The sequence below is a fragment of the Leptodactylus fuscus genome, chromosome 6 (assembly GCF_031893055.1).
Source record: "Leptodactylus fuscus isolate aLepFus1 chromosome 6, aLepFus1.hap2, whole genome shotgun sequence".
In the NCBI taxonomy this organism is placed as follows: Eukaryota; Metazoa; Chordata; class Amphibia; order Anura; family Leptodactylidae; genus Leptodactylus; species Leptodactylus fuscus.
The window spans coordinates 120,738,060-120,810,148 of NC_134270.1; the positions used below are offsets into that span (position 1 = coordinate 120,738,060).

A 72,089-nucleotide genomic window follows, 5' to 3' on the forward strand; every position below is an offset into this window, starting at 1 on the left:
AGATCTTCTATTTACTGACATATGTGGTTCAACATGTAAAGGTGCCTTACATACAGTACATTAGAGTAATATGAAACCTATATAAAGTTTATGAGGGTGTGACAACTTTCCCCAATATCAGATGTTGTGGGAAACAAGAAGATTAGCAGCTACTAGAGGTGCCTGATAGCTGGTTATTCCTCTCTCTCCCTCCATTAAAAATGAGAAGTCGGGAGGGATTGCTGTCAACCCAACGGTTACTGAAGATGTATGGGCACTTTTAGACATCAAAAGACAAAGCCACACAAAGGTCAAACTACCTATCCCTCTCTTTTCAGCTAGGTCACTAAGAGACCACCATTGAGGGAGATGGGATGTCAGGACCCTAGCTTATGTGCCCCATGTGTCCTCCTAAGGGTGCATTCACATGGAGTAAAGTGACGCTGATTCTACCACAATAATTCGTGGCAGAATCAGCGCTGATAAAAAGACTCCCATGAGTTCGGTCTTCCATACGGAACCCATTGACCTCAATGGGAGTCTTTTTTATCAGCACTGATTCTGCCACGAATTATTGTGGCAGAATCAGCGCCACTTTACTCCATGTGAATGCCCCCTTATAGTCTAGTCCCTAGAAATGAGGGATTGTGCTATGAATTGAACTGACAATAATGTCTTTGTTATATCTCCTGTAGCCTGCGATAAGAATGATCTTATACTCCATCGCCAATCTCTACTGTGCAGGAAATGATTTTGTCTTATTGCAATGTTCCCGCTGCTTCTTTAACTCTATTACAATATGGGTCCTGCTAGCGGTTTCACCTCTCGGCCTGCCACAGGTTGATGGGATAATTATATAAGTGAAGCTAAATAATAACCTTATGTTACCTAGCTCACCAGATGCGCTCTTCAGAGGGGGTGTAATTGAATAACTGGCTTAATCACTTTCGGGTGAATTGCTTATGTACACAGTGTAATGCTGTTAATGTGCTCCTCTCCTTACAAAATAGCATTTTCTCATTGAGCACTAAATCACAAACCTGGTCTAATACTTTACTCACCATTTACGCACCAGCCTGCTTTGAAGATTTTTGTCTCTCCAAGGAGATGGCAGGTGGAGGTGTGTAAGAAACCTGTCCCTTTAAAACTGCCTTCTGGTTTGCCTTAAGTAGCTGACCTAGATGTACCTCACTGCTCACAATGGCGATCTTTATTGTTGCGCACCTTGTGTCTATTTCTGTGAAGCTGAATGTATGCTTTTTGGCCACATGTAGATATGTGCTTATTACATTATTCCCATAGTTATGCATACTAGGAAACAGAACCTCTATGTGGCCAAGGACTGGTTCCAGGGTGAACATATAAGGTCTATACAGGAGTGCTCACCCTTATAGAATTTGTTTACTCTGGTCTGTGTTCCGCTTCAAAAGTGCAACCATTTCATCATCTTGCATCTATCTTAGTACTGTCTTCCCAATGCTGTTTAACCACAACATCAGTCCTGAATAGAGATGGGCAAATCCCTTAGGGCACACCACACCTTAAGTTGGCATAAAATATAATGTAGAACACTCTTAGGGCTCCTATCTATCCAATTTAAGGCAAATACAGCCAAAGATATGTCAAAGTACAAGTGACATTATTATACTCTGGGGTCTCTTCAACCCCAGAGTATAATAGGTTGGAGGCCCAGGAGAGATGAAAAAATGAAAAAAAAAATTCATACTTCCCATCCCTCTTTTAGGCCTCCTCGTGGCATCCAGCGCTCTCCTGGTGACATCCGGCGCTTTCCTGGTGACGTCCGGCGCTCTTCTATTACATCAACCTCTCAGGTGGACAGGAAAGATATGGTATTGTAACAGAATAAAAATTGGTCTACTTGGCTGAGAACACAGCTCTGCTACCTCCATTATTTCCCCATAGATCCACAACCCTGCTAGTTTCATGTTTTCTCCTTACATACAACATGCTACCTCCATATTCCCTCCACACACTCAGTTCTGCTGGCATTATGTCCCTAGCACCGCTCCTCCACCTTCACCTTCTCTCACACACTCAGCACTGTCACCTCTACCTTTCTTCCAACATACAGCTCTGTTTCATTCACTATTCCAAACCTTCTCATTCCAACACTGCAGTGTGGAGAAGAAAGTTCTGAACTTAACTTGTGACCCCCCTTCCCCTCTATCTTCAGTGCCACAGGGTGTTAGAGTTTGGGAGACAGTGCCTTAGATCAGTTCCATAGCACATTGTTATTTATTTATTTCCTCTGAAGAAAATAGACCTGCAGAGGTCCTCACCACTTGGGCCCATGGCCCATACAGTTAAAGACCAGGGGTCCATGTGAATCTTCTATGGTGCATTTTCTTTGTTGACAGTTCCCCCTACTTTTGCCCAAGACCCACACTCATCTTCATATTCCCCTTTCAGACTGCACCTTTGACACAGCTTTGCTTTACATACATCTAGTTACACACAACCTACAAACACGTATTTCACAATTTTGAAAGGTGTGTTTCCCTGGTTAACCCACTACTCAGTTCCTATAGCAATAACAAGGCCTTCTATAATCCAGAAAAGAGAACCTGCAAGAAATGTCTGCCAAGTTATACTATATTTAATATAGATTTCTCCTGCAGTGGTCATTTTAGTTGTCACCAAGAATTTCCACAAATGTTGAAATGTTTCACATGGAATAAATACCATTAAGCGACTTTCTTTTTTCACATTTTTGGAGTACTGTCTTTTTGTTGTAATAGAGTATATACATTTTGAGAAGGTGAAAGTAAAAGTTTTGGAACCTCGGTATATCAGCTCCAGCTTTCTGACCTATGTGTGGTTCAGGGCAGTTCTTGAATAGGCCTAACCCCTAGGTGTGAGTTCTGGGCCCGTTACCGGGCCATAAAAGGTTGCAGAGCCTGCACTATAGGGCAGATCCTGGGAGTGAGAGGAGGCATCTGGGTTTGTCCTGGAACATTGAGAGTCTGGTGAGACTGTACTGTGCTACCTGGTTTTATTTGTGTGGTTGGTAGTGATCTACACATATAGTTATTTTTTTTACTGTTTAGTTAGAGCTTGGACGAGCAGGGTTTTCTTTGCCGATTTGATTGAAGTTATGCCTGTATTTTATTTTTGATTATTCTGTGCCTGATGTGAAGGTTTATTTATTTTTTTGCTTTTTTTCAAAAGAAACCTGTTAGCACCACACATCACATCCTTGTCTCTGGTTGGGTCCGCACCATTGCTGCTACCCAGCTACCTTCCCCACAAAATATATAGTTTTAATTACTATGGACAGTGCATAACTGTAGATTGGATTATTGTGGTGGTTACAGTAGTGGCTGCCAAATTGTATTGTTTGCTGAATCCATGGGAATGAAAGTGCTCTGAGTAATTACAATATGGTGAGATTATCCTCTGCTGCAGACATAGTACTTACATATGCCCTAAAGCCATTCCAGAATTATCACATGGAGTCTCCTGTTGTATGTAGCTATACCCCTTGAAACCGCCCCTTGCATTGACTTGCACTGTTCCTGGCGTTACCCTTTTAAGAACCAGCAGATTCTGAGCTGAGCTACATCTGGGTGATAAGAGATATACCAAAGATAGATCACAACATAGAGACCACCAAGCCTCCATATTGTGACTTCTATATCAAGGGGAGGTGGGTAGAGTACGCGGAACCCATGTGAATGACATATAGATATTCATGGGATGTGTGTATTTGTATATGTCAGCCTATGGTTTTGTTTACATTTTATGTATCTATGTGCATAGGTGTATATATATGTACATTGTGTATATTTCCTTATATGTGTGTCTTTGTTATGTGGGAGTCTGATTTTTTATATATGTGCACTTATGTACATATTATTTGTGTGTGTGTTTATTTCAATGTATTACAATGTTTATGTGTTGGCACATGTCTTTGTGTGTGTGTATGTGTGTTTCTGTTTGTATGTGTCTGTGTGTTTGTTATTGAGCATTTATTATGAGTGTGTTAGTTTATGCATTGATGCACGTGTGTGTTTATGTATGTGTGTATATGTGTGTTTATGTGTATGTTTATATAAGGAGTATATATATGTTTGTATTTGTGTGTATATATTAATTCATGTATGTGTTTATGTCTGTACAATATGTGTGTTTAAGGCTGAATCCATGTACTTTGATGTCAAACCTGCAGCTAATTTTACATGTTGTATGAAGATTTTGCCCTGGATCGTGCTGCAGATTCACTGTGGATTTCATCCTATACATTCAGTGAATCTGAAGTGAAGTCTACAATATGCCCATTTTATTTCTTTATGGGTTTTTCTACTTCAAAACCCTATTTGTATGTGTATTTGTATGTCTTATAGCTGTGCAGAATCCTCAGGCAGTGGCGGACTGTCCCACCAGAGTACTAGAGGGCCCAGGGTCTAACACATTAAAACCCAAATTTTAAGGGTCCTATGATCTGTTTTATAGGGGTTGTTTTGAATGGACCCCCAGAATAATTTTATCCGGGGCCAAAGGAACCTCAGTCTGATGCAGTCCACAGGGTCTTAATTCATGCAATGTCTATAAGTTTCGAGTGTATGTATGTATGTATGTATGTATGTGTGTGTGTGTGTGTACTATACAGTATAATTGTATGCATCTGATGTGTATTACAATTCCATTTCTAATGGTCCTAAATATATATAGACCCTCATCCAGTGCTCTAGTTGATGTCTAAAGATATAATGTCCTCTTAGCCATCGTCACCTCGGTATCATTACAATGTGATATCAGTGGGTAGTAAGTGATGCCCTATACAGAAGGTAATCCCCAGGGTTAGGAGATGATCATGGTCACTATATATTAATCTTCCGATTATCACTGCATTACTGCATCCGGTTATTATGCATTATATGAGAGGTAAAAAGGGATGCTAAACCTACAATCTATATCATCCACATTTACTGAGCAGCCTAAACTGATCTGTTATTTCCTGATACCAGTCATTTCATTTCCAGATAGAAGCTGACTGTAATGTTCTACAGATGGGGACTGACAAGAAGTCAAGGAAATATGTATTTTATAAATCCTTCTATTATCTATGAAATGACACTTTTGTCGCATCTGCTCTTGTAGCTCTGCCTTGTGCCTTCCCTCTGTTATTCCTCCTGGTGTGTTTTATCATGCAAATGGTGCCTGAACTAGTTTGTGCTTGAAGCTGTAGAAATTGGGAGTTAATCTGATTTTCCGAGGTACAGTATTCCAGAGAAGTGGTGCAACTCGGGAGAAGAGTTGGATACGGGAGTGGGAGGTTCTGATAATAGAGGTGCTGATAATAGAGGATGTTAGTCTTAATGCTTATTGCTGATGGTAGTGGGGTAAAATAGGATAGAATAGCTGTTGGCCAAACAAGCAATTCCACAGTTCCCATTGAAATGTATGAGCTTTTTGTGTAATGTAAAGAAGTTTAGTCCTCCAGACTTGTGGTGTGCATCAGCTCAATGTATTACTTTAATTATTAGTTACATAACATAACATAGGTCCAATTGGAAGGACATTGCTTTCCAATACATATTAATACATTTTCCAAATCTGTCAATAATTCTCTTTACTCCCAGGAGCCTCCAGTTGTTCTTCAGTTTACTTCTCTGATACCCTCTCAAGATACAGTCTGGCCTGTCTCTTCAACAGCTTTTGGGTTCTCAATGCCTGTCGCTGTTCCATCCATTAACTCTGACTCTGGTAAGTTACTGACACATACAGTGATTCCATATACAGTATATGATACAGAAATGGCATAACTAACCAATATATTGATCTGCACTACTAATAATCAAGATTTACAGCAGGGGTACTCAACTATGTCTTATAGAGGTCCATTTAGTTCAGTCTGCCTTCAGATGAAGATCTGAGCTGAGCAACTATGAGGCATACTTGGGTGTACTTACTATTCTCATCTCCCATCTTCAGGTGACACTTTCTATGCCCGGAATGGCAATTTTACAAAGATCACTTCTGGTATAACTGCCTACATCCAAAAGAAGTGTGGTCTTGTCCATAGTGGACGCATCGCATTGTTCGTATAAACGCTCTCAAGTCGATGGCATTGTATAGTGCCCTTCTTGTATTGGTGTATAAATCAATAGAACTGTATAGTCCACAGAGGATCAAATTGGCAGTAGGAGACACAGGGACAGTCCAACATGTTTACCCCATGAAGGGCACTTAAAGAGTTAATGTCTTTTTTAATGTGGGTGATCCTCCACCACTTTACAGATAATGTACTTGAACAGGGTTGTATTTATAGCCCATGCTACCTTAGGCAATGAGACAGAATTTACCCCCTCTAAAGTATTGTATACCTCTAAGCATAACAGGTTCGGCAATGGACCTACTGTGCAGTTAAAGAGCACCTGTCAGCTGGTTTGGGACCACTAAACTGTGATCAGGCCGGGAAGTGTTCCCAAGGTAGCTAACAGGTTATTGAATCTAACAGAGTCCCTTTAACTCAATGGACCACCTAATTTTTTCATCAGATCTTTTTTATTTGGGAATACCAGCAACCATTTTCCAATTTTCAATGGTACAAAAAGGACCTAAACTAAGTCCAAGAAACATGAAAGAAGTACAAGAAAAAGAAACAAAACAGGGGAAACAGATACAACTATTCCCCAATAGAAACCCTCCCAACACCACCTCCTCTATGGAATTAGTCCCTCTGGGAATTACAAATCAATCCTGGGATTAATTTCCCAAGCTACCAGAATAAGATGTCAGAAGGGTGGTGGTCCCCGAGATCAGGGGTACAGATGTCTGTGATCTACAAACTGATTAGCTGTCATAGACACAATGGTAAAGGAAATACGCCATCCAGTAGCCCTAAATCTGAAATTTGTGCATTGCCTTCTTTGCTTGTACACTCCCTTCTCCAGCCGTATAACCATGTTGAGACATAAGCAGAGTTTTTTCAACAGAATTTTAGAAATGTCTGCAAATTCATTAAAAGAAGAACTAAAAGTTTGCATGGACATAAGTATTCAGACCCTTTGATGCTTGAAATTTATCTTTGGGGCTTTCCATTTCTAGCTTATCTTTGAGATCTTTGTGCACCATGATTGGAATCCACTTGTAGTATATTTAGATGATTGGACATGATTTGGAAAGAGACAGCCCTGTCTATGTATGTTCTCACAGCTGACAATGCATATCAGAGCCAACACAAGCCATCAGGAGGAAGGTACTGCCTGTAGAGCTCAGAGACAGAGATGTGTGGAGGTACGAATATGGAGAAAAGTTTAAAAAAAATTTCTGCTGCGCTGAAAATTCCCAAGAACACAGTGGCCTACATAATTCTTATATGGAAGAAGATTGGAAAAACAGGACTGGACGCCCTACCAAGCTAAGTAATTGGGGTTGAAGGGCATTGGTAAGAGTGATGACCAGTTATCCAATAGTCACTGTGGCTGAGTTCCAAAGAATCTATGTGCAGAAAAAAAGAAAAAAAAAGAAAAACAACAAATGAAGACTTGTCTGGAAGTTTGCAAAAAAGGACCTAAAGGACTCTCAGAATCACAATTCTCTGAACATTTTGGCCTTTTGTCCTTTTAGCAATTCTAAGTCCTTGTTCCCATCTGCGTTTGGATTCCATCCGAAAAAGTCCGCATGGGGACCCCCCCGCACAGAATACCAATCGCAAGTCAAAAGTGCTGTACTGTAAAAGCACACAGACCCCATAGACCAGGGGTCCTCAAACTTTTTAAACAGTGGGCCAGAGGCAGAGCAGGTCGCGCAGACATCAGGAGCGGTGCCCTCCAATAGGTGAAGTGAAGTGCGCTCCATGGCCTGGCCCGAGCTCCCCAGGAGCTTCATTATAAATGCACGCCTGCCGGCGTTGTCGGCGGGGCCAGACAGAAGTGCTTGGCGGGCCGCATGTGGCCCTCAGGCCGCAGTTTGAGGACCCCTGCCATAGACTATAATGAGGTCCGTGTGCTTACTGACAGATCTCTGCAGGGATCATGCGGACAGGAAAGTACTTCCCAATCTACTTTCCTGTCCACATGATTTGTGCAAGCAGCTCGTGGCAAACACACGGACCCCATTATAGTGTATGGGGTCCGTGTGCCTTTACAGCACAGCACTTGCAATTGCGTTTGTATTCCATTCCGGAGGTCCCCATGTGGACTGTCCCCAGACGGAATACAAAAACAGATGTGAACCAACCCTAAGTGTCATGTCTGGGGGGGGTTCAGTGGCTGGGACAGAGAGATTGGTCAGAATTGAGGGTAAGTTGAAAGGAGCAAAGTACAGAGATATTCTCAATGAAAACCTGATTCAGAGTTCTCTGGACCTCAGACTGGGACACAAGGTTAATCTTCCAACAGGACAGTAACCCTAAGTACACAGCCAAGACAAAACAGGAGTGGCATAGACACTGCCAACAAATGTGACAAGTGTTACAGCTGGACCTGCAAATTCTGCACACTTGTAGGCAGTGGCGGATCCAGGGTTTGCGGGGCCCTGGGCAATTGACTTTGGCGGGGCCCTACTTACTGGGGGGTCTTGCACTTCTAACCTGTACTTCCCAACTGTTGAAGACTAGAAAGAGGGAATAAAACGTGTGGCGCGCTGTGCGCGCCGCAGCAAATTGGGCCCCGCCCACTTTTATGTTGATTCCGCCCATTCTCATTCAATTTTCATGTGATTCCACACAGTATAATCCTCCTACAGTCACCCGTAAATTATATGTCCCCCCTCCATCTCTCCCCCATTTTCATATATACCCTTCATCTACCCCTAGTTTCATGTCCCCCCCTTTATCTCTGTCCCCAGTTTCATGCCATTCTCCCCCTTTATCTGCCCACAGTTTCATGTCCCCCCGTCTCTGCCCGTGTCATGCCGTTCTCCCCCCTTCATCTGCCCCAGTGTCATGCCGTTCTCCCCCCCTTCATCTGCCCCAATGTCATGCCATTCTCCCCCCCTTCATCTGCCCCAGTGTCATGCCATCCCCCCTTCATCTTCTCCAATGTCAGGCCATTCTCCCCCCTTCATCTGCCCCAGTGTCATGCCATCCCCCCCTTCATCTGCCCCAGTATCATGCCATTCTCCCCCCTTCATCTGCTTCAGTGTCATGCCGTTCTCCCCCCCTTCATTTGCCCCAGTGTCATGCCATTCTCTCCCCCTTCATCTGCCACAGTGTCATGCTGTTCTCCCCCCTCCATCTGCCCCAGTGTCATGCTGTTCTCCCCCCTCCATCTGCCTCAGTGTCATGCCATCCCCCCCTTCATCTGCCCCAGTGTCATGCCGTTCTCCCCCCCTTCATCTGCCCCAGTGTCATGCTGTTCTCCCCCTCCATCTGCCCCAGTGTCATGCTGTTCTCTCCCCCTTCATTTGCCCCAGTGTCATGCCGTTCTCCCCCCTTTCATTTGCCCCAGTGTCATGCTGTTCTCCCCCCTCCATCTGCCCCAGTGTCATGCCGTTCCCCCCCTTCATCTGCCCCAGTGTCATGACGTTCTCCCCCCCTTCATCTGCCCCAGTGTCATGCTGTTCTCTCCCCCATTTGCCCCAGTGTCATGCTGTTCTCCCCCCTCCATCTGCCCCAGTGTCATGCCGTCCCCCCCTTCATCTGCCCCAGTGTCATGCCGTTCTCCCCCCTTCATCTGCCCCAGTGTCATGCCGTTCTCCCCCCCTTCATCTGCCCCAATGTCATGCCGTTCTCCCCCCCTTCATCTGCCCCAGTGTCATGCCATCCCCCCTTCATCTTCCCCAATGTCAGGCCATTCTCCCCCCTTCATCTGCCCCAGTATCATGCCATTCTCCCCCCTTCATCTGCTTCAGTGTCATGCCGTTCTCCCCCCCTTCATTTGCCCCAGTGTCATGCTGTTCTCTCCCCCTTCATTTGCCCCAGTGTCATGCCATTCTCACCCCCTTCATTTGCCCCAGTGTCATGCCGTTCTTCCCCCCTTCATCTGCCCCAATGTAATGCTGTCCTCCCCCCTCCATCTGTCCCAGTGTCAAGCCGTTCTCCCCCCTCCATCTGCCCCAGTGTCATGCTGTTCTCCCCCCCTCCATCTGCCCCAGTGTCATGCCGTTCTCCCTCCTCCATCTGTCCCAGTGTGATGCTGTTCTCTCCCCCTCTATCTGCCCCAGTGTCATGCCGTTCTCCCCCCTCCATGTGCCCCAGTGTCATGCTGTTCTCACACACACACACACACACACACACACACACACACACACACACTCACCTTCCCTCGCAGCTCTCTCCCTCATACACATATTGTAGCCGTGATGTGACGTCATCACATCACGGCTACAAATGCCGGAGCTCAGCATTCAAGCAGGAGCTGACAGCTCCTGCTTTAAACGCCTATGTATTCAGCTCATCGGCGTCCGTAGGAACAAGTATTATCCTGCTGAAAAATGCCAGTTTCAAGCCCTGGCATGAGAGGAGACACATGTGGCCACAGGATGTCTTAACCATAATGCTCAGCTGTTAGTCTGTTGTATCCCTGCCAGTTTTTACCGACTGTCATATATGATGTTCTATAGATCTTCACACCAGCGGTTGGGAGAGTGTGTCGCTTGAAATGTTAACTACAAGGCATCCATACTCAAACCCAATCATCATCGGATCCCAAAAAGAACCTGGATGTGTTGCTAAATATTATATGGTTCCAGTCAGTATCAGTCCAGGTTTCTCATTCATGAAGGCAATAGTGGCTGACTGTTCATGGTGGGATACATAATGGGGTTGTAACACCAAATTTCATTTTGCTATGTGCCTAGAAATGGTCCAGGCAGACAGGAGTGTGCAATGAAGATGCCACCTATGTCTGCATGGTGGGCAAGGAAACTGTAGGTTCTGCTCATGCTTGTCAGCGAAACACCCATCCTCTCTACTGGTGTTTTGTCTGGACCATGCAGAGCCTATTCACCATCCACTGCTCCCAATGCCTCCTTACAGATAAGTCAGAACAGCCTAGATGGTTAGCAGTAGAGATGAGCGAACAGTGAAATATTCGAGATTCGATAGTCGTTTCGAGTAGAGCCTCAATATTCGACTACTCGATCGAATATTGAATCCCATTATAGTCTGTGGGAAAAAATGCTCGTTTCAGGGGAGACCACTGTTCAATTAAGTAGAGTCACCAAGTCCACGAACAGCGTTGATTTGCCGCAGGCTCATCCTTGCTAGTCGGGAGAGCTGGCAGCTTGCTGTTACAAGGGAGCTTAGTTTTTCTCATAGGAATGAATTGACCAGCGTTGATTGGCCAGTGTACAGCATTCGGCCAATCAACGTTGATTCTGCCGGAGGCTAATCTGTGAGGAAGCGGAGTCTAAAATCGGACCACAATGGAGACTGCAGTGGTCCAATCTTAGACTCCACCTCCTCACAGACGAGCCTCCGGCAGAACCAGCGTTGATTGGCCGAATGCTGTACACTGGCCAATCAACGCTGGTCAATTCATTCCTATGAGAAAAAGTAAGCTCCCTCGTATAGCACTCAGCCAATCAACGCTGGCTCTGAATCGAATATTTACTGTGAATAGCTAGTAGTATTTGATCGAGTACGAATATTTCGAATACCGTAGTATTCGATCAAATATCTACTCGATCGAATACTACTCACTCATCTCTAGTTAGCAGTATATTGAAACAGCCACCCTGCTTCTCTCAGTCCAATGAGGCATCCCCTCAGTCTGTCAACTGGACTAAACGTCTTTGCCATGTGTCACAGAGGCATGTCTAGCGGTTAGTGATTTCTCAGATACACTTCCCAAAAGTAGTCTCTGAGAGCCTTTTTATAGGGCACTTGTCTGCCCTCTTGTCCTGTAATCATTTACATATCTGCCTAAGGCCTGCTTCACATCTGCGTTCGGTATTCCATTCGGGGAGTATGCTTGGAGACCCCCGGAACAGAATACCGAACGCATGGACAAGCGGTCAGCTTATGAAAGCACATGGACCCCATATGTGAAGCCGCTCCACTGATTCATTCAATAAGCTAATCAGGCACTGTACTGTCAGGTGGGCGGTACCTAGAATGACCCTAATTAGCATATCAGGCACTAAAACTAACAGAATCAATTTCATGAATTGTGAGAAAGGCTAGAGGAAAAAAATCCCATCTGTATCAGAATCCATGTAGGGACACCTATTGTAGGATAAAAAGAGTTGGTGGACCTTTTTACTAAAGGTCCTCTTTAAGTGTACCTGGTAAATTGTCTTGCGCATGCTCCTGTGTTTTGATATTGCTGTGACTAATGTGCGACGGTGTCCCCTGGTATTCTTTTGTTCTTAGAATATCTAGCTAATCAGTTTAGTGTTGGTGTAAGGTAGCTGCGTCTACTGTGATGATTCTTATTGACTATCCTGTTAAGAGGTTGCCACCAAGGGCACCATAGTGAGTATATAATGCAATATCTAGACTTACACGCATTTGTTTTAAAATAATTCCAACTGAAAAAAATGGTTATATTTATGTAATCTAACATAGAAAAGTAATATTTTGTTTGTGGTAATATTTGAGACATTTACAATATAGCCACAGAATAGGCCACAAATATCTGACAGATTTGGGTTCAGCCTCTCAGGAAAATGGCTAGTAACTAACAAACTGAAGAGGTAGATGACCATGGAAGCACACGGTGATATGGAGTACAGATCTCTTCAACGTTGGACTAAACATCACCTGACCCAGGCCAGCGTCACAAAGCATAATGACACAGGCCTGGACTACGTGACGTCTGTGACGTCACCAAACAGGCCCAAAGCCTGCCCGAGCGCAGGAGAGGTAAGTAACAGTGTTTTTGAGGTTTCCTCACCTCCACTGGCCCTCTGATCACTATACTACGGGGTCTGAAAAGACCCCAGAGTATAATGATAGCAGTGTTTGATAGGGTTTGCGGGCCCACGGCCTTACTTACCGATTCCCACTATTGATCACAGCTGCCTCCGCAGAAGGGGATCAGTAAGTAAATAAAAAACATCAAAAAATAAAAAACACATGAAAATCATCAGGAGCCCGTCGGGCCCCCTAATGTCCCGAGCCCTGTGGCAGCCGCTACCGCTGCTATCCCAGTAGTTACACGGCTGCCCATCTATCAGACATCGATGATGTGTCCTGTGAATACTAGGAAAAACTTTAAGTTAACTCTTCTTAATAACTGAAATATTGTAGAATGGCATGTGATTACAGGATAAGACAGGAGATGAATACAAAATGCCACCTCAGTCACCATTGTTAGAGATCCCCTGCAAGGTGTAGCCCAGCCACACTCAATTGTGGCAATTTGCAAGGGTGCACCTATATTTTCCATTGCTTCAAGTACACAGTTCAGATGTATCCCGGCAAATTAATGTAATCTCATATGGCTGAGCTAAACCATGTATAGGCACCTTTACAAATCTACTGTATCTGCAGATAAAAGGGAGAATTTAAAAACCCTGCCACTCAAAAAAATGTGGCATAGTAGGGAAGCTATGTGGGCCTGACTGGGAGGTCTCAGCCCCTCAGATTTACTATACTAGAAATTAATGTTGATCCAGACTGGTGTATATTTCTTTTCAGTAGTTTTTATTGCAGTTTTATCAACTTAGAAAGAAGAGGAACAAACAATACAGACAAATAGTAATATGAAGTGTCACATAAATTGAATAGAACTTGCCAATTTTGACTTACACTATTACAAATAATACAAGTAAGATAAGTATTCCAGTGCACAAAGAGCTCTGCAGCATTGGACCATCCGAGGTGGCCCAACATTATTAAAAGGCTGTAGAGGATCAAATGGAATGGACAAAACACCAGTCTTATTAAATTCCCCCAAATGACTTTCTGTAACTTGTGCTCTTACTCCATATAATCTATCCTGGTATCTCCTACTATTACTCCATATAACCCTTCTATATATTTTCCTATTACTCCATATAACTACTCGCTTTATCTCCTCCTATTACTCCATATAACCTCTTCCTATATCTCCTCCTATTACTCCATATAACCTCTCCCTATATCTCCTCCTATTACTCCATATAACCTCTCCTTATATCTCCTCTTATTAATCCATATAACCTCTCCCTATATCTCCTCCTATTACTCCATATAACCTCTCCCTATATCTCCTCTTATTACTCCATATAACCTCTCCCTATATCTCCTCCTATTACTCCATATAACCTCTCCCTATATCTCCCCCTATTACACCATATAACCTCTCCCTATATCTCCTCCTATTGCTCCATATAACCCTTCTATATATTTTCCTATTACTCCATATAACTACTCGCTTTATCTCCTCCTATTACTCCATATAACCTCTTCCTATATCTCCTCCTATTACTCCATATAACCTCTCCCTATATCTCCTCCTATTACTCCATATAACCTCTCCTTATATCTCCTCTTATTAATCCATATAACCTCTCCCTATATCTCCTCCTATTACTCCATATAACCTCTCCCTATATCTCCTCTTATTACTCCATATAACCTCTCCCTATATCTCCTCCTATTACTCCATATAACCGCTCCCTATATCTCCCCCTATTACACCATATAACCTCTCCCTATATCTCCTCCTATTGCTCCATATAACCTCTCTCTATATCTCCTCCTATTACTCCATATAACCTCTCCCTATATCTCCTCCTATTACTCCATATATCCTCTTCCTATATCTCCTCCTATTACTCCATATAACCTCTCCCTATATCTCCCCCTATTACTCCATATAACCTCTCCCTATATCTCCCCCTATTACTCCATATAACCTCTCCCTATATCTCCTCCTATTACTCCATATAACCTCTCCCTATATCTCCTCCTATTACTCCATATAACCTCTCCCTATATCTCCCCCTATTACTCCATATAACATCTCCCTATATCTCCTCCTATTACTCCATATAACCTCTCCCTATATCTCCCCCTATTACTCCATATAACCTCTCCCTATATCTCCCCCTATTACTCCATATAACATCTACCTATATCCCCTCCTATTACTCCATATACCCTCTCCCTGTATCTCCTCCTATTACTCCATATAACCTCTCCCTATATCTCCCCCTATTACTCCATATAACCTCTCCCTATATCTCCCCCCATTACTCCATATAACCTCTCCCTATATCTCCTACTATTACTCCATATAACCTCTTCCTATATCTCCTCCTATTACTCCATATAACCTCTTCCTATATCTCCTCCTATTACTCTATATAACCTCTCCCTATATCTCCTATTACTCCATATAACCTCTCCTTATATCTCCTCTTATTAATCCATATAACCTCTCCCTATATCTCCTCCTATTACTCCATATAACCTCTCCCTATATCTCCTCTTATTACTCCATATAACCTCTCCCTATATCTCCTCCTATTACTCCATATAACCTCTCCCTATATCTCCCCCTATTACACCATATAACCTCTCCCTATATCTCCTCCTATTGCTCCATATAACCTCTCTCTATATCTCCTCCTATTACTCCATATAACCTCTCCCTATATCTCCTCCTATTACTCCATATATCCTCTTCCTATATCTCCTCCTATTACTCCATATAACCTCTCCCTATATCTCCCCCTATTACTCCATATAACCTCTCCCTATATCTCCCCCTATTACTCCATATAACCTCTCCTTATATCTCCTCCTATTACTCCATATAACCTCTCCCTATATCTCCTCCTATTACTCCATATAACCTCTCCCTATATCTCCCCCTATTACTCCATATAACATCTCCCTATATCTCCTCCTATTACTCCATATAACCTCTCCCTATATCTCCCCCTATTACTCCATATAACCTCTCCCTATATCTCCCCCTATTACTCCATATAACATCTCCCTATATCCCCTCCTATTACTCCATATACCCTCTCCCTGTATCTCCTCCTATTACTCCATATAACCTCTCCCTATATCTCCCCCTATTACTCCATATAACCTCTCCCTATATCTCCCCCCATTACTCCATATAACCTCTCCCTATATCTCCTACTATTACTCCATATAACCTCTCCCTATATCTCCTCCTATTACTCCATATAACCTCTCCCTATATCTCCCCCTATTACTCCATATAACATCTCCCTATATCCCCTCCTATTACTCCATATACCCTCTCCCTATATCTCCTCCTATTACTCCATATAACCTCTCCCTATATCTCCCCCTATTACTCCATAATAACCTCTCCCTATATCTCCCCCTATTACTCCATATAACATCTCCCTATATCCCCTCCTATTACTCCATATACCCTCTCCCTATATCTCCTCCTATTACTCCATATAACCTCTCCCTATATCTCCTCCTATTACTCCATATAATCTCTCCCTATATCTCCTCCTATTACTCCATATATCCTCTTCCTATATCTCCTCCTATTACTCCATATAACCTCTCCCTATATCTCCCCCTATTACTCCATATAACCTCTCCCTATATCTCCCCCTATTACTCCATATAACCTCTCCCTATATCTCCTCCTATTACTCCATATAACCTCTCCCTATATCTCCTCCTATTACTCCATATAACCTCTCCCTATATCTCCCCCTATTACTCCATATAACATCTCCCTATATCTCCTCCTATTACTCCATATAACCTCTCCCTATATCTCCCCCTATTACTCCATATAACCTCTCCCTATATCTCCCCCTATTACTCCATATAACATCTCCCTATATCCCCTCCTATTACTCCATATAACCTCTCCCTATATCTCCTCCTATTACTCCATATATCCTCTTCCTATATCTCCTCCTATTACTCCATATAACCTCTCCCTATATCTCCCTCTATTACTCCATATAACCTCTCCCTATATCTCCCCCTATTACTCCATATAACCTCTCCCTATATCTCCTCCTATTACTCCATATAACCTCTCCCTATATCTCCTCCTATTACTCCATATAACCTCTCCCTATATCTCCTCCTATTACTTCATATAACCTCTCCCTATATCTCCTCCTATTACTTCATATAACCTCTCCCTATATCTCCTCCTATTACTCCATATAACCTCTCCCTATATCTCCTCCTGTTATTCCATATAACCTCTCTCTATATCTCCTCCTATTACTCCATATAACCTCTCCCTATATCTCCTCCTATTACTCCATATATCCTCTTCCTATATCTCCTCCTATTACTCCATATAACCTCTCCCTATATCTCCTCCTATTACTCCATATAACATCTCCCTATATCTCCTCCTATTACTCCATATAACCTCTACCTATATCTCCTCCTATTACTCCATATAACCTCTCCCTATATCTCCTCCTATTACTCCATATAACCTCTCCCTATATCTCCTCCTATTACTCCATATAACCTCTCCCTATATCTCCTCCTATTACTCCATATAACCGCTCCCTATATCTCTTCCTATTACTTCATATAACCTCTCCCTATATCTCCTCCTATTACTCCATATATCCTCTTCCTATATCTCCTACTATTACTCCATATAACCTCTCCCTATATCTCCTCCTGTTACTCCATATAACCTCTCCCTATATCTCTTCCTATTACTCCATATAACCTCTCCCTATATCTCCTCCTATTACTCCATATATCCTCTTCCTATATCTCCTACTATTACTCCATATAACCTCTCCCTATATCTCCTCCTGTTACTCCATATAACCTCTCCCTATATCTCCTCCTATTACTCCATATAACCGCTCCCTATATCTCTTCCTATTACTCCATATAACCTCTCCCTATATCTCCTCCTATTACTCCATATATCCTCTTCCTATATCTCCTACTATTACTCCATATAACCTCTCCCTATATCTCCTCCTGTTACTCCATATAACCTCTCCCTATATCTCTTCCTATTACTCCATATAACCTCTCCCTATATCTCCTCCTATTACTCCATATATCCTCTTCCTATATCTCCTACTATTACTCCATATAACCTCTCCCTATATCTCCTCCTGTTACTCCATATAACCTCTCCCTATATCTCCTCCTATTACTCCATATAACCGCTCCCTATATCTCTTCCTATTACTCCATATAACCTCTCCCTATATCTCCTCCTATTACTCCATATAACCGCTCCCTATATCTCTTCCTATTACTCCATATAACCTCTCCCTATATCTCCTCCTATTACTCCATATATCCTCTCCCTATATCTCCTCCTATTACTCCATATAACCTCTCCCTATATCTCCTCCTATTACTCCATATATCCTCTCCCTATATCTCCTCCTATTACTCCATATAACCTCTCCCTATATCTCCTCCTATTACTCCATATATCCTCTCCCTATATCTCCTCCTATTACTCCATATAACCTCTCCCTATATCTCCTCCTATTACTCCATATAACCTCTCCCTATATCTCCCCCTATTACTCCATATATCCTCTCCCTATATCTCCTCCTATTACTCCATATAACCTCTCCCTATATCTCCTCCTATTACTCCATATAACCTCTCCCTATATCTCCTCCTATTACTCCATATAACCCCTCCCTATATCTCCTCCTATTACTCCATATAACCTCTCCCTATATCTCCTCCTATTACTCCATATAACCTCTCCCTATATCTCCTCCTATTACTCCATATAACCTCTCCCTATATCTCCCCCTATTACTCCATATATCCTCTCCCTATATCTCCTCCTATTACTCCATATAACCTCTCCCTATATCTCCTCCTATTACTCCATATAACCTCTCCCTATATCTCCTCCTATTACTCCATATAACCTCTCCCTATATCTCCTCCTATTACTCCATATAACCTCTCCCTATATCTCCTCCTATTACTCCATATAACCGCTCCCTATATCTCTTCCTATTACTCCATATAACCTCTCCCTATATCTCCTCCTATTACTCCATATATCCTCTCCCTATATCTCCTCCTATTACTCCATATAACCTCTCCCTATATCTCCTCCTATTACTCCATATATCCTCTCCCTATATCTCCTCCTATTACTCCATATAACCTCTCCCTATATCTCCTCCTATTACTCCATATATCCTCTCCCTATATCTCCTCCTATTACTCCATATAACCTCTCCCTATATCTCCTCCTATTACTCCATATAACCTCTCCCTATATCTCCCCCTATTACTCCATATATCCTCTCCCTATATCTCCTCCTATTACTCCATATAACCTCTCCCTATATCTCCTCCTATTACTCCATATAACCTCTCCCTATATCTCCTCCTATTACTCCATATAACCCCTCCCTATATCTCCTCCTATTACTCCATATAACCTCTCCCTATATCTCCTCCTATTACTCCATATAACCTCTCCCTATATCTCCTCCTATTACTCCATATAACCTCTCCCTATATCTCCCCCTATTACTCCATATATCCTCTCCCTATATCTCCTCCTATTACTCCATATAACCTCTCCCTATATCTCCTCCTATTACTCCATATAACCTCTCCCTATATCTCCTCCTATTACTCCATATAACCTCTCCCTATATCTCCTCCTATTACTCCATATAACCTCTCCCTATATCCCCTCCTATTACTCCATATAACCTCTCCCTATATCTCCTCCTATTACTCCATATATCCTCTCCCTATATCTCCTCCTATTACTCCATATAACCTCTCCCTATATCTCCTCCTATTACTCCATATAACCTCTCCCTATATCTCCTCCTATTACTCCATATATCCTCTCCCTATATTTCCTCCTCCTTTTCCATATCTCCTATGTCTTCATATTTTCACAGTCTATATAAATCTCAGAATACGGTCAGAATGATCTATCATCTATGTACATAATGTTGGATTTCTCTGTTTACTCTCCTAATCCCATGCTGCACCCTGTGTCACTGCCCATGGCTTCCTACATCTCCGTGGCCTATATTTATCCTGTCTCCCCTCTGTTGCTTTCTGTGTGAATGTCACTTTGTGCAGCGTTGTTGTGTGACATCCCCCCTCCTTACACAGGAGGTGGAGACAAACCCTGTCGTACGTTAATACATTTGCCCTATTTAATTCTTGCATTTCCAGATTAATGTGGTCACTTATTACACACTTCCTATATGGCTCACTTCTTTTTGCTGAACAGATGCAGTTATAGGATAATCCCTCCATGGTGTCTTTTGTGCACATTGTATTTTTATGTGATGGCTTTGCTCGTGTACCAGAAGCCGCTGTCTATAGCAATGCTGGTGTAACAGTGGCTATAATAATTGATATCAAATGTATATAATGATATAAATGATGCTAGATGAGAGTACATGACAATTAGGCATTAAAAGGGTTAATCATCGCAGCATCCAGGCTGGTACCCATCCTGTGTAATCCTCCGGTTACTATGGAAACTAGAGAGTGATGTTCAAGGCGCCGAGCCTTAAAGGGGTCTTACAGTGATACAATAGCAAGTGGTGGCATTTACAAAGACTGATGCAGAAAACCCACTTCAGTGCCCCCTCCCTTCCAGCTCATCGTATTTGCACCTTTTGCCCCGGCCAACCAGTACGCCGCGTGCCTTTTGCCCTGCATTTCTAGTGGTTAAGCAGTGCTATTAGTTATTAACCCTATGTAAAATCCACAGAAAGGTTGTGCATGGATGAAATGGTTTCTATGACCACTGCCTTCTATGTTTCCATTGGTCATTATCATGCTTGTCAACCTCTGCATCTGTCCCTAATATAGTCAGACTGATGTGTCGGTGACACGGAGAGAGGGGAAGGGATGTAGGCAAGGCAAGAGAAACAAGGAGTTATACTGGGTATGGAATAGGGAGGGAGCAGCCGTGGAGTATCAGAAGATGATACTATAGAAGACAAGCCCTAAAAGAACGAGACACTATAGTCTAGCTGTAACTGGTAACTAGTGTGGTCTATGGAGTCTACAAAGGATCTTTATTCATCAAAGGAAGGTAACTTCGCCACATACCATCACCTGGTTGGCATCACCATGCTCGGCTTTCCATCTCATCACCCTAAAACAATTCCCATAGGTCACCACCGCTGTCTATCAATATTTGACACCGCATATCTTTAACCATCAAGTTTCCTGTTCATCCACCTCATGTCCCCCATAATCCTGATTTATTTTCACCCAGACTCCTTCTTCAACTAATGCAAATTAATATATCTGTCAAGGTTTATATTAAAGAATCTTATTGCTGTTAGTACAGAGCTCATAGGGTTTTAACAGATGTTCTTCAACCTCCTTATTTCATATTCAGTGGTCACCAAGGACAATCTGGATTTACTCAAGTCTCATTAATATATTTCTCATGCATGAAAACCGCTATGATTTTGTAATTCATGTTTCCAATGTCTTAAAATTAAAGAAAAATTTCCTTTTACATATGTTGTATTCTCTGCTTTAAGGTTCTTCTCTTTGGTCACTCTTAAGAATGTGTCTTGAGATATTTTTCATTTCATATCTTATAGCCATGCAGCAAGTCATGCAGCCATTTGATCTCCCTCCATCCTCTGATCTGGACCTAATCTTCCTTAAAGGGATCATGGAGAGTCCAATGGTAATGCTTGTCTTTGAAGAAACCATGCGCATGTAAAACTATATGTGGGGATAAGGATGATGGAGTTTTCTGGATTTCTGCTAAGAATATTACAACATTCTAGTATAAATCAGGGAGAAATTTACACTTTAGTCTATGCCAGTTTTCTGAATCTTTGGCACATGACTCTTTTGCATGCTAGAGATGCACGACTTTGCTCTTTCTTCTGGAAAAGTCAGGCAGATAGGGGTGGGGATCAATGTGTGCTGGAATGGGGATGCCTCGGCTTGTCAAATTTACTATAACTCATGCCAGACAAGTGGCTCGAGTCATACCTTAAAGGGAGTCTGTCAGCAGTAAAATAGTAATCAAAGTAATCCCAATACCTTGTATTGCTCTTTAAACACTATCCAAATATACCTTTGTAATAAAACATCACATCTCCGTTACTGAGAAAATAGCCATTTTATTAATATGCAAATTAGGTGAAAGGGCTTTTGGGTGCTTCTTACTTTCCCTAGGCTTCGCTCTGCGCTGTAGACCACCTCTGCCATCTATTGCCCAGCTCAGCCCACCATCCTTACATTGCTTTCCCTCCAGGGAGAGCTGAGCAGCAGTTAGGGGAAGTAGTCTACAGCACAGATGAAAGCCCGGGGAAGGTAACAAATGTCTCAAAGGCACTTTTATCCTATTTTGAATATCAATTAAACAGTGATTTTCTCAATAAGTGTTGAATTGCAAACTTGAATAATAAAGTTCATAAGGAGCACTATAATGTATTGGGATTACTTTGATCATGATTTGCTTTCTGACTCCCTGCCAGTTCCTGACTGGTGTAGATTTCAGTTCTGATGCACAGGACCTCACATGGTGTGCCATAATTAATACAAGGTCAGGGCCTCTTAATAATTCTGGTGCGTTAAGACTAGCGGGGGAAATAACCTTCTTAATAAATTCTACCCATGATATTAGAATTCCAAGATCTTTATTTGTTCTTGGTGGATAGAAGCATTGTTTGTAGCTGATGTAAATCTCTCTTTACCACAGGCCCATGAACGTATGGAAGAGACGAGGTTGGAAGCTGTGAGTGAGAACAACCTGCAATTGGTGCAGGAGATTCTCCAGGACATGGCTGGAGTCAGGGACCCAAGTGGTGCGGCAGATGAGTTGAAAAAGATTCTACAAGAACCTCATTTCCAGGTAGTGTATAAGTGTATAGGGCTGTCTTTCCTATGTATATTTCTTATAAGATTTGATTTATTTATTTATTATGTATTTACATATATAGCAATTCTACGGAGCTTTACAGATATTTGATCCAACTACAGGGTGATAGATAGATAGATAGATAGATAGATAGATAGATAGATAGATAGATCTTGTTTCAAGCAGTGACCCATCCACTATAACCTGCACATATTTAATTTTTCCTCAATATTAGTTTAATACTATGTATAGATTGATACATTGTAGGAAAATAAGCCTTATTATAGTCGGCCATGTTGTCCTTAGTCAGCCATCTTATCTTTCTACCTCAAGAACTTAGTTGAGAGTGACTTGTTTTATTAGCCTCTGAATATTTAATGTATTCCTTTTAGAGAATAGAGTCATGAAGTAATAAATCGTAAACCATGTCCTATAGATAATGTAGAGAAGTGTTAGAGTTCACCCACTGCAAAGACAAGAGGGCCTTGGAGATTGTTAGTGGTGTCCGAGTGACAGATTTATGTATTCAATTTAACCTTTGGTGCTGAATATTGACATATTTACAGAGTGACTATTTTAGGCATGTGCTTGTTACTAACTATGTAATTGTCTTGGCGGCTCTATGTCCAATACATTTCTTTATGGGTTGTGAGCAAAGTGGGAGGCAAATCTGAAAGATGCCATAACTCCATTCCTATGGGAATATTCCAGTCATACACTCACTGGACTTACTGACACACCTAACATGGTTTCATCTGTAAGCTTCATATACCTCTTATTCTACTCTATAACCTGTTTTGTTACGTGTTTCAGTAAAGGATTGGCTCACACCAACGCCTCGATTCTGTACTGGATTTCCATCCCCGAATCCGCTTAAAAATTTGAAAGAAAAGTCCTGCTTGCAGGACTTTTCTCACTGCGTTTTTTTGGCGGAAACCAGGCGGAAAGCTGACGGACCCATTATGGGGACCACGGGTTTTCAGTAGATTGGGTTTCTATTTTTTTGGCTCCCCAAGCAGACCCGAAGAACAGAAACTGGAACGCAAGTGTGACTTTATGTTTCATGTGATCACATAATTTACATTGCATCTATGTTCTGTCTTCTTCTGCAGTCTCTTTTACAGACTCATGACTCTGTGGCATCCAAAAATTATGAGACCCCTCCTCCCAGTCCTCTTATGGATCCCACTCTGAGCAACCAGCCAGTTCCACCTGATGCAGTGCGGATGGTAGGAGTAAGAAAGAATGCAGGAGAACATTTGGTAAATTAGAAAGCAAAGCTTCCTGGGTATTATTATTACCATGATGTGCGTTTGCTCCTTTTGTGTTGTCACATTTGCTCTGTGTTGTCTCTTCTTAACAGGGAGTGACTTTCCGTGTAGAAGGTGGTGAACTGGTGATTGCCAGGATCTTGCATGGTGGTGTGATTGACCAACAAGGTCTTCTACATGTAGGAGATGTCATAAGAGAGGTGAATGGTCGGGAAGTTGGGAGTGACCCACAGGCCCTACAAGAAATGCTTCGGGAAGCCAGTGGAAGTGTGGTGCTGAAAATACTGCCAAGTTACCAAGAGCAGCACCCTCTCCGGCAGGTACCATGGAGAGACTGGTTCTAATACTACATTAAAGTATAAAGAAGTTTTCAGATTAAAAAGCTATTTCTTTCCAGAGGCTGTGTCACACTTGTCCTTGGGCTTTGGTTTTTTGGTATCACATGTCTGTCTTGTTCAGGATACAGGACTTACCTTGTCCTTGGGCTTTGTTCCCTTTTACAAGTCAGATCCATTCAGAGCTGGATACATACAGTAGGTGTCAGAGAAATAACAAAGCGTTGATTTTTTTCAGGTATTTGTAAAATGTCACTTCAGCTATGACCCCTCCAATGACAGCCTGATCCCATGTAAAGAGGCAGGTTTGGCTTTCCGAGCTGGAGATCTGCTACAAATCGTAAATCAGGAAGACCCCAACTGGTGGCAGGTGAGACTTGTCAGATATATATATCCATGTTATGTTTCACACTATAACAATATCAAGTAGTCACATAATAAAGCAAAAAAAACCTCGAACTGAGTACATAAAAGTTCTCCAACTAGACAAGTTCATGGAATATTGTGGGTGCGTGGGTGCCAGGGTCACAGTGGGTGCCTGTTGCACATTTGCCTTGAACACCAGAGCAAGCCAATCCTATACCTAGCCCTGCTCAGATGTGTCTGCTGTTGATTCCAGCCCTGTTTATCACACATCATCTTCATAAACATATATTTCATGAAGGACCCTAATCTTTATTTCCTTCCCACTTCTGTCCCTCTCCTTTAGGCATGCCTAGTGAAGGGAGGAACCGCTGGACTTATTCCTAGCCAGCTGCTAGAGGAAAAAAGAAAAGCTTTTGTCAAAAGAGATGGAGAGCTAGGCCCGAACTCTAGTGAGTAGCCGAATACTTGTGGCTGGTGTGTTTCTTTAATACCAATGCCATGAGTTGCATGAGGCTAAAAAAAATTTTTTGCTTTATTCGAGATACAGTGCCACTTCTCTCTTTTGGCTGTCTCTGATATTGTCGTTCAGTTGTATTCAATTGAATGAAACTGAACTGCAATACCAGAAAATTCCCATGGACCAAAGTGGCATGGTTTCTGCCTTGTATTTCCTTTCTGAAGACCCTTGCACTGAAATTTCTCATAGTTGCTATATGTAAAAAATATTTCTAGGTGCCCTATGTGGAAGTATGGGAGGGAAGAAGAAGAAGAGGATCATGTACGTAACTACCAAAAATGCAGGTAAATATCCAAAAGCAAACCGATACATTAAATGATCAGAAGCAAATATTAAAATAATTAATAAATTATAAATCTGGTAAGGAGTTACTTTTTCCTAGCTAGTTTAAGTGACCTAGTTCCCAAACAGTGATCAAGCAGTAGATGATCAGCGGTAATCTGTAGGCTGACTCAGTACCAGTGTTTAATTCTCTTACAGCGCCAACACACAATTTCTATTTAAAGAGAACCTTTCACCACCTCCAACCAGTCCAACTCTTTACATCATTTAATAGGCACTACTCTACTGATTCCGGTACATTCTCTACCTCCCACCATTCCTGAATAATCAATGCTGTTAGTTTTGGGGCCTGATATGCTATTTAGTTTCTGTAATAATAATAATAATAATAATACATTTTATTTATATAGCGCCAACATATTCCGCAGCGCTGTACAATTTGTAGGGTTCAAATACAGACAGGAAGATACATTACAAAGAAAGTCGTTTCACACAATAGGACTGAGGGCCCTGCTCGCAAGAGCTTACAATCTATGAGGTAGAGGGGGTGACACGAGGGGTAGCAGGGGCGGCATTGCTTATGCAGAGGTCAGACACTTTTGTAATAGAGGTGACTGTCATTACACAAACATAAGACTTTATGAGCCGTCACCAGTCGTGTCCTTTAACATGTGGATGGAGCTTGGACAGATAAAGTTATCCTGAGATGACATCATATCATGTGGGGAAATGTGGGAGCGGGGACAGAGGAGGGTTAAGGGTTTATGTTAGAATTTGTAATAGGCCTGTCTGAAAAGATGCGTCTTTAGTTTGCGTTTGAAACTGTAGAATTTGGGAGTTAATCTGATTGTCCGGGGTAGAACATTCCAGAGAAGTGGTGCAGCTTGGGAGAAGTCTTGTATACGAGCGTGGGAGGCTCTGATAATAGAGGATGTAAGTGTTAGGTCATTGAGTGAACGGAGAACACGGGTTGGGCGGTAGACAGAGATGAGGGAGAAAATGTAGGGAGGTGCGGCATTATGGAGAGCCTTGTGGATGAAGGTGATAACTTTATATTTTATTCTATAATGAATAGGCAGCCAGTGTAGTGACTGGTACAGACCAGAGGCATCGCTATAGTGTCTAGACTGATAGATGAGCCTGGCCACTGCATTCAGTATAGATTGTAGAGGGGAGAGTGTAGTAAGGAGAAGACCGATTAGTAAGGAGTTACAGTAGTCAAGGCGAGAATGAATCAGAGAGACAATAAGTGTCTTTAGTGTATTTCTGGTAAGGAAAGGACGTATTCTGGAGATGTTTTTGAGGTGGAGGTGACATGAACGTGCGAGTGATTCAACATGAGGGGTGAAGGAAAGGTCTGCGTCAGACATGACCCCGAGGCAGCGGGCCTGCTGCCTAGGAGTTATAGTAAGGCCTGAGACTACAATGGATATATCAGGGACAGATCTATTAGATGGTGGAAACAGTAGTAGTTCAGTCTTGGAGAGATTTAGTTTCAGATAGAGTGAGGACATGATATTTGAGACAGCAGAGAGACAGTTGCTGGTGTTCTGTATGAGTGCAGGGGTGATGTCATGGGAAGATGCATATAATTGGGTATTATCAGCATAAAGATGGTACCTGAAGCCAAATCTGGCAATGGTTTGTCCAATGGGGGCTGTCTAGAGAGAAAAGAGCAGGGGGGCCTAGAACCGAGCCCTGAGGAACCCCAACAGTAAGGGAAAGAGGGGAGGAAACAGAGCCCGCAAATGATACACTGAAGGTGCGGTTCTGTACTTTCAGAAGGGCGGTGTAAGGCAGGAGCAAACAAGGGGTATGATTCTGAGCTCTGACAATGGCTGCCTCTGGTTGGAGCGATGAATTATGCCCCCTATCTGACACTGCCCTTCTGACATTACAGAGCTTAAGTAGCACATCAGGCACCAAAACTAACTGCACTTATTGCTTGGGAACAGTGGGGACTAGAGAGAAAATACCAACTGCTCTGGAATCAGTGGAGCAGTGCCTATTAACAGTGCTAAGAACTTGAAATGGGGGGTGTGGATAATTTCTACAAAGATAACATTGACATTTTCTTCTGGTCTTTGCACTGTTACTCTCCATGTAGCTTACTACCTACAGTCAGAACATGTCAGTACAGTGTAAACCTGACATCCTTATCCTTTTCAGAGTTTGATCGCCATGAACTTCTCATATATGAGGAGGTTGCAAAGATGCCCCCTTTCCGAAGAAAGACCCTCATTCTGATTGGTGCACAGGGAGTGGGGAGGAGAAGCCTAAAGAACAAACTACTAACCTCAGACTCCTTAAGATATGGAACCACCACACCTTGTAAGTTTATGGCCAGATCCGTTTGACAATAATCTGATCACATAGTGTCAAGTTGCTGAGACCTTCATCAATGAGCAGAGTCTCCTACCAGTAAGTGTTTGATCTCAATGCAGCACCACCACAGGTGGTATAAAGAACTACACAGTATCCTCCTAAATCAAAGTCCTGACTGTGCATAGCTAGCCATACTCTTCATTAAAAAAGAAAAATATAGCAGAACCCCAGGATTTCAAATGCAAGAAAGAAATGTGAATTCCATGTCACATCAACATTTCGATCCTCAAGCAAATAGTGAGTGTTCATACAAAATATGTATAGTGATGCAAATGTAATTGATTAATTATTCAAATATACAAAATGCCATTCTGTAGATATATAAATTATATAATAAATGTATAAATAAATAAAAAAATACATTAGATTTATCAATTAAATAAATGCATAATACAGGGAGGGATTTTATTCACCAATCACGCATATCCTCCATAGTGAAACATACTCAGTTTAGCCTTTGTCCCTAAATAGAATACGATCTTGGATTGAGGTCTCTTTGTCGTTAACCCACAGTTCCCCAATAGGAGAGTTGAAAATGGGTTTCCTAAACCAGACAATGTCCTAGTTCCCACAGTGTCCAGCATTGGTGACACACCTGCGTTCAGGTTTCCATTCTTCAGGTCTGCTTGGGGACCCAAAAAACGGCAACCCAATATGTTTAAAATGTGGTTACCCACAGAAAGCCCATTTCCCCCAGAAAAATGCAGAGAAAAGGCCCTCTTGCCTGTCTTTTCTCTCCGCATTTTTCAAGCAGATTTGGGGACAGCAACCCCTAACGGAATCCAGGCACAGATGTGAACTTAGTCTTAGGGATCCGAGCTTGAGGGGATTGGATGATAATAATTGGTAATAGTTTTACTCTATAGAATACATATCACTGTCTCCAAACGACAAAAGAGATCCCTAAAATATTGGTGGTTTTCTCTTGTCATCACTGTCCATTTCAGACACCTCTAGGAAAAGAAAAGAAGACGAGTGGGATGGTCAGTCATATTCCTTTGTGTCCCGTGCTGAAATGGAGCAAGATATAAAGGCTGGACGGTATTTAGAGCATGGCGATTATGAGGGCAATCTGTATGGTACAAAGATTAGCTCCATACAGGAAGTGGTGGCATCAGGAAAAATGTGTGTGCTGGATGTAAATCCACAGGTAAGAAGGAAATAGTCACATGGTATTAAGAGGTCCTTATTTATCAACCTATCCGCCTGCCGGTCTCTTACTTTTCTAATGTTTGATTTTGTTTTGCAGGCAGTGAAGGTCCTCAGAACTGCTGAATTTGTACCATATGTTGTTTTTATTGGGGCTCCAGATTTCGACACCCTTAAATCCAATAATCTGCGTGCGGTGGAAGCTGGGGTGACAGCTAAGCAGTTATCTGTAAGTGGCATCCGCAGTGTATACTGTGGTCATTATAACACCTTGAATATAATTCTATGTGCTATGTAGTTGGTTAGATGTAGTCTGTGCTCTAGCAGTCCACGGTTGCCATTGGGATGCTGAGCTCCATTGTCCTCCAAAGGCTGCTAGAGCATAAGAGCGAGTAGTGTTGTAAGTCGCAAGTTCAGAAGCAAAAAAACCATATACCCACCTTTCTTCTTACAGAATGGTGAACTCTTGCGCATTATAGAAGAAAGTGAACGGCTTCACCAGGCCTATGGCCATTATTTTGATCTCAGCCTTGTCAACTCTGATCTTGACGAAACGTTTCAAGAACTACAAATGGCCCTGGAGAAACTGCGCACAGAACACCAGTGGGTCCCGGTCAGCTGGGTCTACTAGAATTCTTACTGCCTACACATTCCTTCTTTAGACATTCCTGGAGTCAGAGAATATGGATGGACACTCTAATTACCTCCTGGGCTTTACCCCAAGAAGCTCAATACCCACCTTGGACTTGTTCATTTGTGTCAAAGTGCTCTTCCATTACTTACCCTTCCTCATCTTATTTATATTATGGTGATACCCTCAATCCTTACCCTATTATACTTACTGGATGCCAACTTGGTATTGAAAGCAGATGAAAGTGTATATTTACATGTCTATACAACTATGGACCAAGTGGATCAAAGGGGCAACATTTGGATACTTACTGTATGTGCGGTAGCTATAACTGTTGAGTAAGTCAGAGTGATTTGTCCATATGGTCTCCATCTACATCTAACTACATTTTGACATCTCTGTTAGAAGTTCATCAAGATCTTGAACCCTCTGTTACTGCCAAAAACATGGCCTTAAACATTCTGACTTTTACTGTTATCCTTAACTTCAAGGTTTGGTTTAATCACTGGACAACTTATGCAGTTGTGTAGGGCTCAGAAAGAGAAGACTGTATGTCCTGTATGTCTATGACAGTATGTCCAGAAAGAGCACCACTCTTGTACATAGACAATTTTTGGTATTGCCAAAAGTTGCCTGGTGCTAAGCTGCAATACCAGTAATAGCTTATACACTAGAGTGGCACAAATTTTGGAAAAAGACGTTGACCCTTTGCCTAATCCTAGAAACCACCTTTAAAGCTATGACACTTCATTTCAACCATAAACTGACTCTGCAGTGGCCCTGTCCAAGCCAAAACTAAAGGGGAACATCACATTCAGTCCCAAGACTCAACATTCCCATAGACTAGGCAAACCCCCACCCCCTTCTCCTGTATTTGTTATGGTGCAAGTTCCTCTACAAAGTGTCAGTATTAGCATTAGATACATTGTTCAAAGTGCTTTGTAGAACTTTATAATCTGAATATTATTTTTCTATAGATATATAATGTCTTACTTGTGAGACAGAAGACTGACTTCTATAAAATATTTTATTGTCTATTTGTTATAGTGATAATTCTGTGAGAATTCAAAAACATTTGCTAAAAATAATAAACAATATATTGCTGAGATTTTTTCCAATTTACATGACATTCTTGGAAATGTGATGCATTTATGAAGGCTGGAAATGGTGAGATGAAAAACTAATCCTATCAAAGAGTTCTGACATTGTGATCCTCAAGCCCAACCCTTGGAGACAGCTAGAAGACCAATAGATGAATATTTAGGAACTTACAACCAGAAACCCAAACTTAGGTGACCAAGAAGGTTGGAGAAGCAGAAAAGGAGTCACTGAGTTATAATATGTCTACATATAGAATGGTTATTTTACTGGCGTATATAAGGCCACAATCAGAAATATTTGGCCATGCGCAGACAAATGACTTCTTCTGTGTCTCCATTTTTTTTGTATCTCCATTGTTTATTCATGTTTTAGTTATTTATTTTACTTCCTTATATAGCGCCATCATATTCCACAGGCTCACAATCTAAGTTCACTATCATTGTGTCTTTAGTGGGCAGTCTATAGGGGTTTTCTGATTGTTATATAGTACATACCGGTACATTGTGTGATACTAGTTCTTGCAAGCTATGGACCTTTATGGGTAATGGAAATATGGTAACATGAACACTCCGCACACTTTAGGCCCATATTACATACTTGATAGGTCCCTGCATTGAGAAACAAAGTAGCTGGGGACTATGCATTTTTCGCCTATTAAATAGGTCTGTTTGTTCCATGTAGCAAATGGTAGGCAGCTAATAGGGAAGGGTAGGCCACGTTTTTGGTTGCCTAAGTCCTTAACAGAAATATCACTTGTATTACCCTAGTGCCCGCTGTGTAAATAGGTTCTGGTGGTGTAGCAATGTGATTAGAGGATATACAGTATCGTCTATTGTGTACAGATTGCTTGTTTTTTTGTGTGTGTTGTTTTTTTGTATGCTGTTGAGCAACTACTGATTATGAGAGATATATAGGTAGAAAAAAACTTGTGACATGTGTATGTATAACGTACATATAAAGTAAGAGACTTAGCCAGTAGAACATCACAATAGCTCTAAAGGCATTATGGTAGTCCAAAAAGTAATCTAGGACTTAAAACAGTAGCTGAAGTCTGAAGACACACATTGGGCCAGATTTATTAAAATCGGTGTTTTGTATGTTGGACTTAATAAAGGACCCAACAGGCACAAGGTACGCCGAAGATATCATGAGGCTTCGACCTCTACAAAAATCAGACTTATGTCCATGTGCCAGATTGGAGAGCTATGTTAGTTAGGAACTGGCGTAGATTTCTGGTATAACTCATGCCAGAAAACTAGATTTATGTTGTGCCCGCGACCCACCCTGCCCTCCTCCCTATGAAAGTGGCAAGCAGTGCAAAAAGCGGGGATTGTGTTGCACATTGTTGCTTTTTTGGTGCAAATTTTGCTCTGTTTTATAAGTCAAGGCCAAGAGTAGAGTAAAAAGAGCATTGGATATATAAAGGAAAGCTTTATACTTCTACTCCCGGGTTTGTCTGATGAAGAGAAAAATATCTGCAACAAAAACAGTGAGAAATATTTACTACGCAAAATATAGTAGAATTTTGGTTTCATTTGTGCTAAAAAATACTGTCAAATATACCTTGTAGCATATTTATCACATGGTTTTGACATGGGGGTGTGGTTTTTCAACAAAGAGGAGTGGTTTTGGGAAGTAGGTGTGGCCAAAGTTGCCATGGTGTGTGACAAAAATGCACTAAATGGAATAAATTAAGCCAAATAATAGGAGCTATAAATTTAGACAAATTTGAGATAGATTTATCAAACAGCATTAGACACTAATAAATCTGGTGCAGTACAAGACTGTCTAGTGAAAGTTGTCATTGTCTACATTTTATAAAGTGTTAGTAAATTTGCTCCAATGTGTTTCTTGAGGCTACAGGTCGCCTTAGATTTTATGTAGAAAAGAGATCAGATAAAGACAAATCTGAGAAAACATTATTAGATGGAGACCACAGCATCGACATCCTTGTTATATGACAATCCAAGGCTTTACTCCTTCAATACAAACCCTTCTATTATCGCTGCACAACTTCATCCAAGTGACCGTGACTTAGGAGCAATACCAAACACCACCTATACACCAGAGTGGTGCACTGGGAAAAAAACAAAGTAGACCCTACTACTTACAACGTGTTTAGGGTATGAGTGGACCTGATTTAAGACATTGCAACAGGCTTACTCCACTCTTAATAATGGCCCCAGAATCCACAAGGCAAGGTTACGGCCTCTTAACTAATCAAGGGGCACCCCAGTGTGGCTGAATGACTTGTACACCAATCACAAACCTGGCATTAGCTATAATAAATATGTGGAGTTGAGACATCCCCACCTCCCTCCGCCTACATTCACGGAGAGTGGTAAGCGATGTGCAGAATGGGGGATGTGGCACATCTTTGGCGCCAAACATGCACCAAATTATTACACATCTACACCAGAATATTGATGATCCCCCAATTATTTTGAAAAAGACATAAGGCCTCTTACAGCTGCAGTACCAGCAAATGCAAAACAAATAAGTGGAGAACAATGACATAAAGGAACCTGCACTATCCAGGTAGACCTGTCAATCATACTGCCTAAAACTGCGGCTCCACCTACATTCACGTGCCAATACAGATGACACTCAATGAATTACCTGCACCTAGGATTTGTTCTATACCACTATCATTTTTATGATTTGTTGAACAAATTATCAATATTATACCACAGGCCTCAGTATTTACACCTATTATATTATCCACTAACTTGATAGTTCACAGCATAACACTGCCAGTATATATTTATACAATACAACACACCCAGGCATGTAATTGTACCTAATGTGCCCTGTAATGTACATTTCTTACAAAATAAAAAGAATAAATGTATAAATAAAATGACTTATCTTGTTGGTCACTTGTTTATTGTTTTATAATATTACTATTTCTATTTAATTTTTTTTAAATGTAGATTGTGAGTCCCATATACAGCTCACAATATGCATTTTCCCCAATCAGTATGTCTTTGTAGTATGGGAGGAAATCCATGCAAACACAGGGAGAACATACAAACTCCTTGCAGATGTTGTCTTTGGCAGGATTCAAACCAAGGACTCCAGGGCTGCAAGTCTGAAATGCTAACCACCAAGCCACCGTGTTAACCCACATCTACTTATACTTAAATTTAATATCCAATTATTTGGTTTTCCGATTAAAACTTTACTAACCTTGATTTCTGAGTTAATAGATCAGTGGTCATCTACTAGCCAAAGTAGAGAGCAGTCACAAAGAGCATCTGTTGCTCTGGAGGACCTGGTCCATTATCATAATCAGCCCATCCTTTTACAGAATACTACAGTCCTATGAAAAAGTTTGGGCACCCCTATTAATCTTAATCATTTTTAGTTCTAAATATTTTGGTGTTTGCAGCAGCCATTTCAGTTTGATATATCTAATAACTGATGGACACAGTAATATTTCAGGATTGAAATGAGGTTTATTGTACTAACAGAAAATGCGCAATATGCATTAAACCAAAATTTGACCGGTGCAAAAATATGGGCACCTCAACAGAAAAGTGACATTAATATTTAGTACATCCTCCTTTTGCAAAGATAACAGCCTCTAGTCGCTTCCTGTAGCTTTTAATCAGTTCCTGGATCCTGGATGAAGGTATTTTGGACCATTTCTTTCTACAAAACAATTCAAGTTCAGTTAAGTTTGATGGTCGCCGAACATGGACAGCCCGCTCTCAAATGATCTGAAAACAAAGATTGTTCAACATAGTTGTTCAGGGGAAGGATACAAAACGTTGTCTCAGAGATTTAACCTGTCAGTTTCCACTGTGAGGAACATAGTAAGGAAATGGAAGAGCACAGGGACAGTTCTTGTTAAGCCCAGAAGTGGCAGGCCAAGAAAAATATCAGAAAGGCAGAGAAGAAGAATGGTGAGAACAGTCAAGGACAATCCACTGACCACCTCCAAAGAGCTGCAGCATCATCTTGCTGCAGATGGTGTCACTGTGCATCGGTCAACTATACAGCGCACTTTGCACAAATAGAAGCTGTATGGGAGAGTGATGAGAAAGAAGCCGTTTCTGCACGTACGCCACAAATAGAGTTGCCTGAGGTATGAAAAAGCACATTTGGACAAGGCAGCTTCATTTTGGAAACAAAAATTGAGTTGTTTGGTTATAAAAAAAGGCATTATGCATGGCGTCCAAAAAGAAACAGCATTCCAAGAAAAACACATGCTACCCACTGTAAAATTTGGTGGAGGTTCCATCATGCTTTGGGGCTGTGTGGCCAATGCCGGCACCGGGAATCTTGTTAAAGTTGAGAGTCGCATGGATTCCACTCAGTATCAGCAGATTCTTGAGAATAATGTTCAAGAATCAGTGACGAAGTTGAAGTTACGCCGGGGATGGATATTTCAGCAAGACAATGATCCAAAACACCGCTCCAAATCCTCAGGCATTCATGCAGAGGAACAATTACAATGTTCTGGAATGGCCATCCCAGTCCCCAGACCTGAATATCATTGAACATCTGTGGGATGATTTGAAGCGGGCTGTCCATGCTCGGCGACCATCTAACTTAACTGAACTTGAATTGTTTGTCCAAAATACCTTTATCCAGGAACTGATTAAAACCTACAGGAAGCGACTAGAGGCTGTTATCTTTGCAAAAGGAGGATGTACTAAATATTAATGTCACTTTTCTGTTGAGGTGCCCATACTTTTGCACCGGTCAAATTTCGGTTTACTGCATATTGCGCATTTTCTGTTAGTACAATAAACCTCATTTCAATCCTGAAATATTACTGTGTCCATCAGTTATTAGATATATCAAACTGAAATGGCTGTTGCAAATACCAAAATATTTAGAAGTAAAAATGATTAAGATTAATAGGGGTGCCCAAACTTTTTCATAGGACTGTATGTAATGCTTCACTTCTCCTGTGGAGGCACTGCAGGGAAAGATAACACTTGCCTCTCGCTGCAGATTACAATGAATCATTGTGTAACACTCTGTGATTATCTTATTGTAACAAATATAAAGGGGACATCCCTTTTAAATTCTGTCAAAGTCTGAATTAATGAGAAATTGTACAACATTTGATACAACATAATATATGGCTCCCTAGTGAGAACCACAGGCTTGTACTTCGTGCAAGAGAACAGTAACACTTCTCATACTAAGAGGAATTTGGCTCAGTGAGAATTATTCTGGTAATCTCTAGAGTATACCATGCCATGTGATTGAATGATTTAGTGTAGGAATAAGTGAAATATGCCATTTCCAATGAATATCTGGATGTTTACATAGCAGCCACTACATTCATTAGACATGGCAGGTAATTGTTAGTAACAGTTGGGCACTTTCTGGACCTATTTTATAGCATGTGTGTCTGACAATGTTGTTTGGACACTGTCATCGGTATTATTATATGGATCATGTGGCTGACATTGTTATCTGGAAACTAATACTATATTGCATATAACAGCGTTTCCCAAACTGTGCACCAAGTGCTCCGCGAACCATCTACAGGTGCTCTGCGATATGGCGATAATAAACGGTTAACAATAAAAAATAGATAAATGTGAAGGGTTTCAAAATTAAAATACTAGTTCACTTGCACTCCTAATATTCTACCGGTCTGTTCAGCAAATATACGAGGCCGGCGGATTAATGCTTCACGGTCAAACGGCACTTCTTAACTGGTCTCAGACTGCACTTTCCGGTTAAATATGCCAGTCTCGTATATTCGCCGAACAAACTGTATCTACGGACAGAAGTGCTTTAGTCATCTTTCACGCTCGTATTGTGCGATCACTCGATCCTTGCTGTGTCAGTTTAGCTTGTGCAGTATTTGCAGTTATTCGCCACGTGTTATTCGAAAAACATTCCTAATTTGGTTGTTCAGCAATGGATCGCTGGTTGAAGACTGGATCCTTCAGAAAATCAGTTATTAGCACTGAAACAGACCCTCCAGTAGGGGCAGCGGCTTCAACATCCAACAGGTATGTTCAAATATTATGTTAAAAAGTTAAAATATGGATGTTGTGATTATCCAGAACCAGATTTGGGTGATACGACTTTTCAATTGCAGTGTTGAAGTGATTACTGATGCTAAAATAATTCTACAGGCTGAACAGTTTGTGGGAGAGTTAGTGACGCCAAATGCGCCAGAAATGTTCAATAAGCGAAAATGTAATATCTAATAGCAATTCGTTAGAAATCCCCCCAACCCCCAGCATCATTAATATCGCGCGTTATCTTTGGCACCTATGTAGGTTTTAGGTAAAACATGTTAAAGGGGTATTCCCATAACCCTTGTTCACCACCCTACAGGCTAACTGCTCTGTTCACTTCCTGGTTTTCGCGGCACATTGGTGGGCGGGGTTTCATTTGCACTGCTATCTGCTATGTTTGCAGTCAGTAATGAGGGATTGGTTGTAAATGCCTCACCACAGTATGAACCTGATGTAGAAGCTGATGTAGCAGAGCTGGATTTGAGTCAGCTTGCATTACATACAGAGGTAACGGACGCCTTATCTCAGCCCTTATCAGCCAAATTCAATTAAACCAGAATCAGAAATGCCGGAGCTCTCACCTCCCCTATCTGTGGGGCTCCGTTACTTGTCAGACATACAAAGCTTAGAGCTGCTGCCGAGCGCTCAGCCCCTCCCCCCCCCCCCCCCCCCCCCTGAGAGAAGGCAGCTAGTCACTTGGGAACTGAGCAGATAAGCCCAGTGGCCATAGAAACTGAGTGTAAACAATGAAGTGAATATATTAAGATAGTGACCAAACAAAGCAGTTTTGATAGAGCAATGTATTTAGGAAAAAGTCTTAAATCCACATAAACTAGCAGTATAGATAGGATGGACAATTGTCTGGCACTGTTAAACACTATTGTTGCTGGTTTAAAATGGAATGGGAAGTATGGTTAGTTGGGCACTACGTCTGGTACTATTTTATGGCATTGTATGGATCACGGGTACTATTATATGGTTAGTGTGGCTGACAATGTTATTTCACCACTATTGTTGGTACTGTTACATGGATACTATTCCTGGCACTGTTACTAGTATTATAAGACAAGACTGTATGGTGACTTTGGCCAGACCTCCCAATGTGCGACCAAAGATTAGTGTGGTGCCCTGCACCTCCTTCTACGTAAATGAATGGAATTTCATTTGTAACCCAAGGGTGATGCAAATATGACTTCTAACCCCTGTTCCTAGTGCTATTACAATGTATGGCTATGATTGTACTTGCATACAAGTAACAAGGCTAATATTTTCTGAATTCGGTTTTTCTGTATCAGGGATTGGCCCTGCAATCCTTCTTGTGGATTTACTGTGATAACAAGGAACCTTTGTACTATGTCATTTTGAAACCTTTACTAGTAGATTAATTCCATTGACTGCTGTGTGTGGACGACGTCTGAGTTTGCAGTGCTGTATATGGCTTCCTGTGTGTGTACAGATATACTGTATCCATGCAGTGTGGTATGAATGTGGGATGTTTGTGATGTCTTTTTCTACATTGTGTGCGGATTCTTGTTCACTTTATGACCATAAGTGTTTACTAGCTGTGTGACTGTGATCTATCTAGATAGCAAAAGATTCCTATTTTTCCTGACTATTTATATAGACCACAATTATGTTATTATGGATCTTACTTCCTTTCTTCTTGACTATTGCTCTGCTTTATTTCTACCTGAAGTTCTATTGTGGATGGGGAAGTCTCTTTAGGGAAGAGTATGTTCAGCCCCCAAGACCTCTAGTCACTGACAAGAGAACTAGGGACAAGGTTCTTAAACAAGGTAAGTGACTGGGAGATCCCACATCCGATGTAAGCCGAAAGTAGAACATACAGGTAACTCTAGACATATACTTATATTGTGCTTTATACAATGGTGTTATAAATGGCATTATAAACATTATATTTTTTGATATATTATATGTAATGTAATATCCCTTATATTAGCAATAGAGCAGCAGTTTCATAATTTCACATAATGAGTTTTTGCTACATTTTTGGTTCATATTTGGATTTAAAAGGAATGAGAGATATAAAGGAAGTACTTATATAGCCGTGGTGGCGAATCTATGGCACGTGTGCCAGAGGTGGCACTTAAAGCCGCCTCTATGGGTATCCATCTGTGGAATAGATTATTCTGTGTGGAGACCACTTTGCAGCAGATTATATTGTGTGGGGGCCACTGTAGAGCAAATTGTCCTGTGTGGGGGACCCTCATTGTTTATATCACACGGTATCTGTTTTAAAGCAGAGACATGATATTATTACAGGCTGTAATAACATTGCACGGTGACTATAAAACAGATTCTGTGTGATGTAAATAGGGAACATTAACCCCTTCCTGCTGACGGCATTTTTTAATTTTCATTTTTGACTCCCCCCTTCCAAACCTAATAACTGATTTATTTCTCCACTCTCCGAGCCATATGAGGTATTAGGGTCCATTCACACGGAGGAAAATGGTGAGGAATTTGGTGTGGAATTTCAGCGCTGAAAAAAAGCCTCCAATTGACTTCAATGAGTTCCTTTTTCTGCTAGCAGAACCCATTGAAGTCAATGAAGTCAATGGGAGGCTTTTTTCAGTGCTGAAATTCCACACCAAATTCCTCACCATTTTCCTCCTTGTGAATGGACCCTTAATGTTTGCGGGACAAATTGTTCTTCATGATGCTACCATTAATCATTTCATCATATGACACAGATTGTGGGACCCTCATGCTCTAGATAGAAATGGGTTTTCAGGAATGAAGACATGTAGTGAGGAACAATAGGCAATTTGATCTTTTTCACCAGGGGACCATGCCAACAAAAGTACAGATCTCCTCCTCTGTTATGCTATATTTGGAGACCAGCATTGGAGAATGTTCAATATCTTGGGCTCCAGTGGTGACAAAGTGCAGATGATTTAGGCTATGACGGTACAATACTTGTATTAGTCCTTTGGAATACAGTATAGGGAAAGATGCTACTATATTGTTTTAACAGCCACGGGCATGTAGAAAACCAATTTGACATCTTTCTTTTACCTGACAGTTCTTTATAATCTCTTGGATTATAGGAAGGATTGTATTACGCTAGGCAATCCCTGAAAAACTGAGCAGCACACAATGAGAAACATGACAATCGTATAGGTCTAATCACACAGGCCGATGCAGTGAATGTGGAAGGAAGAATAACTACGGCGATCACCTCTGACCCCATTTTTCTGCATTGAATATTAGCAGTAAATCCCTGATAACACAGGGCAATGTCCTGCAGATAGTGAGCACAGGGTTTGCTTGATGGTCGGCTGATCAGTGACACAATTAGATGGGGCACTTATATACTGTATACAGTGGGGCAAAAAAGTATTTAGTCAGTCACCAATAGTGCAAGTTCCACCACTTAAAAAGATGAGAGGCGTCTGTAATTTACATCATAGGTAGACCTCAACTATGAGAGACAAAATGAGAAAACAAATCCAGAAAATCACATTGTCTGATTTTGTAAGAATTTATTTGCAAATTATGGTGGAAAATAAGTATTTGGTCACCTACAAACAATCAAGATTTCTGGCTCTCACAGACCTGTAACTTCTTCTTTAAGAGTCTCCTCTTTCCTCCACTCATTACCTGTAGTAATGGCTCCTGTTTAAACTTGTTATCACTATAAAAAGACACCTGTGCACACCCTCAAACAGTCAGACTCCAAACTCCACTATGGCGAAGACCAAAGAGCTGTCAAAGGACACCAGAAACAAAATTGTAGCCCTGCACCAGGCTGGGAAGACTGAATCTGCAATAGGCAACCAGCTTGGATTGAAGAAATCAACTGTGGGAGCAATAATTAGAAAATGGAAGACATACAAGACCACTGATAATCTCCCTCGATCTGGGGCACCACGCAAAATCTCACCCCGTGGGGTCAAAATGATCATAAGAACGGTGAGCAAAAATCCCAGAACCACGCGGGGGGACCTAGTGAATGAACTGCAGAGAGCTGGGACCAATGTAACAAAGCCTACCATCAGTAACACACTACGCCGCCAGCGACTCAGATCCTGCAGTGCCAGACGTGTCCCACTGCTTAAGCCAGTACATGTCCGGGCCCGTCTGAAGTTTGCTAGAGAGCATTTGGATGATCCAGAAGAGTATTGGGAGAATGTCCTATGGTCTGATGAAACCAAACTGGAACTATTTGGTAGAAACACAACTTTTCGTGTTTGGAGGGAAAAGAATACTGAGTTGCATCCATCATACAACATACCTACTGTAAAGCATGGGGGTGGAAACATCATGCTTTGGGGCTGTTTCTCTGCAAAGGGGCCAGGACGACTGATCCGGGTACATGAAAGAATGAATGGGGCCATGTATCGTGAGATTTTGAGTGCAAACCTCCTTCCATCAGCAAGGGCATTGAAGATGAAACGTGGCTGGGTCTTTCAACATGACAATGATCCAAAGCACACCGCCAGGGCAACGAAGGAGTGGCTTTGTAAGAAGCATTTCAAGGTCCTGGAGTGGCCTAGCCAGTCTCCAGATCTCAACCCTATAGAAAACCTTTGGAGGGAGTTGAAAGTCTGTGTTGCCCAGCGACAGCCCCAAAACATCACTGCTCTAGAGGAGATCTGCATGGAGGAATGGGCCAACATACCAACAACAGTGTGTGCCAACCTTGTGAAGACTTACAGAAAACGTTTGACCTCTGTCATTGCCAACAAAGGATATATAACAAAGTATTGAGATAAAATTTTGTTACTGACCAAATACTTATTTTCCACCATAATTTGAAAAAAAAATTCTTACAAAATCAGACAATGTGATTTTCTGGATTTGTTTTCTCATTTTGTCTCTCATAGTGGAGGTCTACCTATGATGTAAATTACAGACGCCTCTCATCTTTTTAAGTGGTGGAACTTGCACTATTGGTGACTGACTAAATACTTTTTTGCCCCACTGTATATATTTGGTTCTTTCTTTTGTTAAATGCAGCATTCTCCCAGGATAACATCCCACCTAACCTCGATGCAATAGTTATCGGAAGTGGTATAGGAGGACTTTCCGCAGCTGCGGCCCTTGCGAAGGCTGGAAAAAGAGTCCTTGTCTTAGAGCAGCATGATCAAGCCGGGGGCAGTTGTCATACGTTCCAAGAGCACGGGTATGAGTTTGATGTTGGTGAGTATCTCAGGAAACAATGGAAAGATTTCTATGTGCTATTGTTCAAAGACAGGTGGAGAATCCAAACTTTATGAGTAAATAACTAAACTTATTTAGGTTTTTATGACACAGTACTTAGAGCACTTGTTAACACTTTTTGAAATTGGATAGGCGTCCACTATGTCGGACAGATGCATGAAGGAGGAATGTTTAGGGTGATCATGGACCAGTTAACAGATGGACAACTTCAGTGGAACCGTTTGGGCGATCAGTATGACTCAATCATTATAGGCCACAAGGTATTCAAAATTTATGCAGGAAAATGTGAGTTTCCAGATACCCTGAAGAAGCAGTTTCCAGGAGAAGAGGAAGCAATTGATAAATTTGTCACTTTGATGAAGGTGAGGATTTATTGATCTGACTCTTTGTGTGATATAATATGGAACAGCAGATGCTTGATAGAATCTCCCAGCTAAGTGGCAGGCTCCTCGAAAACAATAGATTTTAATGATCTCCTTGCAATTTGTCATCTTCCATGTACCATAGCATTGAGTGCCAATAGACTTTACATTTTGCAGAGGCTTCCAGCATTCCTCACCTATCATGGTCCAAGTAGTCCATGTTCACTTGCCATAAAATTAGGCTTTACAGTTGTTATGAGGCCTTTGGAGGGTGTGGGGCTAAGGTTTTCCCTGTTCTCATAAATTATAAGAAGCATATTAGGGTTTCATCAATCTGCAGACACAGCAATGGTAAGAAACATATAGAAAGGATTCAAGGCTATTCTGATCTTCAAGTTGAAGGAAAACTGAAGTGTCTCAGCTTGTAGGGCAATGAAGCAGCACCTACAGTGTGGTCTTGTTAGCGCTTTCCTGAAGTCTACTTCTTATCTATGTGCTTTTGGTAATGAAGGACGCCTGCTGGCAATTCTTTACACAGCCATGTATGAAACTTTTGAGAGTCAAACAAATATCCATAACTGAGTTTTAACTAATACTATATAGTCTTTTTGATAGCTTCCATTCATGTTTTTGTCTACATCTACAGACGGTGGTCCGACATATACCTCTGCTGGCAATGCTGAAGATGATACCTCAGTACCTAGCCCTGTTTCTCCTGAAGTCTGGTCTTCTTCATCGACTGTCTCCAGTATTCCAGCTTGCAGAGTCCAGTCACCAGGATGTGGTGGGAAGACTAACAAGCAATAAAGAGCTCCAGACTGTGTTCAGCTACCTTTTCTATGGTTAGTCAGAATACTGTGACTCATGTTGAACTGAATGGGGAAGGGGTTCTCTCTGAAGTTACATAGGTCACTACAGATAATACAGTGTTAGTAAGGACCGCATACACTAACCCCTTGAGACTAATCCTTACTGGGAATCCTTACGAATGATCACCTGGCAAGACTGGCCTACCACTATACATTTCATACCATAGAACATCAAAAATTCATATTTTACTAATTCATGACATCAAACAATACATATACAAAAGAATACAGATGAACAAGAAACAATGTAGGATAAACTGTGGGTACATAACTACATACAGCAATAAATATCAAATCGAGGTCACAGTGACATAATAAATATCATGATCAGAATAAATACATACATACAGTGAGGGATGAAAAGTTAATGTGTGGACATGGAAAACCAGCCCAAAAGATCACAAATAAGTCCAAAAATGAATATATTACATGCATTCGGCAGTCACAATACCAAACCTCTCTATCCCTCATTACTAATTTCTATGCTAACTAGATATCTAACTGTATTCTTCTATAGACACATTAGCTACTCCTTATCATATATCTGCCATACTCCTTGTTTAGTCCATCACCTCATACAAGGCCACTGTTAATGACTCCATAATTACTTTATCAGTGCTCAGATAAGGTGAATGATAAAACAATTAGAGAAATCTAGAACTGAGACTCTGTACCTTGATCTAAAGAACAAGAATGAATGGCTTACGCTATAAACAGTGTGATGCAGCCTGCTAATCTGAAAAAAGATCCATTTAACAAGCATTTTTTTTTTTTTGTCGTTCATCCAATAAACAGTCTTGCAACCTGTGCTAATCAGAAAAAGAAATCTCTGTTATCTAAGAGGTTATTTTTATTTACTAACCCAATAAACAATGTGGCGGAACCTACTCATCTGATAAAAATCTTGTTTTTTGAGAAGTTTCTTTTTGGTTACCCTATATGCATTAAAAATAGCTGTCATTGTCACAGCAAAAAAAAAAAACCTTAGGTAAGTGCATTTCCCCCAAAAAAGGGGTAATGTTTTGATAAATTTAAATGTTAAAATGCGTTAACGCAAATGTCAGCACACTGTATGGTTAATCTCTGAGTTTGTATCCACTGCTTACCATCTGTCTTTCCATAGACATACATGTCACTTTCTCTTTGACATAATTTGCCTTAGAGAGGTAGAACTTGGACTGATAGTTTCCTAGGAGCCCTGGAAGTGTTGTATACTATGTTTTAAACCAAGTTAAATTGTACTTCAGAATGAAATTAATCTGGGACTCAAGACACCCAAACCCAAAATTAAACAATTTGGTTCACTCAGCTCTATTAGCAACTTGATGGTTCTTTGCAGCAAAGACAAGATCCCTATATGGAGGTTAAAGGGTGAAAATTATTGGACCATAGACAACAACCCTAGGAGTAGCCTCAAGTCAAATCACGCGCTACATTTATATAGCCTTATGATATTGTAGGGTTTATTATTCTCTCCTTTCATACCATCTTAAATAAACCTACTGGGTAATCCATTAACTCTTTGTGATTAGTTGAATCTGCTGATTGCACATTTGATAAGACACATGTCCTATATTACCAACTACAACCAACAGCAAGTTTATTATCTGACAACAATGTTAAAGGGGCTGGTTGGGAAGTTTCCTAGGTGCCAAGTGCTAGGGACATCAACACTTCAGTCTGCATTAACCTCATGGGTATCTAGATACATCCGAATGACTACAATGAGAATAATCTGGATTGTTGACTTAAATTACTACTTCAGACAGAACATATATACGTATATACTTGAGTATAAGCCGAATTTTTAAGCACAGTTTTTGTGCTGAAAAAGCCCCCCTCGGCTTATACTTGAGTCAAGCAAAATATAAATAAAAAAATTTCTTGGGGGGGGGTCTATGACCAGCCACAATAGTAATGTATAGAATCTCCCATAAAATAGTGAAAAAAAAGAAGCTTTATAAAATATAATAAAAAAATAAAATAAATAAAAGTTCTAAATCACTCCTTTCCATAGAATACATATAAAAGTAGAAAATTACCGTGAAACACATACACATTAGGTATGCCTGTATCCCTCTACTGAATATAGGGTATCTGCAGTGCTCCTGTTCCGTCGGGAAGGGGTTAATAGGAGCACTGCAGATACCCTATATTCAGTCAGACTGAATTCCACGTGGAGAAAAAGAAAAACAGTCCTCAAGCTCAGGGAAGGGGCAGACAGACAACCAAAACACCCCCTCCCCTTTCACAGCACCCAGCAACTACTGCACCCAAAAACCATTTAAATTTTTTGAAATTTTCCAGTAGCTGCTGCATTTCCCCCCTAGGCTTATACTCGAGTCAATAAGTTTTCCCAGTTTTTGGTGGTAAAATTAGGGGGGGTCGACTTATACTCGAGTATATACGGTAGTTTATGTTATGCCTAGTATAGAATTGCCTACCAAGTGGGACAGAAATTCACCAAACCAACTAGTAAGTCCGAATGAGTACTTCTCTATATGTCCTGGGTATGTTTGTGAGTGAGAGACGCAGTTATAGAGCAGATTCCTCTTCTATTCATTGTTTGGCCACTATTCTCCATGCACCAACTCAAACAAATGCAATTTACAGATACTAACAGAGGGGACAACTGCAAAAAACTGCTGAATATAAGCCATATAATGCTGTTGCCCCTAATGTCTGCTAGATTGAGACCACAACCTCCTCAACATCAGCCATCACAGGGGGATCATCACATCCTTATCCTAACAACCCAAAATGCCCCCTTATGTCAGGTTCATTACAGTTACCAACATGGTTTCCATCAAGAGTTTGAATATTCTCCATGTCATCGGTTATGTTCCTTACAGTAGTATTCTTGATCTACTAGACATAGTATCATGTAGACATGTATAGTAGCAGAACTTTATACCCATGCACATATATTCTCCAGCTAACATGAGATTCTTTTGATGTTTTTCAGGAGTCCCTCCTAATGATTCCAGCTTCATGATCAATTCCCTTCTTCTCCATCACTATAAAAGAGGAGCCTGGTATCCTAGAGGTGGGAGCAGTGAAATTGCCTTCCATATGATTCCTGTTATAAAGCGCGCTGGTGGCACAGTTCTTGTGAGAGCCCCCGTTACACGGATTTTGTATAACAATGGTAGAGCCACAGGTGAGTAATAATAAATATATGATGTTTTATATCAGTAGAAGGGCATCAAAAAGGAGTGAGGAGCAGTACTGTGCTTAGCGCTATCGCCTTGCAGTGCTGGAATCCGGGCTTTGAATTCAGCCAAGGACAACATATGTAAGCAGTTCTCCCTGTGTTTGCCTGGGTCTCCTCTAGGTACTCCGGTTTCCACACGCCAAAAAAATACTGAAAGGGAATTTAGATTGTGAGTCCTACCCGAGTACTGTTGGGGGTGGGGAATTCCTCACAGCCCAGCTAGACTGTCAGGATCGCCCTTCTGACAGTGGGTAGAGATCAGTGCCAAAACTAACGGCACTGATATCTCCAGCCCTGGGGCACATAATGAGAAAGCCGACAGCCGTATAAATATAAGTAACATGTAACTTTATTCTAGGTGTTGTGATGATTACAGGTATTTTATGTTGTTTGCTTATGTGTTACTAATTTTGCAGAATAATATTCCATTTAGGGAAAATAATAGATTTTGCCTCTCCATTTTTTGAGAGACATGACATATATGTTTTCTGTGGACAGAGCTGAATGAGGGCATATTTTTGTGGGATAAACTGCTTTTTATTGGTACCATTTTGGAGGTTATATGAGTTTTTGATCACTTTCTATTGCATATTTTGTGAGGCAAGATGGCAAAAATTATTATATCTGGTCTAATTTTACATTTTTTTTTCTTTTTTTATGATATTCTCCATACAGGTTAAATAATATTTTAGAGGTATTGCATGGGTTGTTATGGACATAATTATTATTTTTTTTTTTAGGCTTTATTTATTCAATTTTCAACCTTTTTTTTGCAAAAGCATAAGCTGACTGCCTTGGATATAAACAGTATCGCATCAATAGATACTGCAGGTTGGTCAATCAGATCAGTGCATAGTACAACTGCTGGACCACAGCATTTAAAGGGTTAACACCCATGATTGATGCTCAGCTCTGACTGTGGGTGCTAGAGCAGGGTGTCACCTCTGCTTAGTGACAGCATGGCCTCTGATTGGTCACCGTGTAATAATAAGCCATCAGCACATAGATCTGCATCCTGACGCATAAGGTGCAATACAGTAACATCATTGCCCCTGTCTGCCCTGAGATGCAGACATCTCAAAGGCCACAAGCATGAAGTGACTTATGGCTTACTAGTTACTTAACAGAAAGCTGAATGCTTCCTTCTCTACCATGCATTTCAACTGCACATTCTATGCAATTGAATGTGTAATTTTGTGTTTGCTGTGGCCCCATGATGGACCCTACGAAAGTCAGTAGACCACTGCTTCCCCTGCATCCTCACTAGTTACACTTCTGCTTTTGTCTATATAAGTCTATAGAGAGGAGATGTGAACAGGAAGCAGGCTTAGACTTGCCGCAGCCCAGATAGAGGGAACCAGAGGATGGGTGTAATAGTAGCAGTATCTGTGGCACTGGATAGGCCGAGTGCCCTCAACCATTCTCCCCAGCTCAGCTCCTAAGCTGGACACCAACGAGTGGGGGCCTGCTATGCTACCAGATTTTGGTGGTGGTAGTTCCCTTGGCGTGCTTCCAGTTGGAGAGGGGTTCTCTCTTACCCTAAGCTGGTGTGATAGTGTTCGGAAGGGCCCTGATGTTAATGCATGAACAACTGTGAACTATGCAGCTCCCAAATAGAAGTAGTAGTCTCCTATTGTAAACTTCTCTCAGCCTTGGTCTCAAGTGATGATAAGTCTCTAGTTCCATATTCCACTCCAACATGTCTATCTCCACACCTCAGCCACTTCCAGCATAAGATACAGGGGTTGTACTCGTAGGCAGTCCATGCAGGGGTCTGGTTACCTTTACATGTCAGGTCCTGGACAACACCTCCTGGCACAGGACTCCTTTCCTCCTCCAGTCACAGTGTCCAAATATCAGAGAGCAGGTTTTCCTTGTCTCAGGGCTGTCTCTAGATGAGTCTTGGGCTGAATTCCTTTCCGCAGGGGGTGGGTAGGGAACCGCAGGGCCTCAGCAAGACAGAGCTGAGTTCACTATCCACTGCTCACAATACTCCAACACCTCAACTACTGAGCCCCAACAGTTCTCCTGCTGACAAAAGTCTCCTCAGACCCCACCCAATAGGTCTGTGACAGGCCAGGGCTGTACCAAGTGTACCATGTACAAGGGAATTCAATGGAAGAGATGCAAAACAACACATAGAACACATAACATATATACAGGACATACAAACACACCCAGAGTCACAAAGACAGACATAATAGAAGCAGGACCACTCTGGGCTACTGCAGACTGATAGTGGCATGTTTATTCATATACCTACATGTCAGTATTTCTCTATATATGCCCTTCATGGTTTCTGAATAATAGAAAGATAGTTATAGAGCAGACTCCATCTTTGCTTACTGTGTGCAGTGTATGGCAGCTAGACTACACCCACAACGTCAGAGAGGAAAACAACTTCCAGATATAGCACGTAGAGAGGAAATGTGTTAGAATTTGTAGAATGTAAGTCATTGTTACTGCTCTTGGCAGTTTATCCTGAAAAGCAAAAAAAAAAAAAAAAACAAGATGTATGTTTTAAAGAAATAGGCGCTTTTAAAACTCTAGTATGTTACAAAAAATGTTACCTTTGCCGCACTACTGATTTATTAAACAAACCAAAAAATGTAAAGTTTAGGTACGCGATGACATGACTTTTTCAATGACTTTGTTGATATCATCATGCAGTAAATTATCAGATGTAAGTGTAGCAACTCATCGGTGCAAGCCCGCAGGCTGGGAGTATCCATGAAGGCTATCACAGTGGATATTTACTCAGCCATTTCCTCCAGTTCTCCCCCTGGGCTGGTGTAGAGCTGAGGGGGCCTGCAGGGTACCTGATGGTGGTGGGACTGTTTTTCCTGGGATATGTTATAGTTATAGTCAGCCTTCCTAAGCTTGACAGAAGTTGGCATGGCCATTAAGGGAGACAAGAGTAATGAAGGAACAGGGTAACTTGCAACTTTTACTTGAGGCACAGCACAGTTGAACAGTTACACTTCTTGCAACATTTACCACTGTGAGTAGAGGCTGCAATGGTAGTTGGTACACCCATTGGCAGTCCTGCATCTTCCTTCTTAAGCTGTTACTTTTCTGTGTGCATCCCTCTCCTTTACAAAAGTCCCAACGAGACTCTACCAGTACCCACTGCAGTGTATAGGTTAGCAGATTACCCAGTCTGTCCTGTGGCGCAGTCAAGGTCGTTGCTCTGAGACCCATATAACATTTATCCTCAGATTCTAAGACGGAACACACTCCTTGGACTCATCGAGCAAAAGCAGGGGTAGTCTTCTTCATCCTGTCTACATCTTGTGCACAGCCTGGCTTGTCTCCAAACCAACAAATGCTGTAGCTCAGTCTCACTGCTCTCTGCACTTCCTTAGGGCTAGTTCACACGTGGGCAAAGGGGAGGTTTTTGACAGCGGAATTCGCTTCAAAAACCTCTCCTTTAACATGGTGGTCTATGTAGACCACTAGCTTTTTTTTTCCTCCTAGCGTTTTCCGCCTGAAGAAGCGACATGACCTTTCTTCAGGCGGAAAACGCCTGAAGAATTGCATAGAAGTGAATGAGAGGCGAAAACCGCGCGGTAAAAAACCGCGCGGTTTTTTGCACACAAAACCGCGCGTTTTTTGCAAAAAACCGCGCGGTTTTCGCCTGCAGTTTCTATAGCACATATAGGAAAAAAAAACCCTAGCGAAAACCGCTAGCGAAAACCGCGTCAAAAACCTCGTCAAAAACCGCGTGGAATGCAAAAAACAGCGTCAAAAAAACTCCTCGAGGTTTTTTACCTCGCACAAATAAGCTAGGCGGTTTTCACGTGTGAACTGACCCTTACTCCTCCGTTCCAGAATTTACTGACTGCCTTGTACAAAATCTCTGCTCCAAGCTCACAGTGGTACAGTCCATTTAAGGAAGAAACAACACTTTACTCACAAACTACATACAAGTTGCTATATATAAATACAGTATTATACATAGTAAAAATGAACTATATACATTTTGTAGCGCTCTACACAAGTTAATGAGTGCAATATAGTGAAGCAAGTGTGCACTCAACATGGTAAACAGCTCATTATAGAGGTTAAGGAAGTAAACACTGAATGTTTCAGAACTTTATCTTCTCCTTAGGAGTGGCTGTACAGAGAAACCACAAGGAGATAAGCATTTATGCTCCAGTGGTCATATCAGATGCTGGAATCTTCAACACCTATGAGCGGCTTCTACCTCCTGAGGTTAAAAACACTCCAGGCAAGTTGTAACCATGTTGAATTTCCATGTTTTTGATTTCTATAAAAAAAAATAATGTAATACATACATTTCTGTATCCATGACTATAATAATCCTTGTGTATATTTTTAGAAGATTGTGTGTTATATAGATAACTATGTATTTTGTGTAGGATCTTTCATTATCACCCATCTGTTCTTCTCTTCCTCACTAGAAGTGGAGTCCCTTCTCTCTAGTCTGCAGTATGGAATGGGTTGCTTTTTAGTCTTTGTAGGGATACAGGGGACTAGTGATGAGCTGAACCTGAAGTCTACCAACCTCTGGATCTACTCAGACAGTGACCTAAACAGCATGTGAGTAAACCCAAACCCTCTCTATTAACAACTTTAGGGTGCGTTCACATGATGTAACGTGCCGCGTGATGTGGCACGTATACGGCGTGTGAGAGTTTGCGCGCCGTAAAAGCTCCCATTGATTTCAATGGGAGTTAGGATCGTATACGCCGCATTATTTTGCGGCTGTGATTTTGCGATCCTAACTCCCATTGAAATCAATGGGAGCTTTTACGGCGCGCAAACTCTCACACGCCGTATACGTGCCACATCACACGGCACGTTACTCCGTGTGAACGCACCCTTAGACATATTCTGGTTATGGAACCTTAATTTGCGGAAACACAAATTGTTTATGCTATCAATTCATCCTATTAATATTATAAAGGTGAAAGTTTGTGAGTTTGGATGTTTGTGGGTTTGTGTGTTTGGATGTTTGTTCCTCAATCACGCAAAACCCGCTCCACCAATTTGGCTGAAATTTTCCACAAACATAGTCACTACACTCGATTGCGCAATAGGCTACTTTTCGTCACAATAGCGCACATACGTTTTTCCCAGGACCCCCACAAAACCCAAACTCACATCACTATTTCTGCAATCTCACACACTTTGGACCATAGCAAACCACAAAATTCATATTACCCTCTGCAGCAGAGGTCAGCAACCCCTGGCACACATGCCAAGAGTGGCACTCCTGCCATATTTCACTGGCACACCAGCAGTACAGGACCTGCAAGAGTTAAATGAAGTCCCTTAAGTGCTCTGCTAGAGCTCAAGCATAAGGACACTCCCCTTTGAGAGGGGTGCAGGAAACCCAGGGGGTGGAGCTTAATCGGTCAGGTCTGTGCCTGCTATAGTGGTCTGCATTCTGCAAGCATTCCCCGAGGAGGAGAGGAAGCTGCTAGCAAAGTGAAACTGAAAAACACGCAGGTACATAGGATTACTGTTCTCATTAATGTCAGGCATTTGGGGTTATTAGTTTAGTCTTAGTAACTCCATGTGCCTCACATTAATAGGAATAAACCCCATCATGTCCCTCATATTAACCCCTGTGTGCCTCACATTATTAGGAATAAACCCCATCGTGTCCCTCATGTTAACCCCTGTGTGCCTCATATTAATAGGAATAAACCCCATCATGTCCCTCATATTAACCCCTGTGTGCCTCATATTAATAGGAATAAACCCCATCATGTCCCTCATATTAACCCCTGTGTGCCTCATATTAATAGGAATAAACCCCATCATGTCCCTCATATTAACCCCTGTGTGCCTCATATTAATAGGAATAAACCCCATCATGTCCCTCATATTAACCCCTGTGTGCCTCACATTATTAGGAATAAACCCCATCATGTCCCTCATATTAACCCCTGTGGGCCCCATATAAGGGTTACTAATATGTGAGACATATGGAGGTAATAATAAAACACCTCAATAATGAAGATACTTAACTATTACCTCCAAGTCTCTCACATATCAGTAACTCTTACACAAGGGTTAATGTGAGGGACATGAGAGGCGCATGGAGTTACTAAACTGTCATGCACAGGGCCAGACTTTATGTGGCTGCTCGAGAGTATCCTGTGCCCAAAACGTACATGTACTGGCGGAAAATAACAAATCATACAATGTCGTATATTGAAGTTTATTAACCTGAAATACCTCTGTCCCAAAGACACTATGTACAGTTTATACCAACACCGTATAGCAGCTGAAATACAAATTACATTCAACACAAAAGTCTCACGTATTCTCAGAATTACAGCAAAAACAAGATACACAGTTACATTTCATATCCCATACCTTATACACAGTACGAAAACCTTACCCACGCCTGTATTTACCCACTTCTACAATCACCGCAGACGAAGTCGCGGGTACCAGCTAGTAGTACAATAAAAATGACAAAGTATAAAAAAAAAAATTATACTTTATAGTGCATTGATACGGTATATACTGTGCTCATATTCATCGGTTCCAGGATGACCATTGTGAGTTAAAACCATTGTAAGGGCAGGTTCACATCTGCGCCCGGTCTCCAGTTTAGGCAATCTGGCCAGTTTCCCTCTTCTGCCTCACGAAACTGGACAGGAGACAGAAACCCGGCGGTCAGCTTTCAAACCCATTCACTTGAATGGGTTTGCAAAGGTGACCGCCCATGTGCATCTTCTGCCTGTTTGCAGGGAAACCAAATTTTTTGGCCGAAAACAAAGTTGAACATGCATGACTTTGTGTCCGGTGAAAAAAAATGTTTTCCCCCATGGACAGGCAGAAGATGCACACAGGCGGGCACCTTTGCAAATCCATTCAAGTGAATGGGTTTGAAAGCTGACCGCTGGGTTTCCATCTCCTGTCCAGTTTCGCAGGGCAGAAGACGGAAACCGGCTGGATTGGCTAAACTGGAGATTGGGCGCAGATGTGAACTTGCCCTAGCTTGAGAACATAACTTCATGGAAAACTACTAATTGGTTCCAAAGACCCCAAAGTGTTACCAAAAATATGCAGTACAGTGAATCTACACAGTCCAGTCATATTAATGTGAACACCACCTACTTTTGACGTCAACGTTAAATAACCAATTGCAGAAGGCACGTGTCATCAGCCATCTGGGTGCACTCATCATTGTGGAAGGCACGATGGATCAACACAAGTAAGCATCTATCCTTGCGGACCATGTTCACCCTTACATGCGAATTGCTTTTCCTCATTATGATGGCATCTACCAGCAGGACAATGCGTCGTGTCATAAAGCTCGCAGTGTACGTACGTGGTTCGAGGAGCACCAGGATGAGTTTACCGTACTACCTTGGCCAGCAAATTATCCAGACTTGAACCCAATCAAGAATCTGTGGGACCACCTCAATTGGGTTTTTTGCGCCATGGATGCTCAACCGCGTAATTTAGCGCAGCTGGCCACGGTACTGGAGTCAACATCCCATGGAACATCATCACAACATCCCCTCTCTTCCTGCACATCTCGCAGCGGTCTGCTCTGCAAAAGGTGGTTAATCTGGATTTTGACAGGTGGTCACATTAATGTGACTGGACTGTGTATTATACTCAATTGGAGGCCCAGAGGAGGCGTTAAAATAGAAGAAACATTTATACTCCCCTTCCCTCACCACTTCGGGGCCTCCTCTCAATGTCCGGTGCTCTCTTTCAGCCTCCTGAGTGATATCATATGTCCAGGGTCATGGAGCATGCTGAATGACACTCAATGCAACCAATCTCAGCCGTGACTCTAGGCACATGACGTGACCCAGGAGGCCAAGAGAGAGCAGTTGATGCTGCAAGGAGGCCAAAAAGAGGTGAGGGAAGGTGAGAATAAATGTTTCTTATTTTTTTTTACACTAAGCCCTGTGGAGGAGGTAGCTTGGTAGAAGCAGTGGTGAGGACCCAAACAGTCAAATACAGGGACACAAAATATGGCGAAAAACGGTTTATTTAGAAAAACAGGAAAATAAATAAGCCTTGACTTCAGGGACAAAATGACCAAGATAAAATATAGCCTTAACTTCAGGCAAAGCAAAACAAAATCCTGCTCGTCTGAGCAACTAACTAAACAAAAATGATAACCTAACTATAGGTGTGGCTTACTACCAGCCACACGAATAAAACAAACACAATATTGTATCACTGGACTCAGGGTTACAGGACAGACCCAGACGCCTCATCTCACTCATTGCATCTGCATTGGAGTGCAGGATCTGCAGCCTTTTCTGGCCCAGTAGCCAAAGACTCACACCTGGAGCTGAGGCCTACTCAAGACCTGCATTGGACAACACATAAGTTACAAACCTGGGGGAGGTATAGCGTGATTCCAGCACTCTGTCAGTCACCTTCTCACACTCCCTTACACTGTGGCTCCACATGCCTGAGACAACCTTCCAACACCTTACTGTGTCCCTTGCAGCCCATCTAGCGGCTGTTTGTGCGGCACACGGCAGTTACTCTAGTTACTAGATGGTGGCCATGATAATGTGACTTGACTTTGTATCCTCAACTTGTTTATGAAAATGGAAGATAACTACAAATAGTCACTGTAAGACTGAAATCCCAAGTTGTGAAAATGAAGTGTTTTACAATACCTGCAAAGTGGATGAGATTCTGGCTATTCCCAACCACTCATTGCAGAAAAATATCTGCAGCGGAAAAGCTGCGTTTTCAAAAACGCTTGCATTATGTAAAAATCGCAGCATGTCAATTATAAATTGAATTGTGACATTTTTCATACAGGTATAATACGGGCAGAACGTTCACAGAGGAAAACTTGCAATGAATAATGCTGTGGAAAAAAATGTGTTTCCGTTGCATTTTGTTCCACAGCATTATTCCGAACAGTGTTCGCTCATCTCTACACAGCAACATTTTTTGCAAAGCTTCACTACGTGGTTCCTTAGCCTAAAATAGGTTTTGTAACACTAGACTATTTGTGTAAATTTTGTTTTTTTCATCCAGTATGGAGAAATTTCCATCTTTGGAATGGGAAGAAGTATGCGAGCAATTACCCCTGATGTTCATAACTTTTCCATCCGCTAAGGATCCCACTTATAGTCAGAGGCATCCAGGTCAGTACTATGTAAATGTAATACAGAGTCAGTTATACAGAAAAGATATACAAAGTCCACTGAAAAAAAAAAAAAACTGGGGAAATGCTATTGTATAAAAAGGTGAGAAGACTCACTAGGGCGCTGCTAGTTCTTGCAGAGACTTTAAAAGTGTATTGAAGCCAAATAATTTTTATCACCTACTTAGTGGAAGAAAATTAATATCAGATTATGGGGCTGAGACCACAGAGACCTCATCAATCTCTAGAACAAGAACCCCAGCTGCCCCCAATTGCTCCATACATACTGTATAGAAGTGGCAGAAACAGCTATAAGAAGCAGCACTCCATGCATTGGATATACAGTCCACTGATTATAATATTAACGGTGTAATGCTTTATTTCTCCTGTGAGGGCGCTGCAGTGAAATTGATTACAGCTCAACACAGGGAATTTCCCATGAAGGCAACCCCTATGATAGGTCAGACATTATAATACAAACATAGTCATCTCTATAGGTAGTATTTTACAGACAATTGTCTTCTTTTGGGAGGAGACAGAACTAAACCATTTCATGAATATAACATGAATACATTTTTTCACATATTGGCCATCATGTTGCAAGTGCTTATGACCAAAACCCTGCCTACCAGTGTTGGCTATTGGTCATACAATGTTGCCAGGAAAAACAAAGGTATCTTCCACAATATCATGTGTGATCACCATGAGTGGGTTAATGACCACATACGGCTCCTGCATGGCGTCTGCTAAGGCCTGGTTCACATCTGCATTCTGTATTCCGTTTGGGGAGTCCGCTTGGGGACCCCCAAACAGAATACCGTACACATTGACAAGTGGTGAGCAATGAAAGCACACAGACCCCATAGACCAGTGGTTCTAAACTGGGGTTCGATCGAACCCTAGGCCATATGCACGGTTCATTTTGTGTACCAGTAAAAAACATATACCTAGGTCTTGAATTTGGAAAAAAATCATATTTGATTTATCACTAAAGAAGGGTTCGGTGAATGTGCATATGAAACTGGTGGGTTCGGTACCTCAAACAACATTAAGAACCACTGCCATAGACTGTAATGGGGTCCGTGTGTTTTCCACGCATTGTCTGCACGAGTCATGTGGAAGAAAAGTAGTTCATGAAGTACTTTTCTCTCCGCACATTCCATGTGGACACCGCTCGGAAAACACACGGCCCCCATTATAGTCTATGGGGTCCGTGTGCTTTCATAAGCTCACCGCTTGTCAATATATTTGGTATTCCATTTGGGGGTCCTCACGCAGAGTTCCTGAACGGAATACTGAACACAGATGTGACCCAGGCCTGAGACACCATCCTAAGTTTATGTAGAGATTTATTTTGGTTCCACTGTTATGTCAATGACTATTTAATTGCCTTTTACAAAACTTAGAATATTCTTACCTCGTCTACAGGCCATTCATGTATGACTCTGTTAACCATGGCACCTTACAACTGGTTCCAGCAATGGAGTGGTCAAAAGCCACGCCACCGTGGTGAAGACTACCATAGTATGAAGATGAAACTGGCAGAGCATATGGTTAAAAGAGCCATAAAGGAATTTCCACAACTACAAGACAAGGTAGACTTTACCTTGGGGCAATAATGGTATCCTGTGTTATTGTAGTATGAAGCGGGCAGAGATTCTCTCACTGATATTCTTTGTATCTATTTGTCTTGGACCGGTTATGGAGTACTTATGAGATTGCTATTACTTCACACTGGGGTCATGTCCCACAAATAAAGTCACAAAGAATACAGGTAGAAATCAAACAGAACTCACAGTGGCGGATTTATTAAGCCTGTCGCAACAAACCACAGCACAGCTTTCATTGTTCAAGAGCAAAATATGAAATGCAAGCTGTGCTGTGATTGGTTGGTAAGTAAAACAACTGTTATTTTAGACAGTTTATTAAATATACCCCAGGTCGTTCCTCTGGCCATTTAAGTCCTTAGTAGTTCCTTATGTCTTAGGATAAGTTCACATCTTCAATGGTGACTTGGTCAGTATTCGATAGAAATCAGTGGACAATAAAGTCCTGCACGCATGTTTTCTTGTCCCCCACTTTCAGTTTAAAATCAATGGAAGCCTGACGCACCCCATTATTTTCTGTGAGATCCGTCAGACTCTATACGTATACATTATTTTAGTGGTCCACCTGTCCATTGTTCAGGTCCTCCGTTTGACCAGAACATTGCACAATTTGACACAGATGTGAACATAGCCTTATACACACTACTCACTTACTTTTTGCCTTTGTCTTGAACATAGATTGAATACATGGAAGCTGCCACCCCAGTAAGTAATGAATACTACTTACGGGCACCAAAGGGGTCCATGTATGGCGCAGAACAGAACTGCAGCAGATACAAATGTGAGATCATCACCAAAACAAGACCGCAAACTGTTGTGCAGGGGTTATATTTCACAGGTAAGAGATGTTCAACCATTAGAAGCCATATCTATGTATGTATGTATGTACAGTATGTATGTATGTATGTATGTATCAGACAATGAAGATTCTTGATGTGGACATCATGTATTTGTAAACTGGTTTTTATACCAGACAGTCCCTTCAAAGGTCTCCTTTTCTAAAATGGAAAACTGGTCTTACAACAAGCATCAAATTACTGCTATCATTGTATAACATGCTCTGTGATTATTCGCGCCATGTTACTAGTTTTGCATTATTCAGTAATGTGTTGTCCATAGAAAACAATCTTAGCACACCTTCATCTTTACAGCTATGTCTGTAAGACTGGACATGTATAAACCAGATGGATTATATTATGAGTCTTCTTCTTGTGTTATAGGACAGGATGTCTTCAGCAGCGGGGTGGCAGGTGCGGTACATGGAGGGCTAATCTGTGCCTCTGCCGTCCTCAATAAAATCCTGTACATTGATTTACTGATGCTGAAAAGGAGGATTAAACGTCGGATAAAACAAAGGTGCTCATAGACAAAGGAAATTGTCCTTATATCCTTAGAATAATATCATAAGTCCTAATGGGACTAAAAACTTTAATATTATATATTTTTAAAGTATCAAAAATTCTTCCTGTTGTGTATGTGATATCCAATATCCAATGAAAATTAGTGACAAATGACAGAAGAAACATGTTTAGAAATACATATATATATATAACATTATACAGCTATCTAATCCGAAAACCATTTTCTTTAAAAAATAAAGTTTCTCTAGATATTATTACGTGATATGTTTTTGTTCACTTTGTTTCTGTGTCCCTTCTGTATAAATATTTACAATTTTTCTATAAGTTATTATATATCTATTAATATTACAAAATCCATAATAACAATACCTATTTTTGCTTTAAACCACACATCTATCTCTATCTCCTCCTATTACTCCATATAACCTCCCCTATATCTCCTCCTATTACTCCATATAACCTCTCCCTATATCTCCTCCTATTACTCCATATAACCTCTCCCTATATCTCCTCCTATTACTCCATATAACCTCTCCCTATATCTCCTCCTATTACTCCATATAACCTCTTCCTATATCTCCTCCTATTACTCCATATAACCTCTCCCTATATCTCCTCCTATTACTCCATATAACCTCTCCCTATATCTCTTCCTATTACTCCATATAACCTCTCCCTATATCTCCTCCTATTACTCCATATAACCTCTCCCTATATCTCCTCCTATTACTCCATATAACCTCTCCCTATATCTCCTCCTATTACTCCATATAACCTCTCCTTATATCTCCTCCTATTACTCCATATACCCTCTCCCTATATCTCCTCCTATTACTCCATATAACCTCTCCCTATATCTCCTCCTACTACTCCATATAACCTCTCCCTATATCTCCTATGACTCCATATAACCTCTCCCTATATCTCCTCCTGTTACTCCATATAACCTCTCCCTATATCATCTCCTATTACTCCATATATCCTCTCCCTATATCTCCTCCTATTACTCCATATAACCTCTCCCTATATCTCCTCCTATTACTCCATATAACCTCTCCCTATATCTCCTCCTATTACTCCATATAACCTCTCCCTATATCTCCTCCTATTACTCCATATAACCTCTCCCTATATCTCCTCCTATTACTCCATATAACCTCTCCCTATATCCCCCCTCCTATTACTCCATATACCCTCTCCCTATATCTCCTCCTATTACTCCATATAACCTCTCCCTATATCTCCTCCTATTACTCCATATAACCTCTCCCTATATCTCCTCCTATTACTCCATATAACCTCTCCCTATATCTCCTCCTATTACTCCATATAACCTCTCCCTATATCTCCTCCTATTACTCCATATAACCTCTCCCTATATCTCCTCCTATTACTCCATATAACCTCTCCCTATATCTCCTCCTATTACTCCATATAACCTCTCCCTATATCTCCCCCTATTACTCCATATAACCTCTCCCTATATCTCCTCCTATTACCCCATATAACCTCTCCCTATATCTCCCCCTATTACTCCATATAACCTCTCCCTATATCTCCTCCTATTACCATATAACCTCTCCCTATATCTCCTCCTATTACTCCATATAACCTCTCCCTATATCTCCTTCTATTACTCCATATAACCTCTTCCTATATCCCCTCCTATTACTCCATATAACCTCTCCCTATATCTCCTCCTATTACTCCATATAACCTCTCCCTATATCTCCCCATTACTCCATATAACCTCTCCCTATATCTCCTACTATTACTCCATATAACCTCTCCCTATATCTCCTCCTATTACTCCATATAACCTCTCCCTATATCTCCTCCTATTACTCCATATAACCTCTCCCTATATCTCCTCCTATTACTCCATATACCCTCTCCCTATATATCCTCCTATTACTCCATATACCCTCTCCCTATATCTCCTCCTATTACTCCATATAATCTCTCCCTATAGCTCCTCCTATTACTCCATATAACCTCTCCCTATATCTCCTCCTATTACTCCATATAACCTCTCCCTATATCTCCTCCTATTACTCCATATACCCTCTCCCTATATCTCCTCCTATTACTCCATATAACCTCTCCCTATATCTCCTCCTATTACTCCATATAACCTCTCCCTATACCTCCTCCTATTACTCCATACGGCCTCTACCTATATCGCCATCTCCTCTCTCAATATAACCTCTCTGCTCATAACTCATAACCATTATTCCCCCTACAGATTTTCTTCCTATTACTAGAAGTAAACTATGCCACTCTTTGGGTTCCTCCTTACGACCTCCATCTGGTCTTCTACTTTTTTCAATCTGCAGGTCAATGCGCCATGTAGTAGCTCCACACATCCCTCCTTCTGATCTGTGTGACATCTGCGAGTAAACATAAGCGTGTTTGACTAGTCTCTATCATCAGCTTTGAACCACCAAAACAGGAGCTGTAGAGTCAGGGTTGTTTAGTATCACACTGCTGTAAGATGGCGGACTGGAAGTACTGGGAGGGTAAAGGAATGGCTTCGCTGCAACCTACAGATAAGAAATATGTTTTAGTGCTGGTACATATTTACATGTGTATGAATCATAGTTTATACCAAACTATAATGGGTCAATTACATGGCCAGTTTTAGGGAAGAAATGATCTTTAATAAAGAGTCCTTTTAAGTGAATGGAGTCGCAAACCTCTGTATCATATCTCTGCCGGTAGATACCTCGTGTCTGCTGAGTTGAACCCAGTGAAGGATTTTGGTACACCTCGCTTTACTGCGCATGCGAGTGCAGAGCATATGAGGTGAAGTGCGGTGCTATGACTTCGGTGTCACTGTGCCCAATTCTCATGTGTCAAAGTCTTTCACTGGAATCCTCGGCCTACTCATCCCAGCAGACACCAAGCTTCTTCAAGCGAGTGGAAGTATAATATAGAGGTTTAGGACCCTAAACCCCAGACCTTTATGAGCACATTGATGGGTTAGTAGTCTCTAAGGCCGTGTTCACATGGAGTATTCTGGCTCGTCATTTGGTACGTAGATGCCGCGGGAGGATTTGCGGGCCGTATACGCTCCCATTGTTTTCAATGGGAGCCGGTACCGTACACGCGGCGCTATTTTGCAGCTGTGATTTTGCAGCGGCCGCAAAATAGCGCCGCGTGTACGGTGCCGGCTCCCATTGAAAACAATGGGAGCGTATACAGCCCGCAAATCCTCCCGCGGCGTCTACGTACCAAATGACGAGCCAGAATACTCCGTGTGAACCCGGCCTAACAGTCTGAGAAGTTTCCTTGAAGTGACAGGACTACAATACCTCACCATCTGTGGAAAGATGTGGTATTATTATTGGAAGACAGCAGCCATATTTTTCTAAACCTGTACAGTGTACCTGTGCCTTACCTCATCATATGGTGGTGGTGCTCCCATGTTTATAAGAGGTGTTTCTCGTGGCGATGGAGGTGTAGACCGAGTTCGGAAGCGACAGACATTGTTACAGATACCACAAAGGCATAGAACGGAGAATACTATCAGCATACAGATAAACAACGGCCTGCAGAAACAGAGGATAGGATGTGTTAGCCATATTTGCACCAATATATAAAATACAGGACGTTCTAGGGAGGTTTTTCTGCTCCATAATTCTGTGTGCATTAATTTTTCTAGCAGTCATATGATGACTGGTCCATAACCGCACCCTGATATCCCTGAGGCACATATACATTAGCACAAGCATTATAAGGGAGATTTCCACACCATTGAGCACTAGGTATGTACATTATTTATGGGAGCGGAGGTATATTAGGTCTAGGTAAAGGTATGTTCACACTACTGTTATTAATGTCCATTGCTCTCATCCTATGACAGTAAATTACTCAAACCCTTTAAGAACAGACATTAAAGGGATTCTATCATTAGAATTCCCTTTTGGAACTAAGTTCACGTAGGAATAGCTTTAAGAAAGGCCATTACTTTCTCTTACTTTTATTATTCTGATCTGCGCTGCTGTTCCTGACAAATTTCTTCTTTCTTCCATATGTAGATGAATTTTCAGACAGCCGTGGGGGTGTTCTCCTGCACTCAAACAGCACGGGGCGAACCCTGTACTGTCTGAAACCTCTCCAGTGAACGCCTCCATCTTCTTTTCCGGACTACCTCTTCTCCTGCGTCACCCTCACCTCTTCATCCAAAAGCGCTAACTGCACATGTCCGTCGGCCATTTTCCGGTGTCCACTCCCATTCGGCCACAACAAAATGGCCAACTGCGCCATCGGCCATTCTCCTGTGGCCTCTTACACGAATGTCCGTCGGCGCTTTTGGATGAAGACGAGGAAAAGAGGCGGTCTTGAGAAGAAGATAGAGGGCACCGCTGGAGAGTCTTCAGGCAGCACAGGAAATGCCCTCTGTGCTGTTTGAGCGCAGGGGGACCACCCCCAGTGCTGTCTGGAGACTCATTTGCATATGGAGAAAACCAGGAATATCACTGGAACAGTGGCGCAGAGAAGAATTCTAGAGGTTGGGGAAGAATCGCCTTACTTAAGGCTATTCCGACATTGTAGTACTGAAAAAAGGAATTCTAATGATCTAATGAATCTAATGATGAATCCCTTTAAGCGACTGCTGCAGATGGAGCCCCCCCTTGTGGGCTTTTCTGAATAAAGAAAAAGTCTTGCGTGCATTTTTCTGCATATTTTTGGAATTCTCATACAAGTGAATATGGGAATGCCACACATATACAGCCATCTCTCCATTGTGTGTAGCTGCAAGATGGGGTCAGTCATCTGGTTTTTATGGCCTATCCATTGGATAAGTCATAAACACCCTAGATGGAAACACATCTCTAAACATCTTTTGTACATGATGCGACAAGTGTAGAAGTTGGTCACTACTTTAGAGTCTGAATGGTTAGCGCTCCCATTGCACTGACCTGGCGTCTATACTGAGATGATCAGGGTGCTATTAGTGTACAAAACACTATAAAAAGAAGTGAAATTGGACCAGTGCCATCTAGGGGACTCGTAGGTGACTGCAAGTGAAAGTCCAAAGACAATATAAGCAACTTTTGAAGACAGAGGTAAATCATTCACTCTTCGTTTTTAGATTAACTGTCTGCAATTCAGACCTTTCCTCACACACAGGGTAAGATTGAACAGAAAAAAATATGGCGTATTTACATGATGTTAGTGTTAGAACTCTCCTTATTCCATTATTTTCCAACCCATGACTCTCTACATAACTTAATAGCCTGTGGCTGTCTTTGAAGAATGGCGGTTGTAGTTTCGCAACAGCTGGAGCTGTTTAAACATACCCCAATATTACCATGCCAGCTTGTACCACTGCCAATGTGAATGTGCAGGAAGCAGATCCTAACTTCACGAAATAACGATCTAACACTGGCACAATTGTGTCACATTTATTTATCATGTCTCCCATACCCACACATGGTGACATTGCCAATCATTGTTCAGTGAATACAAACAGCTTTGTCTGCTTTTCTAGTTGGTGCTGCTGTGGGCACTGAGCATAAATACTCCCTGCTTGTGCCCCTTGTATAATAAAGTCCCAGGTGGTAAAGCATACCTTCTCTTATTATGTTACATGTATCCTGGGAGATCCCGATACCATCCTAACTTATTAGGCGGTCCATACACTTTAGATATCTGTCAGACGATCACTTAGCCAACTGCTATTCCTCCCAAGCCCCAATACACATGCATACTCAACTCGGGCATGTTGAAATATTACAACCTAGTTCTTCTTTCTAGCCATGGCCATTGGTGGACAGTCAGGACATCCCTGTACACATTACATGGTCGGTCAGTCCCTCCAAAATCGGTGGGTTCAGATAAAATGAATGTAATGTGCATGAACACATCAAGAGGGGTTTATAAATTATTATTTATACTTATATATTATATATTAGTTCCCTAAATGTCTTTGAAAGCAAATTATAAGCTTCTTATTAAAGGGAGTCTATCATTCGAAAAACATATTTTTAACTAATGGTACGTTGGAATAGCCTTTAAAAAGTCTTTTCTATCCCTACCTTTCATTCTTTGCTTCTCCCCCCTATTTATGCCAGATTCTGTTCCCCTTGAGCTCCAAGCACCCCCTGCATCATAACTATCTATAATTCTTCATCACCCCTTCTGATCACTCCCCTCCTTCTCCAGATCTTCTGCCTTTCACAGGCACTGGGCTGTAACCTCGTGCATGCGTAATTGGCTCTGCGCGTAATTGGCTGACTGCGCATGTTTGGGCAACCATTTTCCAGTGGTCTGCTATACAAGCATACTGCACCCGTGTAGTAGACCACTGGAAAATGGCCTCCCAGAAATGCACAGAACCACTGTTATGTAGTGGATGGGGATGCCGTGCCGCTCGTAGAGGAGCAGTGATGCACGTGTTACATATCCACTAACAGTTTCCAACATCCAGAGACTTTTAGAACAGATGATCTGTGCGGAGGCGGGGTGCCTGACCCCAACATGTCACATGCTGATAACCAATAGGTCATCAGTATAAAAAAATTAGTTTGGGGCCAGAAAACCGCTTTAACATTTCATTAATAGATTCGTACTAACGTCATCTATTGTAAAGTGCCATTCCCTTGTCCAGAAACTGCACAGTATCCTAAAAATGACATCTAATGGAAGGTCAAGTGACCACTTTAATGCATCAGTAGTAGTAAAGCGCTATGGATGTGAGATTTCCCATGCACAGTGATATTAAAAATAGGGATTATCTACATGGTTACTGTATGGCAGCATTATTGTTTGGTCACTGTTTGGTGGTATTATTTATTTGGTTACTGTATATCACTATGATCTTTTGATCACTTTATAGTGATATTATTTATATGGTCACTGTATGGTCATATAATTTATTTGGTAACTGTATGGCAGCATTATTCTTGGATCACTGTTTGGTGGTATAATTTATTTAGTTAATGTATGGCGCTATGATCTTTTGATCACTTTATAGTGATATTATGTGTTTGGTCACTGTATGGTGGTATTCTTTATTTTCTACTGTTTGGTAGCATTATTTTTTGATCACTATATGGTGATATTTATTTGATCACTGTATTGTAATATTATTTATACAATCACTATATGGCAGTAGTACTCAGTCACTTTATCGTGCTTTTTCAATGTTAATGATAATATTTTTGTTATTTACAAGTGGCTAAGTCTATCCTTTATGTCATTTAAAGTATAAATGCAATAAAGCAATTTTTTTAAATTCAACTCTAGGTTTTAGTCTAGTTGTAGTTTTTATTTCCCCACCCCAGGGCATTGTGTCAAGTAGTGACTGTGTATACTGGCATCATTATGAACCATATCAAATAATGTGATGTTTGCTGTCAGTGTCAGCAGCACTTTTGTTTTTCCAGTATTGGCAAGGTTATCGGATAAGGACAACTTCTGGCTCAGCTTGGCCACTTAAAAAAGAGGAGGCATGAAATTAGAATAAGCACATGGCAGCTTTACTACAGTCATTGCCAGACCGAGGATGAATAATCTACATGTCATGAAAAGGACGTGACCTAACAGTTAGAGTATTATAAAAATATGTTCCCATGACGTCTTTTTTTCCTTGTTGTCACTTATGAAAAGCTATAATTATGATACTGAAGAGCAGACGTACCCATACCAGCTGTAGTCAAGGTAGACTTTGCCCTGAGTATCACAACAGGAAGACCCATCCAGACACCTACACAAGAGACGTAATGTATGAATGACACATGATATAGCAAATGACGCAAAAATATCCGCTATAATGATATGAGTAACTGATACAACATCTAAAGACAAATTTCAGGACTGACTCTTAAAGGGACAACATTACTTGCATGTAACAGTACAGAGGCTACAGTATACAAAATATAAGTTATAATGAGACTTTATATGGGGTAGTAAAAGTTATAGGGAGATGTTATATGGAGTAATAGAAGGAAATATAAGGGAGGTTATATGGAGTAATAGGGGGAGATATAGGGAGAGGTTATATGGAGTAATAGGAGGAAATATAGGGGAGGTTATATGGAGTAATAGGAGGAGATATAGGGAGAGGTTATATGGAGTAATAGGAGGAGATATAGGGAGAGGTTATATGGAGTAATAGGGGGAGATATAGGGAGAGGTTATATGGAGTAATAGGAGGAGATATAGGGAGCGGTTATATGGAGTAATAGGAGGAGATATAGGGAGAGGTTATATGGAGTAATAGGGAGAGATATAGGGAGAGGTTATATGGAGTAATAGAAGGAGATATAGGGAGAGGTTATATGGAGTAATAGAAGGAAATATAAGGGAGGTTATATGGAGTAATAGGGGGAGATATAGGGAGAGGTTATATGGAGTAATAGGAGGAGATATAGGGAGAGGTTATATGGAGTAATAGGAGGAGATATAGGGAGATGTTATATGGAGTAATAGGAGGAGATATAGGGAGAGGTTATATGGAGTAATAGGGGGTGATATAGGGAGAGGTTATATGGAGTAATAGGAGGAGATACAGGGGGAGGTTATATGGAGTAATAGGAGGAGATATAAGGAGAAGTTGTATAGAGTAATAGGAGGAGATATAGGGAGAGGTTATATGGAGTAATAGGATATAGGGAGAGGGTATATGGAGTAATAGGAGGAGATATAGGGAGAAGTTATATGGAGTAATAGGAGGAGATATAGGGAGAGGTTATATGGAGTAATAGGATATAGGGAGAGGTTATATGGAGTAATAGGAGGAGATATAGGGAGAGGTTATATGGAGTAATAGGAGGAGATATAGGGAGAGGTTATATGGAGTAATAGGAGGAGATATAAGGAGAAGTTATATGGAGTAATAGGAGGAGATATAGGGAGAGGTTATATGGAGTAATAGGAGGAGATATAGGGAGAGGTTATATGGAGTAATAGGAGGAGATATAGGGAGAGGTTATATGGAGTAATAGGGGAGATATAGGGAGAGGTTATATGTAGTAATAGATGGAGATAACTTACTCTGTGACCCGACATAATTTCTGTAAAGAAAAGTAAAATAAATGTTGGAAATAGGTAAAATAATCAATACGTTTTAGTCCAAATTCATAGTTTGTAATAGCTCCCACCCTCATCTACTATGAGCAATTTGTTAACTGGTGCCTTTTTATGTAGCACATGTGCTTTAGCACTTCCTCAGCACACATTACTACCTACACACCACCTATAGCTGCATCGTCGTACCATACATTTAATGTTAATTTCAATTCTCTACATCCTACTAATTTTATAAATGTGAAAGTATGTGTGTTTGGATGTTTGGATGTTTGTGTGTTTGGATGTTTGTTCCTCAATCACGCAAAAAACGCTCAACTGATTTGGCTCAAATTTTCAACAAACATAGTTCCTAGGCAGCATTGAACGATAGGCTACTTTTCGTCACAATCGCAGACATACGTTTTTGCCAGGACCCCCACAAAACCACAACTCATGCCACCAGCTCTGCAATTCCACACACTTTTTAGCATAGCAAGCCACAAACTCCCTATTGCCATCTCGGGCCTAGCTCCTAACCCCAGGCAGAGGAGGAGGCCGAGGCCAGGGTTGCGGGGGTGGCTGCAAAGGGGTCGGGGGGGGGGGGGGGGGAGGGGACGCAATGACACCTAGACGGACGAACGGATTTGGCTGAAATTGCGCACATGCATACCTTGGGTCCCGAATTGAACGATAGGCTACATGGAATTCCCGTACACCACCGCAATTCACTCCCGTGACCGGTGCTTTTCACTTTTGAATTCACTGCAGGACCTGGGAGGCTGTAGGACCTGGGATGACGTCATTCCTGCCCCATCAGCAGCTCACCTGGATGGCTGCCGCTTCTCTATGTGGGTGGAGCTATCGGCCGGCCTGCGTCCACAAGAACATGGCGGATCTCAGAGGTCCAGAGCGTCCAGAACCTGCGCCCGTACTCTGGGGCAGCGAGAAGTGCGTACGCTGCCCCGCCTGTGTGGGCTTACCACAGGACCGCAGTCCTCTGCTGCGGCCGGACAGGGGGTCGCCTGCGCTGCGGTCTGGAACGCCGGTGCTGCTTGTTGTCCCGTGGCGTCTGCTGCCTCTGGACTCTGCATGTCCGTCGGGGATGTTGCTGATGTCTGCTCAGGGCTATCTACAGTATCATTCGGCCGCAGGAGAAGGGTTGTGACAACAGGCGAGTTAGGGGACTTTGACAAGGGAGAGGGGTTGGGTGTTTGGAATGAGGAGGTTGCCAGTCCAGTGGGGGACGCGGGAATGGGGGGGCCTGGGCAGGTAAACCCGGGGGCCCTGGAAGGGGGACGGGGAAAGGGCCGCCACAGCACCCACAGATGGAATGGGGGCACATGGCTTGCCGGGGGAGGGAGGCCCTCATAGGCACCCCTGTAACATCGGTGCACGGGGAGCCCGGGGTTTGGTGAGGCCGTGGGCACAGGTTGGTGGGGGGGAAAGGTGACACAGGGTCTGGGGGGGGGGGAAAGGGGTCACTGGGTAGGTAACACAGGGAAGGGGGCATGGGGTGGTGGGAAAAAGGGGGCACGGGGTAGGTAACACAGGGGAAGGGAGCATGGGGTTTTGGGGGGAAGGGGACACGGGGCTAGGGGGGAAAAGGGGCATGGGGTTGGAGAAAGAAGCGAGCACATGAGGGAGTGGGTAGGAAAAAAGGGGGTTGGCGGGCACCAGGGGGGAGATGAGGAAAAGGGAGCCGCTGTGGACACAAGGCAAAGGAAGAAGCCTGCGCGGCGCTACAGGTGGGTCGCGCAGGGGGTCAGGGTTCCGCGGACGAAGTCGCGGGTACTGCTAGTTATACAATATAGCTCCAATACATAGTACAATATACAATATACATAGTACAATATACAATCGTCCCAGTCAGCTGGAGGTCTGTCCCGGATTCAACTCATCTGTGTCCGGTGGGGTATATGAAAATGGACATTAACCTGGGTGGGGCATATGAGGGGGATATTAAACTTTGGGTCAGATAGAGGAGAACATTAAACTTTGCGGGCAGATACAGGAGGACATTAAACTGGGGGCAGATGGAGGGGGCATTAAATCTGGGGGCAACTGGAGGAGGACATTCAACTGGGGGCAGCAGGAGGAGGGCATTAATGTTCCTCTCTAGTGGCCCACACGGTTTAATATAACCCTCTAGTTGCCCCGTTTAATGTCCCTCTCTATTTGCCCCCAGTTTAATCACCCCCTCTAGTTGCCCCTAGTTTAAACTGGGGCAGCTGGAGAGAGACTTTACACTGTGGAGTCTATTTGAGGAGAACATTCGAATGTGGGGGCATATTATAATAGGGTGACTGTAGGAGCTTTGTACTGTGTGGGGAGCACAAAGAGGAATGAATGGGTCGAGTCAATATAGAAATGGGTGGAGCTAACTTTGCCGCATCCCACTACACGCACTGCACATTTTGTACCTCTTTCTGTCCTTTGAAAGTTAAGAGGTATGATACAAACAGATTACTTTGAAGACAGGAGGTTCGTAAACCTATTCACTATCTAGGAGTTTTTGCTAATAAAAATCAGAAGATGCAGTCAAATACACTCTTTGTAGCCTCCCCCTCTCTTCTCCCATGTATATTCACAAGTCACGCTGCATGTCTCCCCGGAATGATTCATATGACATCATTTAGGTCAGAATTTTCCATGTTAATTAATGGAAGCTTAATAATTATGTATCTGCACAGGAAGGAGTAGCTGCAGGGACGTACATCATGTGTATAGTCAGTCAGTCACATTACCCATCATTATAGGTGTTTGTATAGAAAATATATAGGCATAAACATTCCTATACATACTATAAATACACTCCTGTTACTCAAATTACACCCTTAAAGGTGGTGTCCTATTTAAAGTAAATAATGCAACTTTTTTTTTTTTTTAAAAGGATACCTGTCAGGTTGATTTGGCAGGGTGAGTATAAAGCTTTTTTATTTTTATTACAGGCACAGAAGGCTTTATTATAGGGCGATTTGGGACACTGAACCCCAGGTCCATAAGGGCCTGTGGGTGGTTTAGTGTCCCGAATCACCCTGACAAATTCCCTTTAAGATCTCTTTTAGCTGCCAATGAATGGAAATCTTATCGGCCCAGGTTCTGTTTGTAGCACTGTCTGTGTTACTATATAGTATTAGTGCAGGTAAAGCTGGCCCCACACATTAGATAGCTGTCAGCTGAACACTTATTCACATGTGCATTTGTTCTGAATAGGGAGTGAGAAGAATGCTGCTGCCAGATACTGTATCTCTGACAGTGGCTTATTGAAATTCACTAGCCCCATCCTAACTTCCTCCTATGCCTGCCATCAAGGAAAGATCAGGAGGCCCCATAAAAATTAGATGGATATTTCACATTAGTATAATATGTATAGCTGGTTTAAGTCTGAGACTACACGTTGCAGAGAAGCTGCATTTTTTTGGTCCAGATCCAGGAGTGGATTGAGCACAAAGGAGAACTATAAGAGCTTCCTTCATATTTCCCATTCATTTTGAAGTTAGGCTGGTTTTACACGACCATAGTTTAAGTCCGCAAATGGTCCGCAATTGAGGGTTTTCAATTGCGGACCATTTGCGGACACATTATACTCAGTGCGGCCTCTTACACCACCAGATATTTTATCCATGGTGTGCCGGGCCGCAACCAAGGTCCGCACTTTTTAGAGCATGTCCGTAATGGCCGCAATTCACGGCACTGCACGGACTCGCCCATAGAACTCTATGGGCGAGTGCGGCAGCTCACGGACATCTGCGGAGTGTAAGTTGATGATCAGCAACTAGTGTTGCTGATCAGCAACTTGTGGACCGCAAAGGCATTACGGTCGTGTAAGACCAGCCTAACTCTTACCTATAGCTGAAATAAGCTGTAGCAATATTTACAAGTACAACAAAACCGTAACTTTTCTTACGTGCGGCCTCAGCCTTATGCAACATGTACAGGACTGTGTGTATGTCGCTGAGCTGTGATTGAACGGCATGGGCACCATGCACCAGCCCCATTCATTGAGGTCAGGGAGCACGGTTCGCAAAACGAACAGGAATAGGACCTGTCCTGAGTTTTGCTCACTGCCCCATACACCAGACCATGAAAATACAAAGTTGTTTATATGGGGCCATAGTACAGGAATGTGAGTGGTACACGAATGTGAGTGATACACGAATGTGAGTGGTACATAAATATGAGTGATACATGAATGTGAGTGGTACATGAATGTGAGTGGTACATAAAAATGAGTGGTACATGAATGTGTGTGGTACATAAATATGAGTGGTACATGAATGTGAGTGGTACATAAATATTAGTGGTACATGAATGTGAGTGGTACATAAATATGAGTGGTACATGAATGTGAGTGGTACATGAATGTGAGTGGTACTAATTCAAGTACATGTTGATGATCCCTTAAAGTGCATTGGTAAAACATACACATTAAATGTATGCTGTGATATGTATATACTTATACATTGTTGTGAATACATACAAACATATTATGTATAAACATAATGTATTGCATATTTGTACATTAGGCATGATGTTATATTTAGGTAACTCACTCACATACCATCTGACTATATACTCATGTTAGAAACAGCTTATAATGAATTGGTATCTGCATAGAAGCTGTCTTTTTTCATGGTGCCATGAAG

At 41.8% G+C, this 72,089-nt stretch overlaps 2 protein-coding genes across 3 annotated transcripts; both read left to right on the forward strand.

Moving 5' to 3' along the window:
- Positions 1 to 3,517: 3,517 nt before the first annotated feature.
- On the forward strand, positions 3,518 to 30,810 carry MPP2 (MAGUK p55 scaffold protein 2). 2 transcript variants are annotated; one of them, XM_075278296.1, is made up of 13 exons: positions 3,518 to 3,646; positions 5,583 to 5,706; positions 21,404 to 21,492; positions 22,519 to 22,671; positions 23,790 to 23,939; positions 24,041 to 24,268; positions 24,522 to 24,653; positions 24,993 to 25,098; positions 25,382 to 25,450; positions 27,618 to 27,779; positions 28,781 to 28,983; positions 29,083 to 29,211; positions 29,437 to 30,810. In XM_075278296.1, exons 2-13 carry the CDS (start codon positions 5,670 to 5,672, stop codon positions 29,611 to 29,613), a joined length of 1,635 nt encoding a protein of 544 aa, XP_075134397.1. In that variant the 5' UTR covers positions 3,518 to 3,646; positions 5,583 to 5,669; the 3' UTR covers positions 29,614 to 30,810. The 2 variants fall into 2 exon arrangements, with proteins under 2 accessions (XP_075134397.1, XP_075134398.1); XM_075278297.1 differs by lacking the exons at positions 3,518 to 3,646; positions 5,583 to 5,706 and adding an exon at positions 20,545 to 20,880.
- Positions 30,811 to 38,121: 7,311 nt separating this feature from the next.
- On the forward strand, positions 38,122 to 58,576 carry LOC142209647 (all-trans-retinol 13,14-reductase-like). The gene is made up of 11 exons (XM_075278667.1): positions 38,122 to 38,506; positions 41,694 to 41,876; positions 42,030 to 42,259; positions 42,906 to 43,101; positions 46,094 to 46,288; positions 50,454 to 50,573; positions 50,767 to 50,905; positions 55,349 to 55,458; positions 56,886 to 57,052; positions 57,743 to 57,902; positions 58,285 to 58,576. The coding sequence occupies exons 1-11, from the start codon at positions 38,344 to 38,346 to the stop codon at positions 58,428 to 58,430; spliced, it is 1,809 nt and encodes a 602-aa protein (XP_075134768.1). The 5' UTR covers positions 38,122 to 38,343; the 3' UTR covers positions 58,431 to 58,576.
- Positions 58,577 to 72,089: the final 13,513 nt, after the last annotated feature.

Excerpts from the sequence above, each read along its gene's own strand:
- LOC142209647 (XM_075278667.1), top strand. The coding sequence starts at position 38,344 with ATGTTATTATGGATCTTACTTCCTTTCTTCTTGACTATTGCTCTGCTT. Across the intron at positions 41,877-42,029 it reads CGGGTATGAGTTTGATGTTG|GCGTCCACTATGTCGGACAG; the intron begins GTGAGTATCTCA and ends GAAATTGGATAG. Across the intron at positions 57,903-58,284 it reads GCAGGGGTTATATTTCACAG|GACAGGATGTCTTCAGCAGC; the intron begins GTAAGAGATGTT and ends CTTGTGTTATAG.
- MPP2 (XM_075278296.1), top strand. The coding sequence starts at position 5,670 with ATGCCTGTCGCTGTTCCATCCATTAACTCTGACTCTG. Across the intron at positions 22,672-23,789 it reads TACAAGAACCTCATTTCCAG|TCTCTTTTACAGACTCATGA; the intron begins GTAGTGTATAAG and ends CTTCTTCTGCAG. Across the intron at positions 28,984-29,082 it reads TGCTGGATGTAAATCCACAG|GCAGTGAAGGTCCTCAGAAC; the intron begins GTAAGAAGGAAA and ends TTTGTTTTGCAG.